This window comes from Brachyhypopomus gauderio, chromosome 6 (assembly GCF_052324685.1).
Source record: "Brachyhypopomus gauderio isolate BG-103 chromosome 6, BGAUD_0.2, whole genome shotgun sequence".
NCBI lineage: Eukaryota > Metazoa > Chordata > Actinopteri > Gymnotiformes > Hypopomidae > Brachyhypopomus > Brachyhypopomus gauderio.
The window spans coordinates 4,823,264-4,895,352 of record NC_135216.1 but is presented as its reverse complement, the minus strand read 5'-3'; the positions used below and the strand labels follow the sequence as shown (position 1 = coordinate 4,895,352).

The window sequence follows — 72,089 nt, the reverse complement described above, 5'->3', positions numbered from 1 at the left end:
AACCTGAGAATATGGAACGAAAGTCTGAATATATGGAATGAAGTCTGAATATATGGAATGAAACCTGAGAATATGAAATGAAGTCTGAATTTTGCAGGTTCCTAAAGAAGAGAGAGTGGTTATTGGAGCAAATTTAAATGGACATGTTGGTGGAGGGAACAGTGGTGATGAGGAGGTGTTGGGTAGAGATGGTGTTAGTGTAAGGAATACGGAAGGACAAATGGTGGTAGATTTTGCTAAAAGGATAAAGATGGCTGTAGTTAACACTTACTTTAAGAAAAAGGAAGAGCACAGGGTAACGTATAAGAGTGAGGGAAGATGCACACAGGTCGACTATATCCTCTGTAGGAGGCAAAACCTGAAAGAGGTTAATGATTGCAAGGTGTACCAGGGGAGTGTGTAGCTAAACAGCATAGGATGGTGGAATGAAAACCTGAGAATATAGAATGAAAGTCTGAATATATGGAATGAAAGTATGAAAGTCTGAATATATGGAACATGGACGTAATTTTGATTTCATAGGTGGGGGGGACACAAATGGCTTGAGAACTGGGGTGCGGGTGGTGTGTGTGTCGATCATTGACTGGGGGGTGGGGGGGTTGGTGTGTCTGTCGTTAACGGGGGGGGGGGGGGGGGGGGGGTTTCAGCGTGGGAACTCGGACCGGTTTCAAAACCAGCTTTTGAAAAGGTGGGGGGGACATGGATTCGTCGCTACATGTCCCCCCTGTCCCACCCCCCCCCAAAAAAATTACGTCCATGATATGGAATGAAACCTGAGAATATGGAACGAAAGTCTGAATATATGGAATGAAAGTCTGAATATATGGAATGAAGTCTGAATATATGGAATGAAACCTGAGAATATAGTGCTGGCCTTGGATCTTAGTGTTCACATCCTGCAGCATGACACACAGGCTTGTTATGTTTGCGTTAGTGTGGATGCCCTTGCTGACTATTACCCACTGTCACTGTACAAACTGTTTCGCTTTGATGTAATTGCTTTTCATCATTCTGTTTTTTCAGCTGAAATATAATGGAAGCCACCATTAAAAGTGCCCTCCCCTATCTGGAAAATGGAAATGATTCTACAACACCTGTCTGACATGGGGGTGAGGACAGCTGATGACATGCTGTTCATAAACGAAAATTATTTGAGACACCTCCTGCCACCAGTGGATTGCAGAAAACTACTCTGTGCTTTCATCAAAAGAGGTCAGTTATCATTATTTTTATTATTATTATTTTGCACAATTTACACAATTTTATGAATAAAAAAAACTCAATTTGAATTCAAATGAATTCAAAAACTCAGCATTTCTCTGAACTGTAATAAATGAGAATATGTAGTCAGTATTTTTGAGTGTTGGTAATTATTTGTTGATACAATAAATATTTTCACTATCCCAAAAAACAACAAAAACTATTTTTTGCTATTTTATTTTCTTGTGTAATTTGAGATCAGCTAATGCTGTTTTCATGTGTAAATATGATGAATTGTAACGTACTGGGTACTCGTTTGGGGCACAGGCTATTGTGTGACGGCCGACACCTTGTCTAGGTTCATAGAGATATGCCCAGGGGATAAAGTGCAACTGAGGAAGGTCACAGAAGTCCGATGAAACTCGCACTTCTCAGCTTTAGCATAGAGGCGGTGCTGCTGCAGACCGGCCAGAACTGCAGTGACGTGACTGACATGGTCTAGAACTGAAGTGGAGTATATCAGGATGTCATCAATATAGACAATGACAAACCTCCCTATCATGTCTCGGAATATGTCATCCATGAATGCTTGGAAAACAGACGGGCTGTTGGCTAGTCCATCTGGCATCACGAGGTATTCGTAGTAGCCTCGGGCAGTAACAAACGCAGTCTCCCACTCGTCTCCCTCACGAATACGAATTAGGTTATATGCACTCCGCAAGTCCAACTTCGTGAATATACACGCCTCTCTGAGGCGCTCTTGCGACGCAGAGATGAAAGGAAGGGGATATATGAACTTGGAGGTGACAGTGTTTAAAGAGCGATAATCTATACAGGGACCCAGCCCTCCGTCCTTCTTCTCCACAAAGAAGAACCCCGCGGCTACGGGTCATGTGGAGGGATGGATAAACCCCTTCTGAACGGCTTCTTCTATATATTTTTCCATTGCCGAATCTTCAAGACAGGACAAGGGGTAAGGTTTCGTTTTACGTGGGAGCGGGGAGCCGGGCAGCAGATCAATGGCACAATCTCCTGGTCTGTGTGGTGGCAGGTGACTGGTGCTTTCCTTATAGAAGACATCTGCATAATCTTGATACTGAACGGGAATGGCAGTTTCGAGAGGGGAATCGGGGCTTTCTATGGACAAGGACCGGTGAGGTAAGTGCATACAATGCTCGAAGCAGTGAGAACCCCATTTCGTAATCTCCCTAGTTCTCCAGGAGATAACTGGGTTATGTAGAGACAGCCAGGGAAAACCGAGAACAACAGGATCACGGGGTGACGGCAGGAGCAGGAACTGAACAGTCCTATCTGGAGCATAACTGGTACCGTACACTGAGTGATCAATCCCTCACCTATAAGTTGGCCATTCAGAGTGTTAACTGGCAGAGGAGGATTAACTGACGTGGAGGAAATGTGCAATCGGCGGCCCCAGAGTCTAAGAGTGCTGAGAGGTGAGTAGACATGCCTCCCCAGACGACTTGTACTGGCACGTTCAGTTGATTATTACAGTCCAAGCAGAAAACTGGGTTGCTTACGCGTCTGCCCGTGGGACTCTCCTCCCCAGCGCAAGCCGGGCGAACTGGGCAACGAACACGGAAGTGGCCGCTCTCACCGCAGTACAGGCAGAAGTTCTCCTGTAGACGCAGAGACCTTTCATGTGAGGACGGGGGGTTCTGCCTAGTTGCATGGGCTCCGCACCCTCTCGTGGTGCATCAGGCGACGGTAGGGCTTGTGATACGATGTGACGGAGGGAGAATTTCTCCTAGCTGTCGGACGGCGGGCAAGTAACAACTTGTCGATGTTCACAGCTGTTTGAATGAACTCTGACAGCGACTGCCCTTCACTGCGACAGGCGAGCTCCATTTGTAAATCCTGCCTTAATCCTTTACGGAACACGAGGGCTGGTTCGCTCCACCCGCTTCCCGCGGCCAGGGTACGGAACTCTCAAGCATAATCCACTGCACTACGTTGCTCTTGACGTATTTCGCATAACAGGGTGCTGTAGGTACCATGCTAAACCAGCAGGTGGCAGTACCACTGGCAACACATTGAACAAGCTTGCTTTGACGGAAGTAAGGGTGTATCTACAGTCCAGGTGTTAAATACCCTGTTCAGCCATCCATTTTCTCTCTCTCTCTGGTTTGACCGACACCGAGGTTAGACCTATTAAAGAGAGGCTCCGCCATTTCTCTCTCTCCGGTTTTCTTTGAGAGCACGCAAACTTTGATACGACTAACAGCAAACAGCTGAGAGTCTTATTACTTCATTAACGAGCCCGAGTTACGGTGCAATCTACCAACCAACCGATCAATGTTACCGTGACAACAGATTCACCGAACTACTTCAATCAAGCTTGCTGACGCGGCCACACGGACTGAAACAAAGGCGATCAATTCCCTGTTAAACCGTGAACAAGACTCTCATTCCTGGACTTCATATCCGGAAGGACGATTCCCAGCACACCTGGACGACGTTGCTTTATCAACGAGGAGCCTGTGGTGGAAATTCCCTCCTAATTCCAGGAGAATTCAGGGAGGACGACAAACCACCCACAACCCTCAACACGTGAGACTCTCACTGCTCGGCATTTATAAAAGGGCATAGTTACTTGAACTGTAGAGTTAACTAAGTTTTCTGTTAATACATTCTGAATGTGTTTAACTTTATTTTCATAATGTTCATCAAAATTTGTACACACACATTTCTCCACCTTGCATGCAATCTCTCCATGTTTTTATCTTCTGAATAATTGACAACTTGTAGTCCCCATTCTCAGAAACACCACATTAATTAGCTGAGATCATTAATTAATGAGCTGAGCTCATTAACATAGTCACGCTGCTCTACGGTTTAAAGTCGGTACCATTTTAGTGGCTTATTTGTTCTCCATAGGAGAACTGAGACTACAAGTCCCGCCTCCTCGCTCGTGCACAAGCGCACGCACACATTACTCTCCTCCCCTTTTTTTTTTACTGATCCTTGTTGATGCTGTTTGTTTTAGAATAGTCGGTTTTAAATAAATGTATCATTTATTTTCACCAAATTGTCTGTGTTGATGTCATTCAAAAGTGGTTGTTGCCAAAACCTTCAAAGAATTCACAGTTAAATCCTTCAGATACCAAACCATTAATTACCTTTAGTTGCATTGCATTAAAAAGTTCTGACAACATTCCGGAGAGCCGTCATACCGCTCTGGTACTACTACGGGGATACAGGGAGGAAAGACGGGCGGAGTGGCGATTACAGCAGCCTGACGTTGAACTGACTGTATAGCCTGGCGTCACCTGTTGTTGAACAGTCCGTAACTGTGCAGCCTGAACGTGGCATGGCAACAATACTTCGCAACCCGGAAGAGAGAGGAGGAAGCTTAAATAGTTGCAAAGGGGGAGGGGCGATGAGTAGGAGGTGAACCGCATCTGCACGGAGATCATGTGCTATTCCTGACATGATTGGAACAATCATGCTTCAAAATTGTTAAAAAAAGTTACAAATGTTTTTGCTTTCTCCTGTCTGGTTACCATTTTGGAGATACTTGTTTTTCTTTGTACAGCAATTTTATATGTTCTTAATCACCTAGCTATGTGTTATTCTGATAGTTGCTGTTTTTTTCTGATCCTGAAATAGTTTTGACTCTTACACCTGTACCTTATCCTGATACCTCACCCAATTCAGAGCCTTCATTGGAATATACAGTCCCTGTATCTGTACAGAACAGTACTTGGGTATCAGCATTTTCTGTGCCTTGGGAGAAAACACATGAGAGTTTGAGAAGGTGCCTTGTACAGAGAAAGAGATCAGAAGCTGCAGATAGATGGCATATAGTGAAAGTTATTGCAGAAGCAATAAGACAGGTTTGCTTGAACCCCACATTCAGGCAGTGTGCTGAACTGGCTAAGAACATTGTGGATAAATACCCTGAGTCTTTTGAAGTCTTTCACAGCTACCAGAAGGGGAAAATAGAGAATCTCTCAATGAGAAGAAAAGAGAGCTATTGACAATTTTTTCTAAGGAGGGACAAAGAAGTTCAGACCTGAGGCAAGTCAGTGATCTCATGACATTACTATATGAGCCATAGCATCATGACATAAATGCAGCTCCTTCACCAAGTATGTCAGATTTACAGAAAAAGTCGCTGTTTCTCTTCATGCAGAAGTGTTTACTACAGCACTTTTGCACATTGACAGGAATTGAGCTAGAATCAAAACTACAAAAAACACTTGCTGGAAAATGGAAAAGAGTTCTGCAATATTTCAATAATCAGCTTTTGAAATGGAAAAAGGAAGTGAAGAGAGAGACACTGTCCTTGAGACACGGAAAAAAAAAAAATTATATATATATAAATTTTTATTTATTTTTTATTGTACAATATTTCCATACTCAGATTTATTGCCTTGAATATGAATATGGTACTTGTGATTTCTAACAGTGTTGCCTGTTTATTTTGTGTTGCAGGAGACTTCCACCCAAGCAGATGTTGAGGCCCAGATTGCCCTGCCTAGCACTCCAAGACCTGTCATGCTTGGTAAGATCCCAGTACTGGACAGTACACAACACATCTTTAAGGGGTTACTTCACATAGGATGCATGTTTGTATCAAATAGCCATTGTGTGCTGGCAGCTGGATTCGAGAGATCATGAGACCACATGAAATTTCATATTGTAAAATTATTGGTGAAAAGCATCAGTGAGCAGATGCAAAAGTCATGCACTTGTCTTTGTTCAGGAAGTCCTGAGTCCATATAAATAAATATAAAAATATGAAAAATATGACCAGCTAACTCTGGATAATAAAATACAAGTTTTGTTACGTTTCAGTGGGACAGGCATGACACAAACGCAAGTTTTAGGACATTTATTAGAGATAACAGAAACAGACTAGACAGCACAGGGAATAACTAATTTACTTAGGGGCAAAAGACACAGGCTACAACAAGGTCCAACTACTAAGGGGAAACAGAATGACGGGGACAAATATACGGACGAAGAAACTACGAGATATTAAGAGATACGAGAACTAAAACAGGGAACATAGGAGGGTGAACAAGCAACACGGTAAGTATACTAAGGGAGCTATACTACACATAAGGAAAAGTCTTAAACATACGGATCAGCTAAACAACTGGGAGACGCTAACGAATGGAACATAACAACAACTATAAACACATGAGCAGCAATGGAAACAGGGCAACAGGGTACAGGAGCACAAGGCACAACAGTATAACCAAACAGACAAAGGAAATCCAATGCAAAATACAGGGAACTAGACTACAAAGTGAGGACACAAGAACGAACGGGAGGAAGCAGAACAGAGAAGCAACCAGGGACTCACGTACAGGGAATGACCGACAAGGGAATGAAACACTCGGGGTTCTTTAAACACAGAGACAAGACGATGAAACGAGACTCAGGTGTGTGGGCACTAACGAGGGGGGCGTGACAGACAGAGGGAGGAACGAATGGGAGCGGGGAGCTAGACGGGACCAGGGAGGAGGGAGGGGCTGGACGTGACAAGTTTCATCAATATCAATCGTTAAGTCAATAATTGCAAGAGGTGCTGGAAATTGATTAGTGATGTACCAACATTTAAGGTGTGACCTTATGTTGATTATGTAATGTCTGTCAATGTTGCATGCCACATTTAAGAGGTTTTATGCTATTCTGATTTCTATGTAAAAATTTTAAACCAATCAAGTTGAATGATGTGCTGTAACGCAGCACTCGCTGTGGAGTGAGGAGGCGGACACAAACGCTGAGGAGAGCGAGATTTAATAAAGGGAATACCAAACTCATGGTCAAACAGAAAAGCATTAGTCAAATCCGATAGGGAGTCCAAACGTAAAACACTGAGCGACATACTGAACACAGGGAAATGAAACACGGGAAAACGCAGAACGACTGAAACAAACTAATAACTCTACGTGAACGGTCAACTTTACCGCGACACAAACACAACACCATGGCTGTTCTAAACAGGTGAACTGTATCAACACCAACGCCTTTATCCCAACTCGTTTGATCTATCACTTTTCTCCTAGAACAATAAGACATGCCTAAGATAAAATAACTAATGCCGGTCTAATTAGTATGTTTTCCTTCATAATTCCTAGTTGTTTATTCTTTTTTTGTTGTATATACACTTTCAGTTTACATGTCACCTTCTCCCTCTCCCTCTCCTTTTCTCTTTCTGCACTCATCCAAGGATTTGTTCACCCACTTTCAAGACTGCAATGTATTGTATGCACACACACATACACAGATATACAAAACAGAGACACACATAGACATACAGCACAATATCACACTAACACACAGGAGACACACAAACATGACCGATTCATGCAGGCACACAGACATATAGCGCAGACACATACACGAAACATACAACACAGGCATACAACACAGATGTGCAACACACACACCTTTAGCAACCATCCAACACTCAATCAAGTAGTTTTAACATGAGTTCACTGAAGTTTGTCACATGGAATGTACATGGAACTGGTTCGAGGGAAAAGAGATTGAAAATTTTTAATCGGCTAAACGACTTACAAGCAGATATTGTCTTTCTACAGGAAACACATATGTCCAAGACACCCACGTACACACTGACCTCTCCTCAGTTCCCACATTTATACACAGCCTGTTACAATTCAAAACAAACAAATAAAATCTTTAGAAGCTGCCCATGCTGCCTCACCACAAGAACACACACTGAACAAGCTGAGAAAACTCAAACTGGATTTAAATGAAATAATAGACACAATTTTTACTGCAAAGACTGCGTTGGCAGAATTTTGAACATGGCAATAAATCCGGAAAATTCATCGCCAATCAGTTAAAACTTAATAAGGAAAAAACAACTCTCCTCTATTAAGAACTCAACAGGTAACATTATTCACGACCCACAACAAATAAATAAAGCTTTTAAAGAGTTTTATAAAGCTTTATATGCATCACAGATTAGTCCATCTGATTCAGCTATTGAAGAATTTATTAATAATATAAATCTCCCAAAGCTGGAAAATGAAATGCATCAAAAAGTTGATGCACTGGATTCACCACTTGCTCTGCCCGAATTACATGAAGCCCTAGAGCAGCTACCAAATAACAAAGCTCCAGGACCAGATGGATTTCCTGTAGAATTCTACAAAGAATTATGGCCTGTGCTAGAACCAACCTTTTTTAGAATGGTCACTCAAATTCAAAATGATTACGTACTGTCCCCAGACATGAATTCTGCTAACATTAGTGTACTTCTAAAGCCATGCAAAGACCCTACACTTCCTTCCAGCTATCGCCCCATTTCACTCATAAATGTAGATCTTAAAATTATTTGCAAAACACTTGCCAGAAGATTAGAGAAAATCACCCCACTTATAATACATCCAGACCAAACAGGTTTTATCAAAGGTAGAAAATCTGCCAACAATACACGCAGACTAATAAACATAACAGATTACTGCACAGTTAACAAATTAGAGACTACTATTGTATCTTTAGATGCAGAGAAAGCATTTGACCGGGTAAACTGGAAATATTTATTAGCAGTACTACACAAATTTGGATTTGGCTCATCCTTCATAAACTGGATCAAAACCTTACATAGCTCTCCTAATGCACGGGTTAGGACAAACGATATCACTTCACAAAGCTTCACTCTGCAGAGGGGCATCAGGCAGGGCTGCCCACTATCACCCTCACTTTTCATTCGCTTCATTGAGCCATTAGCAGCAGCAATTTGACAAAATGCAAGTATTACAGGAATTAATACAGGAACCACAAACCATAAAATAAGTCTCTATGCAGATGATGTATTACTTTTCCTACAGAACACACAAACTTCTCTTACGAATACAATCAAACTTATAGACAGCTTCTCTTCTATATCAGAATATTCCATCAACTGGGGTAAATCAACAGTTTTGCCTATAAATTGTAGTTTTCAGAATACGACCACCACTCCACTACAATCAGGTAATATTAGATACTTAGGCATACATGTCTCCGCTAAACTTTCAGACTTAGTGCAATTAAATCATATCCCTCTATTAAAAACAATAGAAAATGATCTCACATGTTGGAACGCTTTACCTATATCACTCATGGGGAAAATCGCTACCATTAAAATGATGATTCTACCAAGAGTCAACTATTTATTCTCACTAATCCCAAATAAACCCTCTGCTGCTTGGTTTAAGTCCTTAGACTCAAACATCTCAAAATTCCTATGGAAAAACAAGCTACCAAGGATAAGTCTGAAAACCTTGCAAAAGCCAAAACTCAATGGTGGCTTAGAACTACCAAATTTTTATAATTATTTCTTAGCCAACAGATTACAGTACATTTTAAAATGGATCAAATACGACTTAATAGACAGCCCATGGTTGGACCTAGAACAAGCATTCTGTGGGAAAATAAAACTCTCAGACCTACCTTACATTAGCTCTAATATTAAGCGTCAAGACTGTTTTAAAAGCCTTAATATAAATACCTCACTGATAGCCTGGTGGGAATTTCTAAAATTAACTCAGTCTCTACTCATCCCATGCAAACTAACACCCATTTGGAACAATCCAGACATTTGTCAGAATACGAAAGTACTACATTTCACATAATGGCATGATAAGGGAATAAAAAATTTAGAACATGTCATTAAAGATGGAAACTTTGTCACATTTCAGGAACTTATATCAGAATATGGAATAAACAACAGTAGATTTCTTGAATATCAACAATTGAAATCAATCACTCAACAGAGATTCAACCACAATCAACTGAATCTAGAAATATCAGTATTGGTAACTGAATTTTTGAATCTATATACTGCTAAATTATTATCAAAACTATATAAATTATTGTTAAAATTTGATGACTCAATTTCCCTTCCAATAGCCAAATGGGAACGAGATCTCTCTATTAATCCAGATCAACACTTTTGGACAGATATATGTACAAATATTTTCAAAATAAGTAAAAACCCCAACTTACAACTTATACAATACAAAGTCCTTCATAGAACACACTATACAGGACAAAGGATGTACCAAATGGGCCTAGCACAGTCAAACATATGCACCCACTGTACAGGCAATGCAGCCGATATCTATATGCATGCTATATGGGACTGTAGGCCTGTTCAGGAATTCTGGCAGAAGGTATGTGTAGACTTGTCCACGTGGTTTAAATGCTGCATCCCAACGTCACCCAGACTGTGCATCCTAGGAGACGTCAGTGAACTGACTACAGAGGCAAACACATCACACATAGTTCTTACTGCTCTATGCATCGCCAAGAAAACCATTCTCATGAATTGGAAAGCAAAAAAGGACCTGCATATTAATCATTACCAAAATTTATTACTCGATCACATATGTCTGGAGAGAATGTCTGCTTCCTCGAAAGACCAGTTGGAGAAATTTAATTCCCTTTGGTTCCCACTGATCAGTTCCATTAGCTAGTTGAGGTGGTTGGCTGGGGCATCAGCTCCCGGGTGGCCTAGTTGGTGGCTGGGGGTCGACTCTGGGGGGACTGCTTGTGCCGGCCTCTTTCTGGGCTGGGGGGTCGGGGATGATGACCTGGGATGTTTGTGTGTTTGCCCTGGCTGGCGGTGGGGGGGCTCGGGTGGCGCTGCCTCTGGTCTCTGGGGTGCGGGGCCAGGGGAGCGGGGGGAGCAGGTGCTGCCCCCCTATGGGGGTGGCTGGCCTCCCCTGCAGGGCCAGGTGGCGGGACCCGGGGCCCGGCGCCTGGGGCCACCCGACCCCGTACTGGGGCCCTGCCCGCGCGGGGGGACCTGAGCCACTGCGGGCGCACCGCTGGGTGGGGTGGGTCGGTCGGCCCTGTGTCGGGGTGTCGTGTCTGGGCCTTGGGGCTCTGAGGTGCCTGGGTGGTGGGGGTGGGGCGGTGGCTGTTGGGGGGATCTGGGGTGGGCCAGGGGGGCGCTGGGTTCCGGATTCAGACCAACATATCTTCACCGTATTGATGTCTGTTGTTGTATGATTATTGCGAGATTGGTACGGTAGTGGGTGCCTACATGGGTGCGATGTACATATAGCACAAGGTGTGTGGGTGTATATGTGTGTGGGTGTACATATGGGATGAATGTGTGTGGGTGTGTACGTGCGTGAGAGAGAATATGTGTTTAGGTGTATGTGGATGTCCGGACCGGCTACTCTCTGCGGTGGGGGTGGTGGGGGTCTGGGCTTGGATGCGGTGGCGGAGTGGGGTGTCCCCCTGGTCTCCCCGGGGCGACCACTCCCTGCCTCGAGCGGGGGGGGGGGGGGCAGCGAAGCTCGGTGCCCAATGAGCCAGCTAGCAAGCTGGCTCTCCTCTTCCAGAGGACCCTTTCCTCTGGACCTAAGCATTCCCACCCACACACACACACGCACACAGTCCTTGTACATTTAGGATCCTGGGGGGCAGGCATATACCCAGAGGTTGACGAGGTGGGCCTGCTACCATGGTTCACCCGTCTCCTCACCATTGTCTGTCCCTCAGTTTTTACTGCACCTTAGACATTGAGGGCCTTTGAGGGGACGGTGTGGACAAATACTGGCCAGTGGCCCGGGACTTTGTCCACGTCTGTCCTAGCACCTGTCCCCTCAATTTTAACTGCACCATAGTATCACACACTACCACACATGCATATACACCAACACCTACACACAACACAGCACTGGAGGTGGAGGGGTGGGAAGGCCTTCCTTCACCCGTTTCCTGCTCCCTGCTGGGGCGGGGCTGGGTCGCTGGTGCGGGGCTGGGCTGGTGGCGCCCTTGGGCTGCTGCCGATCCTTGCTGGTCCAGCCATTTGCCCCCGCCGCGGAAAGTGTGTTAGTTTGGATGAATGTGTGTTTTTGTCTTTGTCACTGTTTGTATATGTAGATGAATGAGTACGTGTTGGGGGGGGGGGGGGTATGGGGACGTGTGAGTACATTTATGGGGGGTATATATGTCCGCAAGAGTGTATATGGGTGTGGGTGAATGTGTGTGGGGATGTATGTTGGAGTGGATATACATGCAGGTGTATATATGTGAGGATCTAAAAGAGTGTCAGTTTGGGGGGGTGTGTGTGTATGTATGTGTATAAGGATAGGTGTAGGTGTATACATGGAAAGGGTGTATATAAGCGGGTGTGTATATGTATGTAGGTGTGTAGATATGGGGGTGAATGTAAATATTAGTTTGAGTGTATGAGTGAGGACAGCTGGTTCTGGGTCGGGGGCTAGTCGTGCCTGGTCCACTCCCAGCTTCTCCCCTGTGATTACTGCTCTACTCCAGAGTAGGGGTGCCTTGGGGTTCCAGGGCCCGTCTTGGTGCTCCGGCGCGGCGGTTGGCCCGCTCCCCTGGGGGGTTGTGGTCCGGGGCGGCTCGGGACTCCTCGGCGGGAGGGGGGCCCTGCCGGGTGGGGGGAGGTTCCCGGGGGCGCGTGGCGCTGGGGCTTTGCTACTGGCCCATGACGGGGGGGGCTCTGTTTCCTCTGGTTCCCCTGGTCCTGCGCTCCTTGGCTGGGGGGGGGGCGCTGTCCGGGGTCTCCCTCTCCCGCCTGCGGGGGCGGGCATGCGAAGGTCACTGGGAAGTGCTGCCCTGGGGCTCCACAGCTCCTGGGGGGGCCGAGGGGGGGAGGGGGATTCCAGGGTCTTTCTCTGCTTACCTCTGGCCTCTGGGGGAATGTTGTCGTAGCTTTCTACCCTCGCTGGCAAGTACATTCTGTACATTTATCCTATGTTGCACTTTTGTGTTGCACATAAACACACATTCACACATACATATACATCAGTCATTTGTGCCATATGTCATTTGTGCCATATGTACACTTTCTGCTCTTCTTTGCAGTGGTCATTTGAGCTGCTTGTTTTTTTTTTTATATACATATATACATGTGTACGTGTGTGTGTATGTATATGTATATATTTATGTATATGTATGTGTGTGTATATATCATTCTATATATATATATATATATATATATATATATATATATATATATATATATATATATATAGAATGACTGCTAAGTCTGAATATATGGAATGAAACCTGAGAATATGGAATGAAAGTCTGAATATATGGAATGAAACCTGAGAATATGGAATGAAGTCTGAATGTATGGCATGAAACCTGAGAATATTGAATGAAAGTCTGAATATATGGAATGAAACCTGAGAATATGGAACGAAAGTCTGAATATATGGAATGAAAGTCTGAATATATGGAATGAAAGTCTGAATATATGGAATGAAAACCTGAATATATGGAATGAAAGTCTGAATATATGGAATGAAAACCTGAATATATGGAATGAAAGTCTGAATATATGGAATGAAGTCCGAGAATATGGAATGAAAGTCTGAATATATGGAATGAAACCTGAGAATATGGAATGAAAGTCTGAATATATGGAACGAAAGTCTGAATATATGGAATGAAACCTGATGTCATCGACGCACTCGTGCCATTTTGTGCTTTCAGTTTGTGGTACCGGGTATGGCAGCAGGCTTTATGAGTGCGTTATGAGAGAGGCAGCTAGAAATGTGGTTGCAGCAATCCTCAGTATGGAGGAGATGATAATATATTAGGAGATGATTCATATATTCAGACTTAGCAGTCATTCTATATATATAGTTTTTTCCTGAACGGCTTGCCATAATATATATATATATATATATATATATATATATATATAAAACTTATTTATTTATTTATTTTTTCTCCCCGCCCTTCTGTCTTTTCCCTTTTTATTCTCTCTCTCCCCCTCTTCTTTTCCCCTCTTTTCTATACTCTATCCTCTCATGGTCCACCTAATCCCAATAATTATCACTTCGCACTATAATATATAGAATTGTTATTATTTGATCCATTATTTGATATAAAAACAAAGTTGTCCTCCAAAGATGGGGGGGTGGAGGTGGGCCAATTAAAAAAAAAAAAAAAAAAAAAAAGAAACAAACAAATAACACAGGGCAACTGGGCAGCAAACGGGAAGTACTCACAAGAACAGGATAACGACGCATAAAGCACAAAACCACAGATAACCCGACTGGGAAATCACCGGGACTTATAACACTGAACTGAAACAAGGGACAGGTGCTGATAATGACGCAGGGACGTGGTAGACAATAGGGAATCACGGAGACAAACGAGCAGGGCGGGATGAACAGGCAAGGAACACAGACACGAGGGAATCCGGAGTGACAGCTAAGGGAGGGGGGCGTGGCCATACGTGACATGTGCAGTGTCAACGTATTTCTCAGGTGAGTCCATTCTGGGAGCAAAGAAATGGATGCTGTCCATTGAGGGCAAAGTCGTCCTCCAACTGAGTGATCATTCAGATTTCGCTTCTGCTCTGGTTTTCTTTGGGTCATACTATGTGTTCAACATTGAATATCCAGGGGAGGCAGCCTCATCACTGGAATTTATCCAGAGATTAGCACTTTTTGTTCACTCTGGATGAGAACAATACTCGATTACTTATGTAACCAGCTACTCAACTAGTTTTACTACTTAATATAAATAATTTTTTTAATTTCTTTGCTTCATTATTTTAAAAAGAAAATTTATTTATTCTTCCTCAAACAGCCAATAATGTGCTTACTGAAATCATTTTGATCCTGTAACGATCGAAGCAGGAGGCACGACGATCGACATTGAAGTGAACATATACATTTACACACACACACGTGAAGTCCAGAGCGTTGGCACAAGCACACAAAAACATGAAAACTCACGCAGGCACGGACTCAAGACAAAGACGAGCACAAGACATTGCACGAACGCACATTAAATAGGTGATCAACGCATACCCTCGTGATCACGAGACAAGGCACAGGTGAGACTACGTCACAAACGACCCACACCCACGGAACTACAAACATGGACATAACGGCACGCAGACTACATAGAGACACGCCCTCAAGGAGGGGTCCTGAGCTGTCACCATGACAGATCCATTTTAAAAATATTTTGACATTGGCTTGATTTCACACTGCTTGAAGGTTGTTGCACAACAACTTGAAGTTAAAATTCATACCCACAGTGTTTGCTGGTTCATGTGAGTGTAATACATTCACCAAATTTTAACTGTTAACTCCTTCCCTGTCTGTACATACTTCATTCAGTTTGGAGCAGTAGACTTGAAGCTCTTGTTTTCATAAAAAGAGGAAGGTAATGGAACAAATGTGGTGGATGTATTACACTTGTATTAAAACTATGTTGGTAGCTATTACTTTGACCAAGTTTTTCTCTTTGGTTGGAGTAATGTTATGTCTGTTGCATTTACAGATTTTTTGTCGGGATAAATCCAGAGCACAATAAATGCGCTTCCAAGTTCCAGGTTGGAAGGTTGGACTGTTGCATACTGACAGTCACGTTGTCTACATTCTGAACAGGGCTGCCCTCACTTGAGCCTAAATGTAAATGTTCCTTCATACTACCACATAACGTTTCGGACAACACTGCAAAGAATGTGACACGCCAAGTATAAACGCCTCCACCGTTCGCGCAGGTTCGCGCAAGGTGTGCAGAGTCACGCTCACTCGCGAAAGTATAATTCATAATAAATAATCCAGCCTTGACGCGGATACAGGCCGTAGTGCCTGTAAATTTCAATTTTAATGGTCCAATGAAGGTCATTGGACCATTAACATTTCCTCACTTAAAAGGACATTTCCTCACTTAAAAAAAAACCCTGGACAGGACGTGAAATACGGACATGTCCCGGGACTGTTTGCCATACCTAGCCACAACATGTTTAACGGCTTCGGCTCGTTCGTCGGGGTCTTTATACAAAACGTGTCATGTTTTGTCTCGAAATGCTTCTTAATGCTGGAAGTTCGGCACGCAACGTTGTCATAGCACAGTGTACACACAGCACGATCTTTGACATACACCAAACCATAGTCTTCCGTCCAGGGCTGAAATGCCCTCGCTTTGTTTTTTTAACTGAAGGCTCTGTCATCTCTTGTAACACTATCAGGTAGGCTCACTGATTTGTATTAGGTTAAATTTAAACATGGGTCTGTGGCGGGAGCTGAGTGCAGAGCGTTGAGGAGCGATTTCGATTGGAGGATCGTGCTCTCTGTCTGAGATTTTTTATTATTATAATTTTTTTGTTGATGCTGGTCCAGCGTGGCGCGTGCCAGTGATTATGCCTCCAAGGTGTCAGCAGTGGCACGCAAGCCTGTAACGAGGCTCGCGCCCCGGAGCGAGAAGACGGACACAATCGCTGAGAAGAGCGAGATTTATTGCAGGGCATTCCATAATCGTCATCACTAAGCCAGGCAGGGTCAATAACAGGAGGGCAGTCCGAGTAACACGCAAACACCGGCATACTGAACACGAGGAGACACAACCAGGGAGGGAGACACAGAGCACAAGGAATAAACGGGCGAAAATACAAAACACGAAAGAACGGGGTCAGGTACACGAACTAACAGCGCACGATAATCAAAGAATCACAATACCAGACAACGGACAAGGGAGACTCAAGAGAGGGGCGGAGTTAGTGAAGGATCTGGAGCGCTCATTCTGATTGGCTGAGATTCATAGGAAAATGTGTTTGGAATTCAGTGAACAGAACTCCAGAGCATGATTATACGTAGATATTATTGAAGCCATTTAACGCTTTAACATCTGTGTTATCTAGCATGTTGGTGTGTGTACTCTGTGCAGGAATAAAATGAAACTAAATGATTATGATATTGTAGTGAACTTGAAGTGACTCAAATCAATGGTTATTGTGGGGCTTGTAAAAGCAACCGTACAGAAAAGGCTGTTTAATACACATCATTAAAAACAACAATTGCATTCCTGCAGACATCACATTCTTGACATTCAATAGACTCAAAATGCTATCTTGTATAGCTACAATACAATGCTACACATTAACTACAATGTCCTGTTCAAATTCTTGAACAATGTCATGTTCAAGCTCCTCTTGATTACAACAGTACTTCATCTCCTTACACACTGGCTCTTCCCTCAACATCCACAGCACATAATGATGTGCTTTCCTATGTGATACTAATGTCATTCATTGCTGTGAACTGAATACACACACACACACACACACACACACGCACGCATGCACACACACACACACACACACATTTATGTATGTATGTATTATGTATGCATGTGTACTGATTCCTTCTCCTAGCAGGTTCCTCATGCAGCTCTTTGATTGGTCCTTTCTGTCTGGTCTGCACTCACGTCCATCAGCTGTTTGTCCTCTTGTTTCTGCAGGTCGCTGTTGCTGTTGGTGGCCAGCAGGGGGCAGGCGGCGCCACCAGCTTGTGATTGGCCTTGATCAGACGGCCTGCAACACAACCTCACAGGACTGAAATGATTATGTCCGCCCACTCAAGCGCTTTGCCTTCTAACAAAGACCGAAAAAACGAAATAAGCGATTTGTCTGGAGGTGGGGGACAAGTCAGTACCCTGACGTACTCGGCGCACTGCAGTACGAACATCTCTGCGGATTTGTACTCTCCAGAATAGACTTCGGGGCAACGAGCAAGGGAGGGCAGGCATATGGTATTACCTGTGGAATCCCTTATCAGAAAGGACTGGAGATTGTCCAATCTGTCACGGAAATACTCGCGAACTCGTGATGTTGCTAGGCAAGCGAAAGCTGGCTGTACCTGCTGCGTCATACTATTGTGGTCGGTCATTATGTAACGAATCAAAGGCGCGGGAGTGACACAAACGCAAGCAGTACTATAATTTATTAAATCAAACACCAAATGGAACAAGAGAGTACAACTACAGAAAAGAGAACACACACTAGGGCAGAGAGAGGCAACACAACCAACCACGTAACACACTAAATAAAACTACTTTAAACACCTTTACACTTTAACACGCTACTGGAAGGATTACTAGACTTACAACGATGGACATTATAACAACCATGAACGCATGACACAACTACTACTTAAACCGGACAGTAAAACTAAACGCACAAGAAGATAGAAACGCACAGGGTAAAAGATACACAAACCTAAACAAGAAAGATGAACAGAGGGGATTAAATACCTTGGAACAGGGAGGAGAAACGAGGCACAGGTGCGGGCACTGAAGACAGGGGCGTGACAGACAGAAGGGAAACCAAGGAAACGGGGAAACTAGGCAGGACCAGGGAGGAGGGCGGAGCTGGGCTTGACATAACCCAGCAGATGTGAATACCTATGTTTTAGAAAACTACCTAAATATAACTAATCATTCAGCTTATGTTGACTAGCAAAATGCATAGGCCAGCTCATAGCGTGGATTGATATTTCAGATCTGTTTCACTAAGACTCTAGTGGTACATAGGTTTGAGCACTTTGCCCGTCCAGCCACTCTGGGTAGTGGGAGTGTGGAAGGTAGTTACACACTGGGCTGCAGGAGTGTGGGAGATAGTCACACTCTGGGCTGCAGGAGTGTGGAAGGTAGTCACACTCTGGGCTGCAGGAGTGTGGAAGGTAGTCACACTCTGGGCTGCAGGAGTGTGGGAGATAGTCACACTCTGGGCTGCAGGAGTGTGGGAGATAGTCACACTCTGGGCTGCAGGAGTGTGGAAGGTAGTCACACTCTGGGCTGCAGGAATGTGGGAGGTAGTCACACTCTGGGCTGCAGGAGTGTGGAAGGTAGTCACACTCTGGGCTGCAGGAGTGTGGGAGGTAGTCACACTCTGGGCTGCAGGAGTGTGGAAGGTAATCACACTCTGGGCTGCAGGCATTCTGCCGAGAAGAAGATGGATCGTTTGTTGGCCTCACTAAATATCTCAAAGCTGGAGTAGATTTGTGTTTCAGAACTCTGAGCTTCCCATATAGCAGCAGCCCACATAAGAACCTTGCCAGTAAGCAGAGACGTTATGAAGGTTTAGACGTATCTATGGGGAACGCTCCAGGATTACTGCTAAAATACAGGGAGCCCTGAAGCAGGACAACCTTTATACTGGCTGTGGGTTGTCAGACTTGTCTGGGGTGGTGAGGTGTAGACTTCATGAGACTTGGAAGGGGTAGAAGCGGTTGTGGTAGCAGGTGAGACGGCAGACAGCAGATCACATATTCTGCAATTCTTGAGTAACACGAGAGTAAACAATAGGAACAGCTTAGCATGCAAACAGGGAAATGTAGGCAATGCTTCACAGTGACTGCCAGTGTTGGGTAAGTTACTTTGAAAAAGTAATTAGTTACAGTTACAAGTTACCTTGTTTGAAATGTAATTGTAGTGTAACTTTTCTGATTACTTTTGAAAAGTAATGTAACTAATTACTTTTGGATTACTTTTTGATTACTTTACGGTTTAAATGAGTATTGACCCATGATCAACATTTAATTTTTGAGAACTGACAGTGTGAAACTTAAAAAAGTACTAAGCTGAGAGGGAATTGCTGACAGGCAATCACAGGAGGTCCACAAGAAGAGATGCCTGCACCAGGCATGTAAGATTCTCAGACTATTGTCATCAGGCCATACTCTTTTCTGCTCCTCCCCCAGGCTCTACCATTTTCACAGTTTGCAGACTAACACAAGCAGGTTCAGAAACCACTTCTTTCCCACAGCGGTCACCTTATTGAACTCTTCCCAAAGACCATACTTTCCTTCCCCTCTATCCATATCTTACCATCCACACAACATCTGTACAGTGTTCCTCTTCAATCCACATCTGTATAGCCCTATCTACAGTGGTATAGGATAATCTGTATGTTATCTCTGTATGATTCCATCTGTATTTATCACATTTATTTATATCATATATTTTTCTTTGCCCTGTGCATTGCCATACATTACACACACATGCATTTCCCTAGGTAATTTATCTACTCTGCACATATATATTAACCATCTTTACTTACACTAGCTGTAACTAACTGCATTGTATCTCTAAATTAGGGGTGACCTGCAATAGTCGCTGATTCGACTATGGTCGACTAGACCCCCTAGTCGACTATGAACGTCATAGTCGAATGTACCATTCTAACTGCATCTAGGATGCAGCTAAGCATTAGTTGTTACATGAAATGTCTGTTTTCGTTATATATAGCATTTTGTCAAATAAAATCATCCTAACTTCTGTTAACAAATATTTAAAAATGATGTGTGCACATTAAAAATAGGCATCTTCCTTACTACACATTAATAAATCACACCCTGCAGTTGCACAATCCAAATGAGCGGAGCTGAACACGCTACAGGATAGTTAGCGTATTCCGAGATAATCATGGGTACTAAGAAAACGTCTAAAGTGTGGGAGTATTTTGATAGAAATGAATCAAACAAAGTAAAGTGCAAATTATGCCACCAATGCCTTTCATTTCACACGTCAACAACCAACATGGCATATCACTTAAAACGGGTAAGGCGAAAAAAACAGTTCATTTGTTTGTCAATGCAGCCAGGCAGCGAATAAAACACATCTGAACATTTATCTGTCTTCTTTCTGTCAGTTACACCCGCAGATTCATGTTGGCAGCTCAGCCAGCACTTCTGCAACACCAGCGGCCCCGAGATTAACGCAAACAAAAATAGCTTTGAGACCACAACTTTCACAGAAAAGAAAAACAGAAATTACTGAAAAAATTGCGGTGTTTGTTGCGCTTGATATGAGACCAGTGCGCATTGTTGAGGGCGAGGGATTTAAAGAACTTTTGCGCACACTTGAGCCAGGCTACACCATCCCTACAAAAGCAACAGTGATGGATGTCCTGCACACAAAATATTTATCAACAAGATCAGAAGTATACGAGGTACTACAGAAGTGTGAAAGAGTCAGCTTCACAACCGATATCTGGACCTCGATCCAGATGGAGGCCTATCTCACAGTCACATCACATTTCATCACTGAAGACTGGCGACTGAAGAGTTTCGTTTTAGAAACAAAAAAAATGGATAACAGTCACACAGCCGATCACATTGCAAGAGAACTGACGGAGATTATTTCTGAGTGGGATATACAAAGTACTAAAATAGTGTCTGTGGTCCATGACAATGCGGCAAACATGGTTGCGTGCACCAATCAGCTGACCCAGCAGCCCGCGTGGGGAAATATGAAAGGAGTGCGCTGCGCGGGGCACACGCTACAACTGTGCATTAATAGTGCGCTAAAACAGGACCCTATTTGCCGCACTGTTGCTGCTGCAAGGCATGTTGTTTCGCATTGCAAAAAAAGCGCAAAGGCCACAACAGCACTACAAGATAAACAGAAAGAACAAAATGTCCCTCAGCATAAATTAGTGCAGGATGTTGTAACTAGATGGAACTCTGTTTATTTGATGCTTGATCGCCTGATTGAGCAAAGGGGGCCTGTTTCAGCCGTGCTAACGGATACAAGTGTGAGCAAACGGTCAGATGGTAACCTGGAGCTCTCCACATCACAGTGGCGCACAGCAGAGGACATAGTTGCTGTTCTTAAACCAATGATCACTCTGACTGAGCTTTTGTCACAAGACACCAACGCATCCTTGTCTGCTACTGTCCCCATGCTCATGAACATTAAAAAACGGCATTTGGTGGTGCGTGATGACGACAGCAAAATCACAAAAACCATCAAAACTATACTGTCGGGATGATGATCAGGCGATGGGAGCTGAAAGATGGACAGGCGATGGGAGCTGAAAGATCCAGGCTTGGAAAGGAGCGTCTATATCAGTGCTGCTGTACTAGACCCGCGCTTTAAGAAGCTCTCCTTTCTCTCTGATGTACAAAGAGATGAGGCGTATTCAGCGGTAGCAGAAATAGCCGAGAGTCTCACTGACGGGTCATCATTGGAGGAAAGTGACATGGTTGTGATTGCTGGGCCTACTGTGCCCAAACATAAGGACATAGTGATGGCTATGCTGCTGGCCAGTGATGAGGATGAGGAGGACCAGGCAGAGGATGAAAACAGTGAGATGAAGGCTTATATCAAAGACTACACGAAATGCAGCGGAGGTCGACTGGAATGGTGGCAGAAAAATGAGGCAAGATACCGAAAACTGTCTAGAGCTGCTAGGAGATTTCACAGCATCCCCTCCACCTCCACACCATCCGAGAGGATATTTTCTAAGGCGGGTTTCATTGCAAACAAATCGCGGAGCGCGCTTTATCCGTCCAACATCAACAAGTTGGTTTTTCTGGCACGCAACTTAAAAAAAATCAGAGGATCACAGGTGCAGTAGAACACGTTCTTATCATGTTATGAAAGTTTTTTCTTTCTCCTTTTTTTGACAAATCGTAGGCGTATCTAATTTTGGAAAGCAAGTCGGAGGCTGCACGTGCTGCGTGCAAGTAGACCGATAACCTTTTTTTGTTGTTGTTTGCTTTTTAAGCACAGTTACTTGAACCTTACTTTAATTTATCATTTTTTTTGCTGTTGTGTGGCAAATAGTTTTTATATTTTCAGGCAGGCACATTTTATTTAAAATATTTGCACAGTGCTTGTCTGACAAAATTCGATATGCGCACTGACGGTGACTTTTTTGACGGTTAATGTTCTTTAACGTTTCATTAAAAATAAACAAGCAAAATATCTGAGTGTTTTAGGTTTTTCCTTTGAAGTGAAAGTGGAAGTCCTGAATGAGAACGGGATCCCGTTTAATGTTAGTCGACTATTAGTCGACCAAAGGGAAAATCTGTCGAATCAGATTCGACTATGAAAATCCTTATTGAATACAGCCCTACTCTAAATACTGCATTCTATACAATATGCACGTGTTGCACTTGATTAGATACCAAACTGCATTTCATTACTTTATACAAATTTAATTTAAATGTAGGCTATTGCTTGTCGAACTATAGGTCTAAGATAGGTCCAATGATACCATTTCGGTAGGTTAGGTCGTGTCATAGACATCGACAAACGTTTTTCCAACACCAAACAGTCATAAATATTCATTTGATACCGTCTGTCATTGTGTATAATAGTCATGTATGATTTCAACGAATACCTGTTTAGGACTTTAAACAGCTAATTTGGTTAGCCTGTAAATCAAGCTAGCATGCTAAAGGACAAACACATTCAAGTGAATGGTAGTAGCTAGCCCAGCAGGTAGCTAACTATGGAAACCACAGTGTTTGACGGTCAGCATGCCTTGCTGTTAGCTCGCTTACAACCTCAATACTGGTGTGCCTTCTAGGGTTGCCACCTGTCCCGGGACTGTCCTGGTTTTCACGTCGCTGTCTCGGTTTTCCTTCTTTTTAATATTCGGTCCAGGCAAAAAAAAATAAAAATCATTTAATGTCCCAGTTTTCACTAAGTTCGTTCAAACGACTATTTAGACTGTTTCTGCACACTTTAAATCCGTCTTTTTTTCTCGCTGTGTCCATTTTACGTTCGCCACCACCCGTCAACAATTTACGTTCGCGTGTGACGGTGTTCTTGTTTTTTGTCAGACCTAGGTGGCAACTCTTCTGATCGGAAATAAACCTCCAAACTCCGAAATTTACACAAAGGCTTGGCATAATCACAAATAGTTGCCGATGGTGGCACATGGTTCACATTTATTGACAACACGAAAACAAAACAAATGCTCCTTAAATGTCCAGTGCTTGAAGGCGTCTGTCATTATTGCTGCTTGAGCTGAAACCAACCGCGCGCTTGCTGCTCCAGCACAGAAACAAGCGGGAAACGGCGATATAGGGCGCAAAGCAATAAAAATATCATTAAATATTTTGCAAAGGTTTTTGTTTATATTTTAAAAATGTAACTAAAATTGTAATTCTTCATTTTTCCAGAAGTAACTGTAACTGAATTACATATTTTCTCATTGTAACTGTAACGAATTACAGTTACTTTTTTTGTAATTAAATTACGTAACGTCGTTACATGTAATTCGTTACTCCCCAACACTGGTGACTGCAAAGTAGTGTTGGTGGTGATTGGTTCAGGTGGACGTGACCTGGTATCTTGGGACCCCTTAGAATCCTGGGCGTGTGTGTGTTTGTGTGTGTGTGTGCGTGCGTGCGTGCGTGCGTGTGTGTGTGTGTGTGGAAATTCACAAACAAAGTGAAAGTCACAACTCTGTTGACTACAGAAGGAATGTGGAAGCTTATGGAGGTTTACACCTTCTGAGCTTACTGTGTGTGGGTTTGTGTTTGCAGGCTTTCTCTGCGCGAAAAAGACTTTGAAGAAGAAGAAGAAGACAGACGTGTGGACTCGAGTCACATGACTTGGACTCGAGTCCGACTCGAGTCACTAAACTGATGACTTGTGACTTGACTCAACAACATCACTGAAGACTTGCGACTTAACTTAGACTTACCTTTACTGACTTGGACTTGGAATCGGACTTGAGCTTTAAGACTTGAAAAGACTTGAAATCCTTATTTTAACATAATAAATAAGTAATATAGAATCACATAACTGGATCATTTTGTATTAAATGGTGCTGTAAAATGTGAACTGCTCAGCTCAGTTTATCCATAAACTACAGGTGAAGTTCTGCAGCTGATCGGGGGAGGGGGGGGCAGCAGCGTTGAATTTGTGCGGAGAGGACAAGCAACATGCTCCCAAAAATTATCCTGTTCAGTGACAAAGATTATGCTGTTGTGAATAAAAGAACTGTGACATGCAAGACATGTGGAGTCAGGATAAGAGATGGAGATGTAGCCACTTTAAACTTTGTTCGACATTTGAGGCTGCACAAACAAAAGTAAGTCTCTGCTATGTATATTTAACATAATGCTATAACGGTTAGCTAGCTAGCTGGGATGTAATAACTCAGGGGTCGAAAATTAACTTTTACAAAGGTAAAAGTTAATTTGACTTGAGCAACTTGACTTGTGTCAGCGGTCCGCACCAACGATAATTCGAAAGCGGATACCGGGGGACGGGCGGCCGGACGGATGCGAGAGGCGGGGGGTGTAGGTGACGACGACGACAATTGCAACATCTCACTCAAGCGAACCGAAACAGTCAAACGCCTAACGTTAGTTAGTCTGACTAACTTAATATACTACTAATCAACTGCATCAATTGTGTTAAATATTGAAATTACATCTGGTGACTTGATTAAGACTTGAAGTTTAAGACTTGGGACTTGACTTGAGACTTGACTGTATTTACTTGGGACTTGACTCGAGACTTGACTATTGACTTGGGACTTGACTCGGGACTTGATTGTGAAGACTTGAGACTTACTTGTTACTTGCAACTTAGTGACTTGTTCACATGTCTGGAAGAAGAAGAACAACAACAAGAGGACATCTATGATGATGAAGACTCAGACTTTGAGTCTGTGAATCTGGTGAGGCAGTAAATGAGTTAGGGGCACTCACTAGGCCTAAAGAAATCGGCTTTTAGGAATCACCAGTAGATTACTGTTTGAAGACCTGAGAGACCTGACCGGAACATATCTAACCATCATTTCACTGAGGTAAAGAGGAGTAAGACCATGAAGACATTTAAAAACCATCACTAGAACCTTAAAATCTATTCTAAAGCTGACAGGTAACCAGTGCAGTGAGTGGAGTGCAGGTGTAATATGATCTCTCTTTCTATCTCTCTCTCTTTTTTAACATCGCAGTCGATGCAAAGCACAACACGACTCTCTCTGCCCAGCACCATCTGGTGTGCCGTGCAGCACATGAGGACGTCTCCACTCATGTTTGCCGGTGTAACACTGAAATCTGACCATCGATTTCTGTGAGCACAAGGATCGTTGTTGCACATCATCTGTGTGTTTGTTGTTGAGAAAGAAATGTGCTGTTACAGTATAGTGTTGTCACATTCTGATAACGTAGGTAATCGTAGTTTATTATAAATAATTATAAAACACAGAGGCCTAAATCACATATCCCTTGTGCAGACTGACACAATTAAACATTTCCCTGCTGGAAAAAAACATCTAAAGCTGGTTAAACTGGCTGACCAGCTAGACCAGTGTAAGCTGTTTTGGAACCGTGTAGCTGGTAACTGGTTAAGGCCCAAGCCTTGCCTGTTGGAAAGTGGCTCCTCTGTAACCTACTTACATGTAAATTAGGGTGACCAAACGTCCGTATTTCCCGGGACATGTCCGTATTTCACGTCCTGTCCCGGGCGTCCCGGGTTTATTATTTTTTTAATGAGGAAATGTCCTGGTTTTTAAATTACCATCATCGGGCCATTAATTCTACAGGCACTAGGACACTGAGCACGGCGCTGCATGACACGGAATCCCTGAGCCTCATCAGTTGAGCCTCATTGTACTCAACTGGCGGACCGCGGAGTGTTACGTCCCGTCCCCCCCAACCCCCCCACGCTCAACAACTTACATTCCCCAAAGTGTCCTGGTTTTCCCAAATAAAAATGGTCACCCTATGTAAATGAGACATTGATATTGGTGAAAGGTTTTGGTATTTTGGGAAATGTTGTTATAATAAGAATCCTGACTACGTTCAAACTCAGATGAACCCACAATAATTTTATTCAACAGACAGAAACATTCAACATGCACAAACAAATGCAAGCCAAAAATGTACAGAAATTACAGAAGTGAAATTCTTCTACAACGTTCATACACTTTGACCCCTAATCACATGATGTGGGTCAAGGGAACTGATAATTAATTTAGATCCGTTCCTTCAGAATGACCTATGATAATCATGCAAAAGATGCAAAATTATGCTCATTGCTTTTCTCTCTCTCTTCTGACAGCAGGGCAATAATACAGTTCATTCTTTTGCTAATGTAGCAAAATGTAGCAACTGCGTGTTACATGTAAATATGTAACATTGACCCTGTGTTCTATACATGACATGAATATCTGGTTGCTGCTGGCCAAACAGCTTGATATTATCAACATAAAAGTTAACAAACCAAATCATTCTGGCTGATTTGCAAAGTTTTGTCAACATTTACACTGACAATGAGCTCACTGTACTCGAATGGCCTCAACAGTCACCAAATCTCAATCCAATAGAGCACCTTGGGGATGTGATGGAACAAATTCACATCATGGATGTGCAGCCCACAAATCTGCAGCAACTGCGTGATGCTCTCATGTCATGTCATGCTCTCAGACTCAGACTCAGACTTTCCAGTACCTTGTTGAATCTATACCACGAAGAATTAAGTCAGTTCTGAAGGCAAAAGGGGGTCCATCATGGTACTAGCAAGGTGTACCTGATAAAGTGGCTGGTGAGTGTATGCATCACTGATAGTTGTAGCAAAAAGTCATTAAAGATTAATAGCTCTCACACAAATAAGTGAACACAAATTGTTATTCACTGCACCCTGCACTTTATATTTAAAAAATCAAGAACTAAATATTTCATTAAGAATTTTCTTAATGAGATAATCATTGACCTGGTTTGATATCACTTTATCTGTCAAGAAGTTGAATGTTAGATACTGCTGTACAATTATAACACAATAAGGAGTCAAGTGTTTTTCCAGTAGAGGCCTTGGAATAGCTACTTTTGCAATGATGTACATAACCTTAGTTGTATTTATAAATGAACATATTCAGGACATTTGATACTTTAATATTTGCTTATAATGCAAATATTCTATAGGCTAAAAAATACATATTAAGCACATTAAGCACAATATTTAGTAAGTCTCACACCACCCTGTCTAAACCTGTATGCCTGATATATAAAGGCCTATTTTAATTCACAAACATAATTGTTCCACTGTTAATAAAATGTGGCTGCTGTTAGAACATCTCTTGTAGATAAATGTAAAGCAAAAATTCTACATAAAAACATCTTCTGAGAAAGAAGACTTCTCAGACAGCAGAACACCCACGATATTGACCACCTCTTTGTTTGATGACGTGTTTATTTCTTTGCATGAATGCTTATGTACAACAATGCTATTTAAGGAGAAGCATTTTACTTTTCACAGATACATTTTTTAAGTTTACGGCAAGAAGCATCATACCATCTATCTGTATTTCCTCCCTCATTTCCCAGACTGGCACAGTTCTCTCCAGAGAGGTCCTCAATTTTCCAGTTATCAGGTTCATCTGGATCATTTGGTCTTATATACCAGAACCTTCATGGATAAAAAATGACAGTGATTATATATATATATATATATATATATATATATATATATATATATATATATATATATATATAACCTCACATGAAACTAAGATTAAATGTGATGTGAATCAATGGTCCAGCTTCATGAACTTCAAGAACTTACGTGACTTTATTCAGGGGTTTGCCATTTACCCACATCCACTTTCCCTCAGTCTCCAAATCATTCAGCCCAATCCAGTGAGTTTCTTTAACATGTGAAGATACAAAACCCTAATGTATAAAAAAAACAATTACTTTTTGCAACCTGCAACCTTATCCACGACATTGGTAAGAACTATGGTAAATATTAATGGAATAAAATAATTGGTATTGATATCATTTATGTTTCACAGTATAAATAGGTAAAAGTTGATAGAATTACAGGCCCAAAAAATGGAAATTGTATTATGGCTGATTAAATTAAAAGTTCAGGTTCGGTTTCTTTCATTTTTGTAACTTCAATAGAAACTTTTGAATTTTGTGTACCGCATCACCTGCTCAGCTTGGCTGGTTATTATAACCAAATGTCCTCCTTGGTCACCACAGTGATCTTGACTCTGTGTCCAGTTCAGTTTTGCAGCTGAGAAGTAGTAACACTTCAGACCAAAAGCCATCCACCCTTCTTCACAAAGTCCACATTGATGACATCCAGGAGTGTTTTTGTCTTATGTAAAAGACACATGTGTGAGGTAGGTATGTATACTTTATTATTTCAGTATTGGAAAATTACAAGAATACATAAGGTCTTGTACCAAAAAACAAACAGGAAAACAGAACAGAGCTCTATGCATGGAGGCTTCATGAAGTGTGCAGAGAATTTAGTTCAAGGACAGCAGAGATGCACACAGCCTATGGCAGGGCATCAAAAACATCACTGACTATAAGCCCCCACCACAGACCTGTGTGAGCGACACCTCTCTGCTTAACAACTTAAATAACTTCTTTTCACGCTTTGAGGCTCAAAACAACACACGCCCACAAAAGACCCCACCCCCTCCGCATGATCAAACACTGTGTCTTTCTGTTGCAAGTGTGAAGAGGACACTAGCCACAGTCAACACTCGAAAGGCAACAGGCCCAGACAACATCCCTGGGTGCGTGCTCAAAGTCTGTGTAACGACGGTGGGTAGGGACGCAAGGGAGAGGTGGAACCAAGTGTTACAAAAAATAACAGAACTAAAAGGAGCGCCTAAATAAACGCGGACTGCTCAACGCGTAAAAAGAAATAAAGCAAAACAAGGACGCCAGGGGAAGTAGCTGGCTAATAGCAAAAAGGCTACTCAAACAAAAAACCCTTCCCATACAAACAGCAACGGGATAGGAAGATAAACAGGTTGAGGAAAACTTGAGGGAGGTCAGTAAGCGACGCAGGAGAGGACTCGAAAAAAGACAGAGAAAACAGACAGGAGAGATAGGTGACGAGACACCTACAGAGGCAAACGCTGCAACAGAGAAAGACAGGAGAGGCTGAGAACGCAACGGCATAACCACAACGAATCAGCAATGATCCGTCTCCACAGGCTTCCTTAAGAAGCCATGGCAATAGGTGAGACAGATCATTGCTGATTGCGTTGCTGGAGTCTAGGACTGGCTCGGGTGCCCCTAGTGGACGTGGATGGCACATAAGGTCTTATACCAAAATAAGAGAGCTGTCGACAACCCGAGAGGCGGGGACCCAGGACCGTTCCTCGGGCCCGTAACCCGCCCAATCAACGAGGTACTAGTCCCGACCACGAACACGGCGGTGATCCAACAACCGAGAAACGGTGTACACCGGGCCGCCGTCAACCATGCGGGGAGGCGGCGAGGCCGGAGCACAGGGCATGTGACACAAAACCGGGCGGAGACGCGAGACGTGGAACACCGGATGGACTCTCATGGAAGGAGGAAGCAGCAGCCAGTAGGAAACGGGATTGATCCGCCTGTCCACCTTGAAGGGACCTAAGAACCGAGGAGCCAGCTTCTTGGTTCTGCCACGGACCGTTAGGTCCTTGGCGGAAAGCCAGACCCGCTGCCCGGGGCGGAAAGACAAAGCCGGAAGACGGTGCTTGTCAGCGTTGCGACGGTAACCGGCTGAGGCGGACAAAAGGGCCCTACGTGCCTTACTCCACGCCAACCGGCACCGCCGCACCAAGGCACGAGCACCCGGAACCACCACCTCCTCCTCCTGGTCGGCAAACATAGGAGGGGCGTAGCCATAGAGACACTCAAAAGGTGACATCCCGAGGGCAGAGTGCCATAGGGTGTTGTGAGCGTATTCGGCCCAGAGGAGCTGGTCAGACCAGGAGGAGGGGTTGGAGGACGCCAGGCACCTGAGAGTCTGCTCCAGGTCCTGATTGGTCCTCTCGGTCTGACCGTTGGTTTGAGGGTGGAAACCAGAGGACAGACTGACCTTGGCGTTAAGCAGACCCAGAAAAGCCCCCCAAAACCGGCTGGTGAATTGCGGCCCTCGATCGGAAACCACGTCAACGGGGAACCCAAAATGCCTGACGGTCCCTTTGGCAGACGGGAGTTTGGGGAGGGCTACGAACCTAGCTACCTTGGAAAACCTGTCAACGATAACTAATATGGTCGTGTTGCAACGTGAGGGTGGTAACCCTGTAACGAAGTCCAAAGAGGCGTGAGTCCAGGGCCTGGATGGAATAGGCAGGGGGTGAAGAAGACCCGAGGGCTTAGAGTGGGGCGTTTTGTTTTGAACGCATGTGACACAGGTCGAAACAAATTCGCTTCCTTATCCATCCCCGGCCACCAAAACCGTCTACGGATAAGTTCCGCCGTACGACGGGACCCTGGATGCGCAGCAAAAGGTGAGTTCTGACCCTATTCCATGACCCTCTTTCGCAAGTTAGGGTGGACAAAGAGATGACCCGACGGCTCACCACCTGGGCCAGGGTCGGCCGCTAACGCCCGTTTAACGGCAGTTTCGACCTCCCATTGAATGGGCGCAACAATTTTGGAGACGGGAATGACCGTACCGGGCTCGGTGGAGTCGGGGGGTGTCTCCCATTGACGAGAGAGGGCATCGGGCTTAACGTTTTTGGTCCCCGGGCGATAGGAGAGGGTGAACTCGAAGCGCCCAAAGAAAAGCGACCACCTGGCTTGACGGGGATTGAGCCTTTTGGCTTGCTGGAGGTAGGCCAAGTTCTTGTGGTCGGTCCATACAAGAAACGGGTGTTTGTCCTCCTCCAGCCAATGCCGCCATTCCTCCAGGGCTAGCTTTACGGCCAAGAGTTCCTTGTCACCCACATCGTAATTACGCTCGGCAGGAGACATACGATGTGAGTAATAAGCACAAGGGTGGAGCTTAAGCGGCGTACCCGTTCTCTGGGACAGGACGGCCCCAACCCCATAGTCAGACGCATCGACTTCCACCACAAACGGTAGGTCGGGGTTTGGCATGCACAGAACAGGCGCCGAGGTAAACCGCTCCTTGAGCTTATCAAAAGACTCCTGGGCTGCAGGAGACCAGACAAAGGGACCCGGGGTTTTCTTGGTAAGCGTAATGAGGGGACCAGCCAGAGTGCTGTAGTTCTTTATAAAGCGACGATAGAAATTAGCGAACCCCAAGAACCGTTGAACCAAACGAAGCGATGTGGGAGTGGGCCATTCGGCGACTGCTCGGATCTTAGCTGGATCCATGGCAAGGGCATTTTGGGCTATTCTGTAGCCCAAAAAGGCTACTTCCTGGACGTGGAAAAGGGATTTTTCTAACTTAACGAACAGGTGATTCTCCAACAGAAGTTGGAGAACCCTCCTGACGTCTTTGACGTGCTCAGACCGAGAACTGCTATAAATGAGGATGTCGTCAAGATATACGAAGGCATACCGGTCGAGAGCCTCACGCAACACCTCATTTATTAGCCTCTGGAAGACAGCCGGGGCGTTCATCAGACCAAACGGCATCACTAGATATTCGTAGTGACCCGATGGTGTGATGAAGGCTGTCTTCCACTCATCCCCGTCTCTGACCCTCACTAAGTTGTAGGCACTCCGAAGGTCTAGTTTAGTGAAGATGGTGGCTTGTTGGAGTGCCTCAAAGGCCGTTGACATAAGCGGCAGGGGGTGACGGTCTTTGACCCTGATCTTATTGAGACCCCTGTAATCGATGCACGGCCTCAACCCACCATCTTTCTTACCGACAAAGAAAAAACCAGCACCGGCTGGATACGTGGAGGGCCGTATGAACCCAGCAGCTAACGCCTCCTGAATGTAAGTTTCCATGGCTCTTCGCTCGGGAGCGGCCAAAGAGAAGAGACGACCCCTAGGAGGACTAGACCCGGGAAGCAGGTCAATGGCAATGTCGTAAGACCTGTGAGGCGGAAGAAAACTTGCCTTCTTTTTGCTGAACACTGCCCGGAGGTCGTGGTAATCGGCAGGTACAGGAGACAGGTCAACGATCTCGACAGGCTTTTCAGTGGAAGAAGCAGGGAGGCTCTTACGACATGTGTCTTTGCACATCGCACCCCAGGACCCGATACTATGCGAGAGCCAATCTATGTCAGGGTTGTGTCATTGTAGCCATGGAAACCCTAGTATGAGTGGCATGTGTGGGGCACTGATGACGTACAGGGTGACTAACTCGAAATGCTCCCGACGTGCATCTCCAGCGGTATGGTTTGGTGGTCGATACCGCCTGAGGTAAGGGCGCAGCCGTCCACTGCGGCGACAGCGAGGGGTTTGTCAAGACGAACCAGAGGGATTTTTAGCTCCTGCGCTAAAGAGCTATCGATGAAATTAGCCACGGCACCGGAATCAACAAAAGCCATAAGGCGCTTCTCCTGAGATTTATGCCACGACAACGAAACGTGGATGGACAGACCGGTTATGGGAGGACTTGTGTTACGACCCGCCAGAGCCTTCCCGTCTACTGGTGGGTCGTATCTTTTCCCTGCAGCTCGGGGCATTTGGTGCGTTGGTGTCCCCCGCCCCCACAGTATAGACATCATCCTTCCTGCAAACGCGCCTGTCTTTCCTGCCGTGACAGGCGTGTGTGACCGAGCTGCATGGGTTGCGGCTCACTGCTGGGATCTTTGGCGTCACCGGACTGCACAACGTCAGGCATGCGGGGTGTTTCGCGATTGTAATGCTTCTTGATGTTTTTGCGCTCGCGTTGGCGGTTATCGAGCCGTACCGTCAGGCTGATCAGCGCTTCTAGATCAGATGGAGGGTCGCAGAGAGCTAGTTTGTCTTTTAACTCCTCCGTTAGCCCTTCCTGAAACATGGATGTGAGGGAGTCTGAACCCCATCCGCTTTCAGCCGCCAATGTGCAAAACTCTATGGAGTATTCTGCTACGGACCATTTTCCCTGCTTAAGACGCAGAAGCCGCTGACCGACAACCCCGCCCGACGAGGGATGGTAGAAGGCTCCTTTCATGGCCTGGGAGAAGCTATCGTAAGTAGCACATACTTCGCTCTGTTTTTCCCATACGGGGGTTGCCCACGCCAGGGCTTTGTCTGTGAGTAAGGCTATTACATAGGCTATCTTTGCGCGCTCTGTAGGGAAGCGTAGAGGTTGTTGTTCGATTACAAGCGAACACTGTACTAGAAAACCCCTACACCCTTCGGGATCCCCTGAATAGCGAGCTGGGGCGGGGAGAGCAGGCTCGAAGTGCCGCGGGACTGCTGCGGGTTCGGCTGGGCTTGCGGGAGGCGGATCCCGCTGAGCGGGAGACGGGTTACTTAAAGCCCGAATGGCAGTGTTCACGTTGTTGAGCTGATCCATGATCTGGCGGAGGACCTGGTCATGGCTGCCCAACAACTGACCCTGCTGGGAGAGGGCTGCCCTAAGTTCTGCTGCTTCGTTAGAAGCGGCTGGTTCCATGTCACTGGCTGATTCGTTCTGTAACGACGGTGGGTAGGGACGCACACACCGCGTTAAGAGAGAGCAAGGGAGAGGTGGAACCAAGTGCCACAAAAAATAACAGAACTAAAAGGAGAGCCTAAATAAACGCAGACTGCTCAACGCGTAAAAAGAAATAAAGCAAAACAAGGACGCCAGGGGAAGTAGCTGGCTAGAGATAGGTGACGAGACACCTACAGAGGCAAACGCTGCAACAGAGAAAGACAGGAGAGGCTGAGAACGCAACGGCATAACCACAACGAATCAGCAATGATCCGTCTCCACGGGCTTCCTTAAGAAGCCATGGCAACAGGTGAGACAGATCATTGCTGATTGCGTTGCTGGAATCTAGGACTGGCTCGGGTGCCCCTAGTGGACGTGGATGGCACAGCATCCGAGCCAGCCCTGGCTCGGGTGCCCCTAGTGCAGGGATGTCAAAGTCAAATGCACCGAGGGCCAAAAAACCAAATTTGCTACAAGCCGAGGGCCGGACTGGTTCAATGTTTATTAAAACTAGGGGTGGGCATAGCTTAATATTTTTAATCTAGATTAATCTCAATGAAATCTTGAAATTAATCTAGATTATTAATCTAGATTAATCTATATTAAAATGGCTCATATGCGTGCTACCCAAGTAATGACTAAAAGTCAGTTTTTGAGATGGTTTCTTAATACAGAGGGTGCATTAGACCAGGGGGTTAATCACCTGTTTCCAAAATGCATCTGCTTGAGAAAGCTGTTCTACTTTGATACTTGAAGAAAAAAAAACCTGTAGGCTACTCGTGTTCAACGGTTTATTCAGTTAACCCTGATGAGATCCGGGCGTGGTCTACCTTCTTGGGGTCCAGCAGGGTGTGGGGGACCCATTGCATTTTTTGTTAAAATAATCAGCAGATTTAGCCCAATTGCAAGTAAAATAAACAATACATATGTTAAATTAGTTTGCTCTCATTTATTTATTAGTTACTTTTTTTTAAAAATGTAACACAATAAGGAAATGAATCATAAATCATGCTGGCTGACAGGCTGGTCCTATGGCTAGCTGCTGACGGGCTGGTGCTAACGGAGCTGGCTGCTGCTCATCCTCCTTTTCATTATCACTATCAGACTCTGATATTTCAGAAATGTGATCCTGAAATTTCTTCTTCTGAATCACCATCAAAATCCTCTGTCTCTTCCAATAGCAGCTGTAAGGCAGTCTGAACTGAGAATCGCTTTGCCATCTTTTATAGCATTTTTAGCATTTATAGCATCATGTCCCCATGATTGGATGAAACACACACTCACACACACATACACACACACACACACACACACACACACACACACACACACACACACACACACACACACACACACACACACACAGGTCCAGAGAGGAGGGAGGGATAATGAGGGCTGAGAGAAAAGATGCTTCTTTCAGATCTCACCCCTTTGTCTCTATAGAGATTCTTCGTCTGCTGTCTGACAATATGCAATCAACCCCTGATGTGACAACCATCAAAAGTGTTGATGGTTGCTCACCTTTGCATGCCAAACTCCTCTGTCCTTTGTTTGTATATCCTTTAAAGTCATACAGACGACTATCAACTACCCAACCCAATGTTGATTGCCCACTTTGACTAGCCCAGGGCCCAGTGGACCCTGGACCCTGTATGTAATACAAATGTGAAGGGGGGGGGTACGGGGGGTGGTCATTGAAAATATTTTCTGATTTATGTTGCTCACAGAAAATGAGCCAAGGACCAATGAATCTCAGTTTGAAAAAAAAAAAATTGTAGAATTTTTTTAAGCTGATTTTTTAAAAATGGGTCCCACAGACCCTTGGACCATATAAGGGTTAAACATGAATTTGTAAGCCTACATACTGTACATTAAAAGGGGTTGATAACGTTTATTCAGCTAAACATGATATTTGAAATGTAAGCCAACATTTAGTACATTTAACCTCACAGACTTAATTTGGGGGGGACTTTTTCAAAAGCCGGTTTTCATTTTCCATGAAGCAAACCTGGTGACTTCGTGGCTGCATCCATGTAAACACACAAACGATTTGTAATTCACAGGTTTGAAAACTCGTTCTCGCCCCTACTGTGTAATTTGGTTAGGAATACAGCCGAGCTAAACTATCAAGTTGAAAGTCATCATAGTTTACTTATCCATTTTGACCCAGTTCCCAACCCAACTTTAAGAATAGATTAACGGTGATAATTTTTATATCGCCCGATAAGAGTATCAAATTAACGACCGCCGTTAACGGCCCACCACTAATTAAAACATATTGAAATGATTGCACATAGCCTATTGAACCAAGACCTAACACAGTGTTTATTATTTAATGCTTAAATGAATAAAGCAATACGTTCTTATGGATCTGTCAGTAATTTCAAGTGAAAACATTTTTCAACAAGCAAACAGATAAAAACAAACTTCCTTCAAAGAAAACATGTTCTGTACGGTACATTAAATGAATAAAGTAATAAAGGTTTGAAAAGTGCTGGAATTTAGGCTAAAGTACTTGAAAATGCTTGAAATTGTAACTACTTCATTTCACAACAAATATCTGTCTGACTGAACAGTTAACAAATACGAGCCTCTTGTAATTCCAGGACGAAACATGAGAGAACGTGAAGATGTTAAGATTGAGTGTTTTGAAAATAAACAACCATTAAATAATGTGAATAAAAAGCTAATTATTTCGAATAATTTCGAATAGATGTATAAATATTTAACTTAATTAAGTTTAACGTGCTGGTGCGCACAAAGTTACAAAATTCTTTTTTTTTTTTTCCCACCACCACCCCCCCTCTTCGGAGGACTATTGATACTTTATTGTTTATTGTTTATTCAATCATAAAAACATATATAAATTTAGCACATTTTAAATGGGGGGGAGGGGGGGTATAAAGGGAGAAGAAAAGGGGGGGTGTAAAGGGGGACAGAAACAAAAGGAAGAGGGGGTTATACAGATATATAATATGTATATGGTATAATATAGTGCAATATAGTATATTATAATATAACATAATATAATACAATAATATATAATATACCATATTGCTTATAAAAAGATAGAAATGTACTTTAATCATGAACTTGTGATTTGTTTGCTACAGTTGAATTTGCTTATGTTGTGATGTAATATTTGAGTTAGTTGTGTCTAGATTAAGTCTGTATCTGTATTTATGGTAGGCTCTAAGTGTGTATCTGGGGGGATATAATATATTAGAAGATTTTTCCAGTGATTGATGTTTATGTTATTTTTTGTTTTCCAATTCATGAGGATGACTTTTTTGGCAATGACTAGCGACATAAGGATTGTTCTATTGTTTTGTGGTGTTGTGCTAATGGTTGATATGTCCCCTAGTAGGCATAATGAAGGTGTTGGATGAATTTGGGTATTTAGTGCTTGAGATAGATGAGTAGTGACTTCATTCCAAAACAGGTTAACTGGAGTGCAGTGCCACATAGCATGGATATAATTATCAAGTGTTCTGATTACAGTGTGTACAGTTTGGTGAGTTTGTGAATCCCATTTTATACATTTTGTATGTGGTATAGTGTACTCGGTGGATAACTTTATACTGGATTAGTTGTAAATTAGTATTTGTGATAATGCTATAGTTATTATTACATATCTGTATCCAAAAGTTGGTATTAAAAGTTGATGATAAATCTTCTTCCCATTGCTTATACGGTAGGCTCATGTTAAGATTTAATTGAGATATAATTTTATATATTTTGGATAATGTTTTATTTGCTGTATTAATGTTAAGAAGTTCTGAGATTGGTGTAGAGAGGGCTAGAGTAGTTGGATTGATTTTTGAACTGATGAGTGATCTTAACTGGTGATATTGTAAGAACTGAGTTCTTTCGATTCCGTAATTCTGGGTTATTTGTGGTAGTGACATCAGTGTGGTATTGTTATACAGATGTTTTAGGTGTGTGATTCCCTTATTAGCCCATGATAGATAATTTAATGTTTTTTTATTAATTGTAAAGTCCGGGTTATTCCAGATGGGTGAGTGGATGGTTGGTATTAGTGCTGAGTTTGTTAGTTTGTGAAAATTCCACCAGGCTGTCAGAGTTGTGGCCACAGTTGTATTATAAAAACATGGGTGATGTTTAATTGTTTGGCTGATAAATGGTAAATTGGATATTTGTATATCTTTACATAGTGCTTGTTCTAAATCAGGGGTGGGTTTCCCGAAACGTTCGTAACTCTAAGTACTTCGTAACCTCGTACTTGCGAATATTCTTAAATTTACGAGTGTTTCCCGAAACTCTTCGTAACTTACGTCGTTCTTATAGTCGTTCGTAAGTTAAGAATCTCCGGACCCATTCGTAACTCACTAAGTACTTCTTAACTCGAAGCTCTCGTGCAGTTCTACTTCAAAAATGATAGAGGCGCTAATTTCACTCGCGTGGGTTTTAATCACGGCATTACTACATTTGCGTTTATGTGTATAATTAGCCTAGTAGCCTATTTTCTTTTGAAGTATTTACATCGCATATACCACAATGTGTCAACAGAAATCAAATGTACTACTTTGAATTATTTAGCATTAGTTTATATCTTCCCAATATTTAAGTCTCTCCGTTCGTCATCGTGCAGTCAACAGCGTTTCAGACTCAAAATTAATGTATTCTTTGCAGAGAAATGGATACAAGTTGGCCTATTAAGCTTGTTTTAACTTAACCAATAAAATGGATTGATTAATCGGCAGCACATATAAGTAACTTGGATTAAGGCTAGCAATTGTGCTTGTGTGATGAACATGGCAGCTCTTCAGAGTACTGGCTTTGAATAGAAGACATAATTTAAGAAGACGACGTAATCCACGAAGCCATGTAGTTCGCCTGAATGCAGAATTTTGCCCTTAGCTCCACGACGCAGTTACTGACCGCCCTCCGATTTTATGCCACAGACTGTTCTGCAGACTGTTGGTGATGCCCACGGACTAAGCAAAGCTGACATAAATGTGTGCATGCTGTTACTAAAGCATTGCTTCGCCATGCCGCAAAATATATATATATATACAGTGGGTATCCACTTGAAGCTTGTATCAAATCCCCTGGTGTCCCTTCAGTAGCTGTGGGGCCCAGTATCCCCAGTGCCTTCTCCTCCTCAACAGTGAAGGCACTTGTGGACATTTGACCTCCACCAGTCTTAGCCCTCTCCTTTCTGAGTCCTGCCCCCTTATTTTTGACTTGACTACAGTTTTTTTTTTTGTTTTTTTCTGAATTTGATGAACTTCCTCGAGCTATTGAAAACAGTAGGCTATACTTTTGTTTTTGGCTCAGTTCACTCGATAGAAAGTTTAATTTTCTCTGCTTGCCATGGTTTTAAATAACGTGTGAAAGGTTAATTGTGTGCCCTATTTATAGCCTTGATAAAAGCCTACGATCGGTCAGAATTGCAAAGGTAATAATATGTTCTACTCAGTTTTTCCTTATACTTGAAATGTCAACACTTATTAGTTGTTAGTTTTTATGATTGTCATTTTGCCAATGATGCTTTTGCGGAGTAATTATGAAAAAAATGTATGTAAATCGGTGGTTCGGTTTTCGACTAGCGGAGATTTTCCAGTGCAGCTGCAGAGGCGGAGTCAACTAAGAACTACTTAGAACTCGTTCGTAAATTTGGAGACTACGAAGGCTTTTGGGAAACACTCGTAAATTTGGCGTTCTTAAAGTTACGTCGTTCTTAAAGTTGTTCGTAACTTTCTAAGATCGTTCGTTATCGGGAAACCCACCCCAGTCCATGATCTATCTGTACTATTAGGTTTTATCCATTTTAATATATATTGTAATTGATTTACCAGGTAATAATTGTGGAAATTTGGTGCCTCTAGACCGCCATATGATTTCGAATTCTGTAACGTTGTGAGTTTGATTCTAGCTGGTTTATTCTTCCAATAATAATCAGTTATTGTGGTATTTAAAGTCTGAAACCAAGTGAGTGGGGGCTGAATGGGAATCATTGAAAATAAATAATTGATTTTTGGTAATATTGTCATTTTAATCGTAGCAATTCTGCCAGCAAGTGAAAGAGGAAGTGTAGTCCAGCGGTGAAGATCGTCACTTATTGTTTTAGTTAATGGATTGTAGTTAAGCTTGAACAATTCTGACAGCTGGGGAGATATCTTTATACCCAGATATGTGATGTAATTACTACATATTGGGATAGGTAATGTTTTCAGTTCATTATCACATTTATTTATATTTATTGGGAGAATTGCAGATTTTGACCAGTTAATTGAGTACTCTGATATTATTGAATAGGTTTCAATTGTTTGAATTGTTTTTGCTATTGAGATATGTGGTTTTTGTAGAAATAGTAAGATGTCGTTTGCATATAGACTTATTTTATGTTCCATGTTAGGTGTTTGGATTCCTTTAATGTCTGTGTTTTGTCGTATTGCTGCTGCTAGTGGTTCTATGAAGATAGAGAATAGATAAGGAGAGAGTGAGCATCCTTGTCTGGTCCCCCGGTGTAATGTGAAAGGTTGTGATATTACCCCGTTGCTGTTGACTGTAGCCTTAGGTGCAGTGTATAAGATCTGTATCCAGTTAATGAATGATTCTCCAAATCCGATTTTATACAGTGTGGTAAATAAGAATTTCCAGTTTACTCTGTCAAAGGCTTTTTCTGCATTTAGCGTTATAATTGCTGTTGGTATGTTTTGGTGTGAGGTGTAATCTATTATGTTCACTAATCTGCGCATATTTGTGGATGAGTGTCGACCTTTGAGAAAACCCGTTTGATCAGGATGTATTAAATTATGAATTACTGTTTCTACTCTGTTGGCTAGCGCCTTGCTGATTATTTTTGTGTCTGTATTCATTAATGATAATGGTCTGTAGCTAGATGGTTGGGTAGGGTCTTTGTTTGGTTTAAGGTGAAGGGAGATGGTTGCAGTATTCATATTTGTTGGGAGTTTTGCATTTTGTTTGATTTCTGTTATTGTTCTGTAAGAGTTGTGATAAGGATGGCCAAAAGTGTTTATAAAACTCAGCAGGGAATCCATCAGGTCCTGGGGCTTTACTGTTGGGCATATGTTTTAAAGCTTTGTAAAGTTCTTCTAGGGATAATGGTCTTTCGAGTGTTTGTTTTTGGTTTTCAGTTAATTTAGGTAGTTTGATATGGTCCAGGAAATTATTAATTTCGTCTAAGTTGGTTTCATTGTCTGTTGAGTATACTTTTTTGAAAGGTGTTGTTTATCTCATCAGGTGTCTGCACTGTTTTCCCTGCTAAGTTTTTTATGGTTGGAATAAATGTTTTTTCTTTATTACTCTTAATATGATTTGCTAAATATTTTCCAGATTTATTTGAGTATTTGATGTTTTCATGTCTTAATCTTTGTAGTAGGAATTTAGTTTTTTTATTTGTCAATTCGTTTAAATCGTATCTAAGTTTCCTAAGTTCTTTTTGCTTATCTTCAGATGGGTTACTTATGGTAATATTTTCTAATTCCTTAATTTTTGATTCTAACTTTATCTCAAGTTCTGTTTCTTTCTTCGTTTTAAATGTAGCGTATGAGATTATTTTTCCTCTTAGCACTGCTTTACCTGTTTCCCATAAAAGTGATGCTGGTATGTCTGGAGTGTCATTTATTTCTAAAAAGGATGTCCACTCTTTTTTAATATAGTTATCGAATTCTTGATCATTGAGAAGTGATGTGTTAAGGCGCCATCTAAATGTCTGTTTGTGTTGTTGGTTTGAGTTCCATATTATTGAGACAGGAGCATGGTCACTTATTGTTATAGGGTGAATTTGTCTATGTACAATATTTGACAGAATTGAATTACTGATTAAAAAATAGTTAATGCGTGAGTATGATTTATGTACTGCTGAGTAAAATGTGAATTCTTTGGTGGTTGGATGATTTTGTCGCCAGCTATCACCAAGACCGAAATCTTGCATGTATTGTTTTATTATTTCAGTGGAATTCCAGTTGCGTGTGTTCTGAGTATAGGCTGACCGGTCTAGTGTTGGATCAATAACTGTATTAAAATCGCCTCCTATTATTATTGAAGAGTTAGTTATTGAGGTTACTTGTGTGAAGAAGTCATGGAAAAAAGAGGGATTGTCGATGTTTGGTCCGTAGATGTTAGCAATGGTAAAAGTGTGGTTGTTAATGGTGATATTTATGATGATGTATCGTCCATCTGGGTTTGTGATTGTAGCATTGTGTGTGAATGTAATTTTATTATGAATTAAAATGGCTACACCTCTTTGCTTAGAGTTGTAATTGGCTGTAAATATGTGATTGTATTCTGCTGATTTCAATTTTTGTTGATCTGATTCTGTTAGGTGAGTTTCCTGTAGGAGGCATATATCTGTTTTTAATCTATTGAGATAGGAAAATATTTTAGCATGTTGTAGCATGTTGGAGTGTTGTAAGGTGTCCAATAGTTTGTAATTAATTGTATAGTTATGTTCATGATTCTATTTAGGTGAATGTAATTTATTTGGGACAGACAGAGGATAGAGAGAAAGATAGGGGTGGGGAAAAGGAGGGTAATGCAGGGTCGTTTTCCTCTTTTGTACATGAAGGAAGGTGTAGTGTAGACGAGTGCGATGATATGATGGATAGTTATTAGTACATATTCAGATGTACATTCTTATGTACATTAATTATATATATATATATATATATTTGTATGTATACTTATTAAAATATTTGTAATTGTCTAGTTATGTAGATCAACCAATATGTAGGCGGGTAGATATATATATACTATAGACATCGAATCAGGTTTAAGGGAGAAAAGAGAGCTTGTAGTCAGCTGTCAGGTAGTCAGTTGTGATGTATCTTCACTGATGATCATCCATCTCGTATCAGTACAGCCAGGGAGTGATTTCTTGATCTCTGTATAGCTGGCCATCCACGTATAGTTTATCCACGGAGAGAACTGCCCGTTTTCTGTTTTGAATCAGCTGTTTTCTCACGGTGAGTAATTTTTTCCGTCTGTCAAGTATTTCACGGGGGTATTGGTCATTTATGCCGTAGTTTGTTCCTTTCAGTTCTCTTCCTTTGCCGAGTATGAGTTGTTTGTGTTTATAGTGTTCCACTTTTGCCACAATGGGTCTGGGGCGTTTGTTTTGCGTGTTTATTCCTCCCAGGCGGTGTGCACGGTGAAAAGTTATGGTGTTGGCCGTTTCAGGTGGGATTTTAAGGTTGGAGATTATGAACTCCGTGATCAGCTTTTCTGGGTTTTCGGATGTATTTTCGGGGATCCCGGAAAATACAATATTGTCCCTCATGCTGCGAGTTTGTAAGTCTAGTATGGTTCTTTTCATTTCCTTGTTTTCTTTGGTAATGTGTGAAAGTTGGGTTGTGACGGTGTTTATATTGTACTGTAGGGTTTTGTTTTCTTTTGCCAGTGATGCGACTTGCTCCTGGCTGAACTCTAGGCTTTCACGCAGCGCCTGGAATTCTTTGTGCAGGATCTCCACAAGTGAGATTCTCGCGTCCAGGGTTGCTAGTTTGGAGTCAATGGAGATGAGGATTTCACTAACCTCTGTGTGGGTTGGGGAATCCGTTTCCTCTGAGTCTCCGGTCGAGCTGGTCGGACGTGGTCTTTTGGAGATAGGAGTTGCCTTCATTTTTCCTTTCTTTCCTTCTCCTTTGTCCGAGCTCATGCTGCAATATAGACGGTAATACTCGTCGACGAATTCTTCTAACGCTTCCAGGGCGTTGTGTTTTGTTTGCTGTCGTTTTCTCTTGTTTGTTTTGTTAGTTAAGTTGTTAGATAGTGTGTGCCGCCATCTTGCTGATCGCACTCTGTCTCCCGAGGAGTAGTGTTACACCGTCATCGTCACCGCTTACACCGTCTTGTGTCCAAAATTCGAGAGGTGCACGACCTCGCGAATCAACAGTGTGCGACGCCCTCGCCCACGGGCGGAGCCACTGCGATTACGTCATTTTCGCCGAGCGGACCTTTGCCGCTTGTGTGCGCTGCAGTGACTTCGTGGGCTACCGTTGCATTGTGGGGAATGTAGTGTTTGTGCGTGCAAAACACCAGCAGGCGGCTGTGGCCTGCGGACCAGTTCTAATAGTAATTAAATATCATCCAGGGGGCCATAGATAATCAATCAGATCCGGCCCGCGGGCCTTAACTTTGACATATGTGCCCTAGTGGACGTGGATGGCACGGCATCCGAGCCAGCCCTGGCTCGGGTGCCCCTAGTGGACGTGGATGGCACGGCATCCGAGCCAGCCATGACAGTCTGTGCTGAAGAACTTAAAGAGGTCTTTACAGACCTCTTTAACACTTCATTGAAGCAAGCTATTGTTCCAACATGCTTCAAAACTTCAACCATCATACCTGTGCCCAAAACATCTGTTCCGACCAGCTTTAATGACTACCGTCCTGTGGCACTAACTCCCATCATTATGAAGTGCTTCGAACGGCTAGTCAAGACACACTTTAAAACAACCCTTCCAGTTTGGACCCCTGTCAGTTTGCATACCGTGAAAAGCGATCCACAGAAGATGCTATTCGCTCTGCCCTTCATCCAGCCCTCACCCATCTTGACAAAACAGACTCATATGCGTGAATGCTATTCATAGATTTCAGCTCGGCATTCAATACCATAATACCCCAACAACTCATCTGCAAACGTAAAAAGCTCGGACTTAGCACCCACACTGGTGAAGAAAGCACAGCGGCGCCTCTATTTCTTGCGCAAGCTCAAACAGGCAAGGGCCCCTCCATCCATCATGACCACTTTCTATCGAAAGCATTCTCTCCAGCTGCATCACTGTGTGGGGAGGAAGCTGCACTGAGATCAATAGGAAGGGACTGCAGCGTGTTGTGAAAACAGCAGGAAAGATCATTGGGGCTCCACTACCATCCATACAAGACATATACACTACCTGCCTCACTTGGAAAGCAATAACGATCTGATCTAACACTGTCTGTTCAACATCCTCCCTTCTGGGAGAAGATACAGAAGTCTTCGTTCCAACACCACAAGTCTCAAAAAACAGCTTCATTCACCAGGTGGTAAGGATGCTGAAACACCAACTCAGGACTATTTATTACTATTTATTACAACCACGGTCACTAATTATTTATATATTTTATATATTTACTATATATATTATTACTTATTACTCATTACTACTACCTTACTTATATATTATATTATACATTATATATTATCATTATTATCATATTACTATACGTCATTACATCATTATATTGTATTGTTGTTATTATTGTTATTATTATTATAAATATACATTTTAAATTATACATTTAAAATGTCACCGATAACATACAGCTTACATCGTATTCCTGTGTATTGTCTTTTTATGTCCTAAATATGTTGAAATGTCTGTTGTGTGAACACCGAGGGAAAGTGGGGAACGTAAATTCGATTACTTTGTATGTCTAGAACATATGAAGGAATTGACAATAAAGCCTACTTTGATTTTGAAAAAGTGTGTTAATAAACAGCTCATCCTACCGTTGCACTTAGAGCTGAGTTCATGTGCTCTCTGGTACCTCTCCTCCAGGACTTCATATTTTCTGCTGATTTCTGGCATAAAAGTGGAGGTATAACACTGTTTATATGAATACACAACAGCAAATTAGCATTAAGTTAACAGGAAGGAAACCAGACAACAGTGAGGATTTAGGCTGATGTGTTTCTTGAAGATATATGGTGCGGTTTCATTTCAGGAGTGACCAAAGCTAAAATGTTCAAAGTGTGTTAATAAACAGCTCATCCTACCGTTGCACTTAGAGTTGAGTTCATGTGCTCTCTGGTACCTCTCCTCCAGGACTTCATATTTTCTGCTGGTTTCTGGCATAAAAGATATTTTAATTAATAAATAACTATTTTATTAAGTTATCAGGAAAGAAACTAGAGAACAGTGAGGATTTATTTTAGGCTGATTGTCACGCTACAGCCCCGAACCCCTCCCTTTGGGCGTGTGTTAATGTTGTCCGTGTCTTTATATGTACGTCCGTGGGTGTGGCTGGGTGTGTGTGTGTTCACTTGTCTCGTTAGACTAATGTGTTTCACACGGTGCTTGTTAGGCTACGTGTATATAGTGTGTGTGTTCGTGTCGTTTGGTGCTCGTCTTTAATGTGAAACTGTTGTGTGTTGGACTGTGGTTCCCGCACACTGTGAGCATGTACTGTATTATTCAAGTAAAATCAACAGTTGTTTCGATACGCTGTGAGCGTGTCCTGTGTCAAGCTAAATAAAATGTAGACTTGTGAACGCACCTCATCTTCGCATCCTCGACGCCCTCACACCCGTCACACTGTATGTATTTATGTATTTATATATGGTGTGATTTAGCTTCAGGAGTGACCAAAGTAAAAAAAATACCTACATGTTGGCTTAACCTACACACGAAATGAAACATACAGAGGGCTACCCTAACTAATTAACCCTAATTAACCCTAATGGTTACCCTACCCTAAAATCTAAAAGATTTACATTTACAACAGTAGCCAAGATACAAAAGAGAAAGCAAACTAAAAGTCACAATGGGAAAAACAAGGTTACCCAAACTCAACCACAAATAGTAGCATAGGGCACAGCAGCAATCTTCTGTGGTGTGAGGAAGCTTTAAATATTCAAAATAATTGATGTGCATACCCATTATTCTGTAATTGTGCTGGTAACCAACTCATCTTACCATTGCACTTGGAGATGAGTTTGTGGGTCCTCTGGTACCTCTCCTTCAGCGTTTCATATTCTCTGCTGGTTTCTGATATAAAAAAAATTTAAATAATAAAAGTATTTTATTAAATATATATTATACTGACCCAAATGTGACTTTGACTGGAGTGTGAAAGAAAAAGGAAAAAGGTAAAAGAAGGGTTTAATGTGCACCAACTTGTCACGTTGAGGACCCCGGCCCCTCCCCTTTGGGCGTGTGTATACGTAGTCCACGTGCTTTGTCTGCGTCAGTGGAACTCTGTGGTGATGGCTATGTCGTGTGAATAATGTGTCTCACCTGTGAATCGTCTCGTAATCACATGGGGCTAATGTGGTTTGTCTATTTAATGTGCGATTGCGCAGTGTCCTGTGCTCGTCGTTGTCTAGAGTCTACACGTTTCTGTGTTAAACGTTATATGTTTCTCGTGCGCTATTGCGCAATCTCTGTGTGGACGAATAAAAGTGACGTCTGTAGCAAGGATCCTGTGTCTCGTCCTTCGCTCCACCCCATTCGTCACAGAACGACGAGCCGACAAGAGACACAAAAATGCCAGGCTACAAGGGGAAGCCGAAGAAGGGCAAGAAGCCCAGTAAGCGGCATCACCGTTCTTCCTCTTCTTCTCCACGCCGCGAAGTTTCGCCCACTCTGGCTCAGCTCGAGGAGGACCCGGTGTGTGCTCACCAGCTGGCCACCGCCCGAGGGCTGGAGAACAGGGACCCCGAGCTGGCAGAGATCTTCCGGCAGGGCGCGGTAAGGATCTGGAGGGAGAGACACGCTCCTCCAGCCCGTGCTCTCTCGCCTCTGAGGGTGGGCTCGTGCGTCATGGGTGCTACCGAGTCCACCCCAGAGAGCGAGTTCGGAGAGGAGGACTCCGAGGAGGAGGAGGAGGATGACTACCCCCCGTCGCTGAACGACACGTCCACTGTGGACTACTGTGGAGACGGAGAGGGCTACCCCCCGTCGCCAGACGACGCATCCACGGTGGACTACGGTGGAGAGGAGGAGGGCTACCCCCTGTCATCAGACGACGCTTCCACCGTCGACTACGGGGAGGAGGAGGAGGAGGAGTCCGAAGAAGAGGACTACCTCCCTCCGCCCGTGGGTCCCTCTACCACCATGGAGAAAGGCGGGGAGGAGTATGACGAGGGGGATTATCCTCCGTCTGAAGGCTCCTATACGGAGGAGGAGGAGAGTCCACTCTCCGTAGAAGGAGCAGCTGGGAAGACGAGGAGGAGTCCACCCTCCGATCGCTCTGGCGAGTGTATGATGGACTGCTCCCGGGGTGGCAGCCCGGAGCAGTCCATGGAGTGGAGCCAGGGGTCCGAGGAAGGAATGGACACAGCGGAGGAGCTCCCTCGCGCTGCACCCGACGCGTACGACAGCGACGCTGCACCATACGCATACGACAGCCGCGCTGCACCCGGCGCGTCCGCCAGCCGCGCTGCACCCGGTGCGTTCGCCGGCCGCGCTGCACCCGGTGCGTTCGCCGGCCGCGCTGCACCCGGTGCGTTCGCCGGCCGCGCTGCACCCGGTGCGTTCGCCGGCCGCGTTCGCCGGCCGCGCTGCACCCGGTGCGTTCGCCGGCCGCGCTGTACCCGGCGCGTTCGACAGCCGCGCTGCACCCGGCGCGTCCGCCAGCTGCGCTGCACCGGGCGGTGGCTTCACAGCACAAGTCTGAGGAGGACCGTTTGCTGCAGCTCCCGATCTCTCTCCCCTTGTCGCCCTACTCCTGGCGCGTAGCCTGGCGCCTGTTTCGTGTGTGTGTGCCAGTGTTCGTAAGTCTGCCCGTATGTCTACCCAATCCCTTTTTCACAACTAAAGACCCGTGACATGATCCAAATTAAGGATACAATAACCAACAGTCAACTGGTACAAAGACAAGACATATACAAACAGACAAACAACCCTCAGGTGGTGGCCTGAGGATAGGCCCCGCCCACCTGAGGGACAAACACAACACAACAAAAACAGGAAAAGGGGGGGGGGGGGGGGGGTTGGTTTGGGGGGGGGGGGGGTACGCCTGACACATGTAGTATCAGTCAAAAGGTTGTTTTCATTTTTTATGATTATCTATGCTTAAAATAATCTAAAGAATATATTGCAGTGTGTCATGTTATCGATCATCAACAGTTATTTTTAACGGCGTTAGGTAACGGCGTCATTTTGTCAGTAATGGGATAATAGAATTAATTACTTTTCCTGTCGTTACAACGTTGTTGACGTTACTGGTCATTAAAAGCGGTGTGTGACTATATATTGATATACTAACAGTAATGCGAGCGGACCGCTGCCCAGGATAGTGAGGAGTAACAGATCTCGATAGGTCACAGTTCTCGGTGTAACACCTGTTTAACTTAACAATCAGTAAGCGATTGGCTAAGGCAGCTTTATGGTAGCCAATCAGAGCCAGTGTTTTTACACTGGCAAACGACACAAACGGAGAAGAGAGGCAGAAATGGCGAGTCAGGAACAAGACAAAGAAAAATTTGCATAATATAAATATGGTGGTATAAACATTATTTAAGAAAATACTTGAAGTTCCTGAATGTCTACCAGACTGGGTATTTGATTTATTTAATTAATAATATAGGTTTTATTGTTAAGTTTACTTCTGTTGTGAACAAACCAGTTGTCTCAGGTTGAGAGAATTTAATTTAATTTGATAGATGTAAATGCACTTTCAGTGGCGCAAAAAGGGGGTATGCAGCGTATGTGATGCATAGGGGCGCTGCACTAGAGGGGGCGCCAAATCGATGCCTGAAAATTATTTGCCGAGTTGGTGGGGTGGGGGGTGGAGTGCGGGGGGCGCCGATAGTATGTTTGCATACACCTCAGAAAGTATGTAGTTGCAACCCTGTGCACTTTATATAGTGTAACTGTTTACTTTTGCTTTTTTTTTTTTTTTACAAAGATTTTGGATTTTAAAGGATTTTATTCTGCACTGGTCTGTGGATGTGCAATAAATATCAAAAGTTAAACACATTTCTGATCTACTCATTTCAACTGACTGTGAAAACTGCTTTTTCAAAAAATCATTATTCATTGGCATATAACTTTTTTTTTACTGTCATGCAAATAGTTACTTTCCCTGGTAACGAGTTACTTTTATTATAGAGTAATTCAGTTACTAACTTTTTTGAACAAGTAGCGAGTAACTATAACTAATTACTTTTTTTAAAGTAACGTTCCCAACACTGACATCAAGTAGATCATCCTAATTAAATTTTATATACATGAATTGTATTCTGATTTAAATTTTAATTGTAAATGAACTGAAATGGAAATGTAATCTGAATGTGAAAAAAATTGAAATAAGGTAGTAGGAGCAGGAGGAGATTTCTCCAAGGTCTTACCAGAAGTATTGTGTTCTTGCATTAACAGTCTAGATTCTGCATTTGCACACTTCTCACATAATGTGTCAAATGAGAGCATTTGACTGAAATCTGTTGAAGCAGATCATGCAGATTAAAATCATGTTCAAGTCATGGATTAATAAAAGTTAAAATGTTTACAGAGTTTATGATGTGTTGTTTTAAGCAATACTATAAATACAGTATATGTATATACTCACACAGGCTGCCTAAAGTGCAGACTGCCCCTAATGCACAAAGGAGCAGGACAGACAGGGCAACCACGAGGACCTTTAGGGTTCTGTTTGAGGACGGAGGTCTCCTCTCCCAGACTGGCTGGACAGTGTGCTCAGAGGCATCTGTGAGTAATCCCTTTGTTATTTTAAAGAACTTTGAACACTCTTGAGGGATCTTAATTTCCATATAATGTTGCACATTTTAATATAGATATGTCAACCTACTTTGTGACAATTCTGAGGCATTTTGTAATGGTAGTTAAACTAGTTTGCACAGGATCAGGGTTCATACAGTTCAATCACACACACATGCCACACTTGCCCTGCTGGTTAAGAGGTTAAAGGTTAAGAGAACTACGAGAGACTTTCGTAAAACCCCCCTTCACCGCGCACACACCAACACACACATTCCACCCTTGCTGCACACTTTTAGAGTAGTACAGTTTTTTGTCAGTTTATGAAATACTTTTGCAGATAATGAAATAGTACCTGTAGGTTTTTTGGGATTTTGATGCCACTCCAGTTCTTCACAATTTAAATATGCATCATCCTCTGATTCTGCAGAAAAACAAATCACCCACATTATTTTCAGAGCTTGGTCATGTAAACTGAATGAAAGAATGTGATATCCCAGTTAAATTGAAAAGGATTAGTACATTAGTTATCTGCCCCCTCTAGAAAATTAAACCATTACCTGCTGATATTTCATTTGAGAGCCTTTTGGAGGGTTCAATATTAAAATTTTCATAGATACTTTCCATTTTTAAACTCCTATGCACACTGCAGCTTCAAACTCTGCCATCAGAAAATGTCACACAGTTATTTATACTCACACAGACAGGAAGTGTAACGACATAACCCATGTTATGGCACATACAACATTATTATTTACTCTGTACAACTCATGTACACCTTCTGATAATGCACACATCCTCTATTCAGCAATCACCCTGCTTATATTATCCAATGTATCTATCCAGTTCTTTTGTAAAATCTTGCAATAATCCTTTGTATTGTTGAGCCTGTTGAACTTTTTTTGCTTGTTGTTGGCTTTTACGTGTTGGATATTATTATTTTCATATTGGATAGTCATTATAGATTTTTTTCTGCACCTGGAGTTTTACCCTTCGTCCTCCTAATTACAGAGAACATACCCCCAGTGGATACAGCTAGAGGAAAGGCCCAGTCTAATTAATATTTGGTTGAACTATTTGACATTTTTGCTAATTGTGAAGCCTGGTAATCTTCCAACATGATGCACACCCTCTGTTTATCGCACAGATAACTTTTCTTGGGATTCTTTACCCTAACATATTTTACACCGACAGGACAAGTGTCCAAAGTGAGCAGGGCCGGCCCTTCCAATAGGCGACATAATCAAATGCTAGGGGCGCCGTCTGTCCAGGGGCACGCTCGCGTGGATGCGTTTTTTTTTTTTTACAAATGAACAATTAATAAATGTGAAAACAAGCAAAGTCCACATAATAATAATTTCACTGTTTAATCATATTAGTCAAATTAATATTTATTATTGATTGATTGATTGATTGATTGATTGATTGATTGATTGATTGAACTTTATTAATCCCAGAGGGAAAGTCAGTTATTGCAGCAGCCCAGTTTCAAAGAGATCAAGAACAATATCAGAGTACCAGGAGAATGAATATATGATACAGATAGGATTAAAAAATAAATAGAATAAAAAATATAACAGTATGAGTAATAGTAATAGATATCTAAATTACACGAGATTGATGTGCAAAGTAGTGGCATGGGTATTATGCAGTAAGTACTAGTGTTTAACTGAACGCAGTGACTGCGCTCAGTAACAACAGAATATTAACAGTGTTAATATTGATAAGGACAAAGTGACAGTGCATTGATGATAGGGATAATGTCATAAAGACCAGCTAGTGCAATTGAGCAGGACCTGATTAGTCATTGTAGTGCAGTAATGAGCGGCACAGTGGAGAGCTGTTGTACTACTAATAGTATTACTAATAGTGTTTTTGTACATTATAATAACACACGACACCTACAGTGAGGAGAACAAGTATTTGATACACTGCCGATTTTGCTGGTAATTTTTATCATATGTGCTCTTCAAGTGTGAGTGATCGAATCTAAAAACAAAATCCAGAAAATCACACGGAATGACTTTTTTTTATTGCAGGAAATAAGTATTTGATACATCAGAAAAACAAAACTTAATACTTGGTAGAGAAACCTTTGTTTGCGATTACAGAAGTAAGACGTTTCCTGTAGTTCTTTACAAGGTTTGCACACACTACAGCAGGGATTTTGGCCCACTCCTCCATACAGATCTTCTCCAGAAGTTTCAGGTGTCACCAGAGATTTTCGATCGGGTTCAGATCTGGAGACTGGCTAGGCCACTCCAGGACCTGGAGATGCTTCTTATGTAGCCACTCCTTAGTTGCCCGGGCGGTGTGCTTCAGGTCATTGTCATGTTGATAGACCCAACCGCGACCCATCTTCAGTGCTCTTACTGAGGGAAGAAGGTTGTTGGCCAATATCTCGCGATACATGGCTCCATCCATCCTCCCCTCAATGCAGTGCAGTCGCGCCTTTGCAGAAAAGCATCCCCAAACCATGATGCTTCCACCTGCGTGTTTCACTGTAGGGATGGTGTTCTTGGGTTTGTACTCTTCCTTCATTTTCCTCCAAACACGGTGAGTGGAGTTTAGACCATAAAGCTCTATTTTTGTCTCATCTGACCACATTACCATCTCCCACACCTCATCTGGATGTTCTATATGGTCATAGGCAAACTTCAGACGGGCCTGGACATGTGCTGGCTTAAGCAGGGGGACCTTGCGTGCACTGGAGGATTTTAAGCCATGACGGCGCAATGTATTACTAATAATTTTTTTGGAAACAGTGGTTCCAGTCTGCTGCAGGTAATTGACCAGGTCCTGCAGAGTAGTTTTGGGCTCTTTCCTTACCTTCCTCACTATCAGTGCAACCCCACGAGGTGAGATCTTGCAGGGAGCTCCAGACCGAGGGAGGTTGACTGTTATCTTTGTCTTCTTCCATTTTCTGATTATTGTGCCTACAGTTGTTGTCTTCTCATAAACCTGTTTGTCTATCTTCCTGTAGCCCATTCTGGCCTTGTGCAGGGCTATAATTTAGTCCCTGATGTCCTTGCACAGCTCTCTGGTCTTGGCCATTGTGGTGAGGCCATTGTGTGTGGACAGGTGTCTTTTTATTCTATTTAGTTCAAATAGGTGCAGGTAATACAGGTAAAGAGTGGAGAACAGGAGGGCCTCTTAAAGAGCAACTAACAGGTCTGTGAGAGCCAGAATTCGTACTGTTTGGTAAGGTATCAAATACTTATTTCCTGCAATAAAATGCAAATTAATAATTTAAAAGTCATTCAGTATGATTTTCTGGATTTAGTTTTTAGATTCCATCACTCACACTTGAAGAGCACCTATGATAAAAATTACAGATTTCTACATGCATTGCAAGTGTGAAAACCAGCAAAATCGGCAGCGTATCAAATACTCCTCACTGTATCACCCCCGCGCCAACCCGAGTTGAGTGTATATGAAGTCACTGAGTGTATATGAAGTCATTGCACTGTTCCTGGTCTATGACTGCTCGTGACACATGTAAGACTCATTCTACTGAGTTTTTCCTACTGAGATTAAGTCCTCTAGTTTGATGATCTACTGTTAATGATATGTTAATGGCGTTACTATGGTAATGGAAACTTATGCTAATTTGGAGTGACTCCTATGCCATTTCATACACAATGCAGTTTCATAAAAGTGACCTATGAAAGGTCATGATCTATGACCTCATCAAACTCTTGTGCATTTGAACTGGGTATGTATTACACCAACGGTATTTTAGGCATGATTGTGATTTGTAAAGTTTTCAAAAGGCTGCAAAACTATCCATACTTGCCACACCTCCTTGTTAGCTTGACGTTTGTCTCACCTTTCGCTACCCCGGTTAATGTTGGAGTGTCTAAACCCTCATGATTTGCCACCATTGTGGGCCTTTGAATGTGTTGTGTGATTGTCTTAATAAATGTTTTATGTTTGCACCACTCATGCACCATGATAACTTCTGTTTTAAAAAAAACTGCTGATCATCAGTAGAGGAAGTGAAAACTTTATGTGGGAAACAGTGAGAAATGTGCATGCATATGAAAACAAAACCATATTCAAAGAAAACCTTATGCTGACTATACATGTATTGGGACATCACATGACTGTGGGTGGTACCTGGTACCAATTTTCCATGACTATATTTGAACTTTTTGATAAATCATTTATAATGTATCACAAAACTGTTAAAGATATAAATACAAAATTATTTGTCCAGCTGATTTAGAAAGTTTATTATGCATCACTGAAAGTTTCAGCAAAATGTTATGGAATATCAACAGCACTAACGCTAATGAACACTCGCACAAGTGAACATATTCCAATGCAGATAAACAGCCATGTTCATGTTCAACTTCCTGCATAGTGATAAGCTGTTATTCACTGCTCCCTGCACTGTATGAAGTTCCCTTCAAAACTGGATATTGTGAGTCCCTAACTCACTACGGTTTGGAATCTTCCTTTCAATGGCCAAATTCATTTTGTGGTCCACTTCACACAGACCTACTGGAGACTATTGGAATGCACTGAGTTTGTCATAGTTATGCGAAAGAGGATTTCTGGTGTGGGGACCCTCTTTTTGCTCATCATGAAAAAGGAAGTTCACATCGCCTCAATTTCTTAATCTGTTAAGAAATTTAATGATACTGTGTATAATTACAACACACTTTACTATTTTTTTCAGTAAAGGCCTTGTTGCTTTTTAAATTATGTAGATAAATACCCAAACAACAATTTGCTTGTATTTTGCAAATATTCTATAGGTCTAAAATATACTCCTATACTACCATCTTGTGGTCAGATTAAGTACGATATCAAATTTGTCAATGTTTTTCCTTCATCCTAAGTTGAACCCCAGGCCTCGGGTGCCACAATTGGACCGAGGACTTTTCCTTGCACTCTTTAATTTCAAGATTTACATTTATTACATAGAATTTACATATATTTATATTTAATTTAAACATGAAACATGAAATCCGCTTCATGTGTTCTAACAGATAGGCCTTCTTAATAGAAATAGATGTAATTGAACTAAAACTGGCACTAAGAGAAAATAGTTTCAAGGATATAGGTTGAAATGCAATTGAGGTTTTGGAGGACACAAATCTTGATAAAGCATCTAATACAAAGAACCAAAAGATTTATTCCATGTTTCAAACTAAAGAAGGGGACTGGCAAGTATTCCCATATTTCACCTACTGTGAGCAAGTATATTTTTACTAAATTAATTTTTTTATGGGATTTAAAGTCACCTGCCAGGGTGATCATTTTGGTCTGCAGGATCAAGCAAGGTATGTTGAAGTCGATTATAGAAATCATCCTTGATGAAGTTTCAGTTTTTTTATTGATTTAATACTTTATTTTGGTCAAATACAACCACCAATAAACATAATTTCATAATTTACCAAAGCTATTTTCTGACCAAAAAGGTGTATACGGAAGCCAATACTTATTTTGCCTACCCTTTTTACATACAAATATCAAAAAAATTGTCACGGTACGGCGGGCCCCCTACTGGTCGCCTCCGTCCACAGCGGCAGTTGTCTTGTTGTTGTTTTGTGTTCGTCCCTCAGGTGGGCGGGACCCGCAATCCATCTCACCTGAGGGTCGTTTGTTTGTCTATATATGTCTTGCCTTTGTACCAGTTGACCGCTGGTCATTATATCCTTAATTTGGATCGAGTCACGGGTTTTTCGGTTTGTGCACTTTTCTTATTAAACCATCCTTTTTCCCTGAGACTTGGCATGGTCGCTTCCATTTTATTTCACACTCCCTGCCTGTCACAGAATGATCAGCCACTTTCGGAAGCCACCAGTCTCCTTTTCTTTCTCCTTCGTTCGTGATCATGTCTCATGGTAAGTGTTTGTCTGCATGGTGATTGTTTATGGACTGAAGAGCTCCACTGTGCTTATATGTTGTGTGTGTGGCACGGCGAGGACCAGGGCAGTTAACCTTGGGAAGGCTCTTCGTGTCTGTTGTATGTTGTCGGAAGAGCTCCGCCGTGCTTGTGTGTGTGTGTGTGTGTGTGTCTGGCACGGCAAGGACTAGGGCAGTCAGCCCTGGAAAGGCTCTTCGTGTTGTGTGAAGTGTGTACTTATGAACGGGATTGTGGATCTGTGTGCATTGCTTGTTTGTGTTTAAATGTTGAATGTTTGGTGTGTGTGATGCTGGTGCCGCTCGTCACTGCCGCCTTGCTCCCCGTTCATCGTGTTTTATGTGGGGAGCGACTGTGAACCTGAGCGGCGCGTCACAATTCTGTACAGAGCGCGCATGTGTGGGTCCCGTACATTCATTATTTGTACACCGTTTTTTTGTTTGTCTAGTCTTTGCGTGTTTGTTTTGTCCTAGTGTGCTTGTGCTCTGTTTAATGTAATTCCACGCATGCTCCTCCCCTTAAATGTGTGTTGGGGGGGACCTGCTGTGGTCCCGTGTGTGTGGCATGGAGGGCGTCGCTCCTGAGAGAGGCCCTGACCAGGAACGTGGGGGGTTCTCTTGAGCCAGAATGGAGACCACTCCCCCATGGTAGGGGGATCAGGGTAAGTGCGCATATGTTTTGTGTTGGGGGGTGTGTGTGTGTGCTTTGTGTGCAGGTGCTTCTCCCTGGCGGTGGATCGTGGTTTTCCTGGACCTTGTGGGGGGTCTCCACCTGGCAGGAGCCCCCTTATGTTGTGGGGTGACTAGAGCCTGGTCTAAAAGAGCCCCTCTCTATAGGGCTGGGGCCCCCAGATGTTTGGGGACCATGGGGCTCCGGACTGAAGAGCTCCTGCCGAAGATGAAGATCCTCCCTCCTGCCCGGGGTGACCAGGAGGCCCTTGGGGCTGTTCCCCAGTCCGTGACGGGGGTGCTCTGGGCCTCGGTCTCTGGCGCTCCTGGGTTGGGTGGAGGAGTCCACCTCGTGATGGGAGGCCCCGGCTGGGGCTGACTCCCTAGGAGGCTGGGGTAACCCCTAGCGGAAGGCAGGGGTCAGCTCCGGGAGGAGGTAGGTCCAGGAGGTGACGTAGCCACACCCCAGGGAGGTAACCTGCACACACATGCACCTTGGACAAATAAGGAGCCGTAGCTCCTCGTCCTCACACGTGTGGGCTAAGTGGCTGAATGCCAGTTAGGGCGTGAGGACCCTGTGACCAACCAGGGTGTGGTTTTGTCTTGTTGACGGCCCAGTCAGTCCAGGGTCCCGCCCAGGGAGGTGAGCTAACCTGTGTTGTGTTTCAGCTCCTGGACTGCAGGGTGTGTCTCCCTGCCTTGTCCCTGCTTTCCTGCCCCTTCATCTTTTGTGTGCTGCCACTGTGTGTCACACACCCAGTGGAGGGGAGTGTGGCTTGGTGGGGGGGTCTGTCTCGGTACAGCGGGCCCCCTACCGGACGCCTCCGTCCACAGCAGCAGTTGTCCTGTTGTTGTCGTTTTGTGTTCGTCCCTCAGGTGGGCGGGGCCCGCGATCCATCTCACATGAGAGTTGTTTGTTTGTCTATATATGTCTTGTCTTTGTACCAGTTGACCGCTGGTCATTATATCCTTAATTTGGATCGAGTCATGGATTTTTCGGTTTGTGCACTTTTCTCATTAAACCATCCATTTTCCCTGAGACTTGGCGTGATCGCTTCCATTTTATTTCGCACTCCCTGCCCGTCACACAAATATTATATTAACCCAAATTAACCAAACATGCCACATAATCACAACACTATTTCACATAATATAATACAATATTAGAGAACAACAATACATAAATACCATACTTTAAAATATAATTTCTATTATAATTACAACACTACTTATTATTAATCTCGCGTTTTGGAGATATTAAGTTATATTTTTCCATTACCTTCGATTTATACTTTCTTTTAAATTGTTTAATTGAACAACACAATTTTAACTAGTTTTAATTCTACATTAATTCCAAAGAGCAACCCCTTTAACAGAAATACATATATATTGACTTTAAATATTAGTTCTTATCTTAGGTTTCTTGAACATACAAATATACAAAATTATATGTACTCTCTCTATAACTAAATAGTTACTGAATACATGCAGTAATAAATTATTATTGGCCATATTCATTATAAATAATATACAAAGTTTTTAGGTCAACAAGATCTTCTCATTTTAAAGTAGATAAATTAATAAACAATGGGTTTGTTGATTCATAGTTGTCTTTTTGACTTACTATTCGTATTGATGTTTTTTTCCATATTAGTTCTATATGTATTCCCCCATACTTCCACACAGTAACCAACAAGGGTACGTACAAAATAAAAAGTGAATTTTTGTTTAAATATTTTTTTATTTTATATATTATACCAAACTTGACATTTTAATTTGCAAACTCTGTAATTGTGCTTTCCAGTTTAATTTACTGTCAATTATACACAGGAGTTTATTTTCATTTACCTGTTCAATCTCAAAATTGTTGACCCTAATTTTAGCCAGAATCTTAATTTTTCTTTTTCCAAAAATATTATATCTTGTTTTACTTTAAATAAAATAATGTGTTTGTCAAACCATTAAAAAAATATATTTGTGACGTTCGTGGGTCGGCGAAGGACGAGACACAGAATCCTTGTAATTCGACTGACGTCACTTTTTAATTCACGAATATTTGCGCAATAGCGCACGTGGAACACACAACACAACGTGTAGACTTAGACAACGACGAGCATAGGACACTGCGCGAACGCACATTAAATAGACAGACCACATTAGCCCCACGTGATTACGAGACGAGTCACAGGTGAGACGAATTATCACAAGACATAACCATTACCACGTAGTTCCACAGACGCAGACGATGCACGTGGACAACGTAAACACACGCCCAAAAGGGAGGGGCCGGGGTCCCCAACGTGACAATATTTTGTCTACTACACTGAGGATCATTTCTAAATCCTTTCCTGAAACAATTTTGGACACAACACTGATCCTTGTGGGACATCATATTTAATATTCAACAAATCAGAGTCAACATTTTTTATATGCACATATTGACCTCTGTCACTAAGGCAGTGGTTCCCAAACTTTTTCTGCCGTGCCCCCCCTTTAGTAGATGAGAATATTTTTGCCCCCCCCCCATATTGACTAGGGATGCACCGATTCACGTTTTTCACTTCCGATACCCATTCATATACAGTGAGTCCAAGAAGTATTTGATCCCTTGCTGATTTTCTTCGTTGGCCCACTAATAAAGACATGATCATTCTATACTTTTAATGGTAGATGTATTCTTACATGGAGAGACAGAATATCATGACAAAAATCCAGAATATAATTTTAAAGAATATATTTTAATTAATTTGTATTTCAATGAGGAAAATAAGTATTTGATCCCTCTTGCCAAACACACTCAAACACACTTAGTGGCAAAGCCTTTGTTTGCAAGCACAGCAGTGAGACGTTTGTTGTAGTTAACCACAAGTTTAGCACACACACCAGGGGGAATTTTGGCCCACTCTTCTTTGCAGATCCTCTCTAAATCATGAAGGTTGGTGGGCTGTCGCTTGGCAACTCTGACCTTCAGCTCCCTCCATAGATTTTCGATCGGATTGAGGTCTGGCGACTGGCCTTAATGTGATGTTTCTTGAGCCAATCCTTTGTTGCCTTTGCTGTATGTTTAGGGTCTTTATCATGTTGGAAGACCCAACCACGGCCCATTTTCAGATCCCTGGCAGAGGGGAGGAGGTTGTGCCTCAGGATTGTGCGGTACATGGCTCCATCCATCTTCCCAGTGATGCGGTGTAGTAGCCCTGTACCCATGGCAGAGAAACACCCCCAAAACATTATGCTTCCACCTCCATGCTTGACGGTGGGCACAGTGTTCTTGGGGTCATAGGCAGCATTTTTCTTCCTCCACACATGGCGGGTGGAGTTGAGGCCAAAAAGTTCAATTTTGGTCTCGTCTGACCACAAAACCTTCTCCCAATAACTTGGTTCATCTTTCAAATGATCATTGGCATACTTGAGGCGCGCCTCCTCATGTGCTCTCTTCAGCAGGGGTACCTTTCGGGCACTGCAGGATGTGAATCCATTGTTGCGCAAAGTGTTGCCAATTGTTCCATTGCAAACTGTGGTCCCAGCTGCCTTCAGGTCATTTGCTAACTCCTGCCGAGTGGTTGCAGGACGATTTCTGACCGTTCTCAGCATCATTGCCACCCCACGAGGCGAAATCTTCTTTGGAGCACCGGGCCGAGGTCTGTTGATTGTCATGTTATACTCTTTAATCTTTCTGATAATTGCACCAATAGTTGTTACTTTCACATCCAACCACGGACGTAATTTTGGGGGGGGGGGGGCGGGGGGGACATGTCAAAAGCCGGTGTAGGTACCATGCTAAACCAGCAGGTGGCAGTACCACTGGCAACACATGGAACAAGCTTGCTTTGACAGAAGTAAGGGTGTGTCTACAGTTCAGGTGTTTAAATACCCTGAACAGCAATTCATCTCTCTCTCTCTGGTTTGACTGACACCGAGGTTAGACCTATTAAAGAGAGGCTCCGTCATTTCTCTCTCTCCGGTTTTTCTTTGAGAACACGCGAACTTTGCAACGACTAACAGCAAACAGCTGAAAGTCGTATTACTTAATTAACAAGCCCGAGTTACGGTGTAATCTAACCAGCAACCGATCAACATTACCGCGACAACAGATTCACCGAACGACTTCAATCAAGCTTGCTAACGCGGCCACACGGACTGAAACAAAGGCGATCAATTCCATGTAGTTAAACCGTGAACGAGACTCTCATTCCTGGACTTCATATCCAGAAGGACGTTTCCCAGCACACCTGGATGACATCGCTTTATCAACGAGGAGCCTGCGGTGGAAATTCCCTCCTAATTCAGGGAGGACGACGACACTACCCCAAATCCTCAACACGTGAGACTCTTAACGCTGGGCATAGTTTATAAAAGGGCAAAGTTATTTAAACTGTAGAGTTAACCAAACTTTCTGTTAATACATTCTTAATGTGTTTAACTTTATTTTCATAATCTTCATCAAGATTTGTATATACAAAGCTCTCTTTGCTGTGCATGCCACCATCTTTTATTTATCTGATTAATGGACAACTTGTAGTCTTCCCCATTCTCAGACACACCACATTAATTTTTAGTTATTAAGCCAGCTCCATTACTCTTTGTTCTGACCACGTTGGAATAAACCAGCTGAGCTCATTAACACAGTCGCGCTGCTCTACGGTTTAAAGTCGGCGCCATTTTAGTTGCTTTGTTCTCTATAGGAGAACAGAGATTACAGCTCCGCATCCTTACACGCGCACAAGCGCGTGCACACATTACACTCCTCCCCTTTTTACACACACACACACACACTAAGTACCCAGTCTTCACTGTAAATATACTGATCCTTGTTGATGCCGTTTGTTTTAGAATAGTTGGTTTTAAATAAATGTATCATTTATTTTCACCAAATTGTCTGTGTTGATGTCATTCAAAAGTGGTTGTTGCCAAAACCTCCAAAGAATTCATAGTTAAATCCTTCAGATACCAAACCATTAATTACCTTTTAGTTGATAACTAAATGTTATGGTTCTGGTATAATTAGAATATGAGACTGATTAATTAAATGAGACTGATTAATAATTAAGGTAAAACAAATTATATCTACTTTAAAGGATTAGTAGGTGAAATGCCTACATAATTGGTGCCCCGTGTGAGGGAGATTTCTGGCTCAACCATATTTGTTTGATATCAACCATATTTTCATATCACAGGCTTTCAAGCCATTAGAATAGGACCATCTCCAAATTCGCCAGAAGAGGGTGTCAGAGCGCTTCCTAAGTCTTCCTATAGAGGAAAGCTAATTCTTGGTAACTTTAGTTTGGTGATATCTTGTTCTAATTTGTTTACCATTTGGTTACTATTCACATTCATTGAGCAATCAACTGAAGATCAGTATATTTATTTTACTCATTTAATCTCTGATTACTTCAATAGTAACTCAGTTGCTTTAACTTGTGTGGCATCCCACTGATTTCCCCTGTACTGCAGAAGTATTGGGATAATTATTTAGCACCGTTATCAGATTTCACTGTCTTTGTATAACTTCACTATTGCAGTCTTTGGTCCAGTGTGCTAGTGTTTAGTTTCAGAGACTGTAATCACCTTTTGCACAATTCTTTTTACCCCAGTTTCAATTTGGCTTGCCTATCTAGGTATTACCCTTTTACCTGCCCACACTTGCCAGACACAGGATCGCGGCACATTAACTAAGCCAGATTGTACTAAAGCTGATTTGATTTTGCCCCTTTTTGAAATAGTCTATAGGTGCACTTAGAGAGACTAACCATGGCTTTTCTAAAGCAGAATACTTGTTCATCTCTGGTTGTTCAGCTCCTTCAGATGCTTGAACCAGGTAGAAAGGAAGTTGACAAACCTCTAATGGACTCCTTTGAGGAGACCCCTACCGTTCCAGATGTAGTTTTTAAAATGTTCCTTCTATGTCAGCAGCAGGCTCGCTTAGAAGTAGAGGCACTACGCAAGGAAAATAGACTCCTCAAACAGGACACTGCTAAGCTCAGTTCTGAGGTTGAGCGCCTTCGCCACAACCTCCAACTGACCACTCATGCGCTGAATGACGTGCTCACCGTAAGTGAACGTCACACGGGCTTAACAGAAACTGCCCGCCTCCAAAGGGAGAGTGAACTTGCCCGTGCAAGAGCGCAGGATTTCCTTGTAACTAGGTCTGACACCTCTAGACCTTCTAAATTAGTTACAGTAGAAAGCCAATATAGTCAGCACTCCACAGGTGATGATGCACCTGTCGTACATCCTAAGGCCCCGGCTCTAGTCCCCATGAGTCTTAGGTTAGATGTAACTAGTTCTTCCTCAGAGTATCCATGTGATACTACTGACTGTTCAGCTTCTGAAGCTCAAAGTGAAGCCTCTGTGGAGAATCACCCTCCTAGAGCAGATGCCCTGTCTGCATCCTCTTGCTACGAGTCAGCAGAGCCCTCTTACTCATCACTAGCTTCTGCCCCCTTACTCTTGAGTAACAAAGAGAGTAATACTAATCCTGCTATGTCTTTTGGCCCTCCTTATTCTCTGCATGATGTCCAGACCAGGGACATCCCGTCAGGTACAGCAGCTAAGAAGCCTTGCTTAAATGCTGAGCATCATTCCACTGACCCACGCACAGGCTGGCGCAGTGACGTACATGTTCCAGCTTCTTCCTCAAGGAGAAATGCAGGTATTTCTCAACTTGAGATGCGCAAAGGCTCACTGTTGCCCCCTATGGACAGAGACCAGGAAGGTAGAAAGCATGCTGGTGACCATTATCCTCTGTGTGATGTCCAGACCAGGGACATCTCATTAGGTACCACAGTTAGGAAGCCTTGTATGAATGCTGAGCATCATTCCACTGACCCACGCACAGGCTGGCACAGTGACGTACATGCTCCAGCTATTTCCTCAAGAGGAAATGCAGGTATTTCTCAACTTGAGATGCACAAAGGCTCACTGTTGCCCCCTATAGACACAAAGCAGGACGGCAGGAGGCATGCTGATGTACACCACTGGCAGAAGGTGCAGACAAGGGACATCTCACCAGGTAGAGCATATAACAGAACTTACCTAAACGCTGAGCATCATTCCACTGACCCACGCACAGGCTGGCACAGTGATGTACATGCTCTAGCTCCTCCCTCAAGGAGAAATACAGATATTTCTCAACTTGAGATGCATAAAGGCTCATTACTGCCACCTAGGCACAGAGAGACAGGAGGCAGTAGGCATCCTATTGACCAAGAGTTACACCACTTGGATAGTGAAGGTCCACCTTCCTATTCTAATAGACATGTCCTTGAACATTTCCCTCGTTTAAAGCTGCTAGATTCACTAGCCAAGGACATGGAGCCATTTGACCCAGCAAGTTCAAACTACCATGTTGAAGACTACCTCAAAGAAATTGAGTGTAGCCTCTCGGACTTGCCTTATGCAACAGAACGAGAGAAAGTGAAGCTAATTTGGAAAACCACCTCTAGATCAGTTCATGCGTTCATAGAGTCACAGCCGTTTTCCATTAGGGACAGTTACACTCAGCTTTGTAAAGCCCTCGCTGAGGAATATTCCCCTTTCTTTGACGAAGCGTCAGCATTCATGTCGGCCATTAAAATTAAGCACAAGTGTTCAGAGCATCCCAGAGATTACTTTAATCGCTTGAAACAAAAATTTTTCCAGGGAAGAAATGGACCCGGTCTCACAGAAGACCGAACCTTCAAATCCCTATTTTTGCACAATCTCCACCCTTGTGTGAGAACCCATATCTCACTTTTAGCACGCCAGGGTGACCTGTCAATGCGTGAGATCAGAAAGACCACACAGACAGTTTGGGAGACTGTTGTGCAGCCCAGTATGCCTGGAGGAGATTCCAAAGAGCTCCAAGATCCTCCCTATGATTTCCCTGTAAATTCAGACACTGTTCTTTCTGCAGGCCCCTCTCACTACTCTCATCACAGGGACAGAGCCAAGAGGTGGAAAGAGAGGCAGAACCAGTGGAAGGGGGGACAGCCATAGATAAAGATCAGTTAGTGGACCTCCAGCCTGAGCCAGGAGGAGGTAGAACTGACTTTATATGAAGTTACATGTAAACCTTCAGCCTGTAAACATGTAGCTATGTTTCCAGATCTCTAACCCTTTAAAGGGAGATGTTCCTGGCATCATCTCCGCTCACAGTTCTGCATTTTCAATGCAATAGGTTCTTTACTAAGGGGGGTGTACCCGGCGTTACCTCCTAACTTCTACATTTTACCCCTCACACAGATCTTATTCTCTCCTCTACTAGTATAGCAAGTGTGAGATACTTAAATACTTGTCTATCACAGGATAGGATGAGGCATTACACCTCAGTTAAACCCCCATTTACATTTTACTAGATCTCACAAGAAGCCACACTCTAACTGGACATTAACCCAAATGTTTTAGTTCAACAAGATCTTTCCTTTAAAACATTGTTAGGTTTGTTCCAGCCAACAGACTAACACCAACATGTGCTAACTCCACACCTTTCTCAATGCCTTATGTATTTCCTCTTTTCCATCAAAGGCATTTAATCCTGCATGTGACCTTGTTTTCTTATTATAAAGCCAAGAGAAATCTAAGCCATGCATTAGTATCCTTTCATTGTTTTTCTTGATTTGGTTAACCTTAGTTACTGTTCAAGAACTGCCCAGTAGTGAACTTGTTGCCCAGATGTGTCTCTACAGCGTCTCCCAGCCATCTCATGGATTATGCTATGAGCGGGATGGACAACTTGACTCATGGAATTGATCACCTCCCAGTGGATGCTACAGGGAACATGGACTGCATGGATAACCTTTTGTGCTCTTCAGGACTGTGACATCAGCCCCAGTCTGAAGACCAAGGGGGGAATGTAGGTACCATGCTAAACCAGCAGGTGGCAGTACCACTGGCAACACATGGAACAAGCTTGCTTTGACGGAAGTAAGGGTGTGTCTACAGTTCAGGTGTTTAAATACCCTGAACAGCCATTCATCTCTCTCTCTCTGGTTTGACTGACACCAAGGTTAGACCTATTAAAGAAAGGCTCCGTCATTTCTCTCTCTCCGGTTTTTCTTTGAGAACACGCGAACTTTGCAACGACTAACAGCAAACAGCTGAAAGTCGTATTACTTAATTAACGAGCCCGAGTTACGGTGTAATCTAACCAGCAACCGATCAACGTTACCGCGACAACAGATTCACCGAACGACTTCAATCAAGCTTGCTAACGCGGCCACACGGACTGAAACAAAAGCGATCAATTCCATGTAGTTAAACCGTGAACGAGACTCTCATTCCTGGACTTCATATCCAGAAGGACGTTTCCCAGCACACCTGGACGACATCGCTTTATCAACGAGGAGCCTGCGGTGGAAATTCCCTCCTAATTCAGGGAGGACGACGACACTACCCCAAATCCTCAACACGTGAGACTCTTAACGCTGGGGATAGTTTATAAAAGGGCAAAGTTATTTGAACTGTAGAGTTAACCAAGCTTTCTGTTAATACATTCTTAATGTGTTTAACTTTATTTTCATAATCTTCATCAAGATTTGTATATACAAAGCTCTCTTTGCTGTGCATGCCACCATCTTTTATTTATCTGATTAATGGACAACTTGTAGTCTTCCCCATTCTCAGACACACCACATTAATTTTTAGTTATTAAGCCAGCTCCATTACTCTTTGTTCTGACCACGTTGGAATAAACCAGCTGAGCTCATTAATACAGTCGCGCTGCTCTACGGTTTAAAGTCGGCGCCATTTTAGTTGCTTTGTTCTCTATAGGAGAACTGAGATTACAGCTCCGCCTCCTCACACGCGCACAAGCATTCAAAAGTGGTTGTTGCCAAAACCTCCAAAGAATTCATAGTTAAATCCTTCAGATACCAAACCATTAATTACCTTTTAGTTGATAACTAAATGTTATGGTTCTGGTATAATTAGAATATGAGACTGATTCTAAATTAATGAGACTGATTAATAATTAAGGTAAAACAAATTATATCTACTTTAAAGGATTAGTAGGTGAAACGCCTACACCGGCTTTGGTCCCCCCCAGTTTTTACGGTTAAAACCGAATATTTAAATAGCGACGAATCCATGTCCCCCCCACTTTTGAAATCAAAATTACATCCATGCATCCAACACCTTACTAATCTTTTTGTAGCCCTTTCCAGCTTTGTGAAGGTCAACAATTCTGACTCTGAGGTCCTGTGACAGCTCTTTGGTTTTACCCATGTTGGAGACTTGAAATCTGTGTGATCTGTCTGATTCTGTGGACAGGTGTTTTTCACACAAGTGATTAGTGAGAACAGGTGGCTTCAGTTCAGGTAACAAGTTGATTGGGAGTGTCTAACTGGTCTGTAAAAGCCAGAACTGCTAATGAATACTAAGGGATCAAATACTTATTTCACTCCATGAAATACAAATCAATTAATATATATTCCTTAGATTTATTTTCTGGATTTTCTTTTTAATATTCTGTCTCTCCATGTAAGAATACATCTACCATTAAAAGTATAGAATGATCATGTCTTTATTAGTGGGCCAACGAAGAAAATCAGCAAGGGATCAAATACTTCTTGGACTCACTGTATCTGAGGCTTAGTATTGGCCGATACTGATCCGATACCAATCTGATAGAGTAAAACAGTGCTGAATCGACTTAAAACATTTTATTTAAACACAGACATACTGAATTACAAGTTTATTGAAAACTCTGCACCACTATGGCACACTTAAACACACATAAAAGCATGTAAAAACAACACAACTTGCATTTGTTCAGTCAGTGCAATTATGAATATAACATTGAATGTAAAATAATACCAAAGAACCTGAAACAGACAAAAACAACAGGTTCACAACTTTGGTCAAACATGAAAAAAATAAACTGCAAGAAACCTTTGAAATGGTTCAAGAATTCTAAATATAATTTAAAATAAATAAGGAGATGAAATAAGAGAAACAGCAATACAAATGTTGTCACGATACTAAGAATTACAACTTCGATACGATACTTTAAAAAGTATTGAAATTCGATACGATTTTCGATACCAAAGTCAGATACTGTGCTCATTTCCGTTTTAAAGGCTTTTTATTTATTTTTTATAAACAAACAAATGAATATTGTATTTTGTTTCACAAATGTCAAATAAATAAAAGGTGTAGTCCCTACCACATTAAAACAGAAAAATAAATAATTGCACATTAATATAAATTAACATAAATAATAGTAGTGCACTCTGGAATTCACATTTAGAAGTTAAAAAAGGCTAGTGCAAAAAGTGTATTTTAAGTATACTTTAAACAACTTTAAGTCTTTAAGTAACTAAAACTTCAGTATTAGAGTTCAGTATTCATAGATGATTGATTCATTGTAGTACGATCACTCTTTTTTTCTCCCTGTATGCTGTCGCACTTACGGCTCTTAAACCAATATGACAAACATTTGGTAGGATACCATAATCGGACACATAATATTGTATGCTATAATACTAGAAATGGGAATAATCACCAACCTCTTGGAATGTTTTGTACAAATATGCGTGCCTTCAGGTGTTATTCGTTGTGTTAAGCTAGGTTTAAACTTTTGCGAGTGACCGCAGCGCGCGAGTCCGCATACCTTGTCCGCGTGCTTGAAAATGCTTGAAACAAATAGCTGTCTGACTGAACCGTTCTCTTGTATTACGTTAACAAATACGATCCTCTTGTAATTCCAGGATGAAACATGAGAGAACGTGAAGACGTTAAAATTGGGTGTTTTGAAAATAAACAACCATTAAATAATGTGATAAAAAAGCGAATAATTTTGAGTATATGTATAAATATTTAACTAAAGTTTAACGTGCTGGGAAATATTGAAATGGACCTTGAAAGTGACGTACAAGTGCTTTAATTCCACCTTGTTGGTGTATGAACCCTACAAACATGACTGTTCATTGCGCTGCGGCGCGCGCTAAGTTACAAAATTCTAGAGGTGCACGACCTCGCGAATTGACAGCGCGCGAGGCTACCGCGATTACATCATTTTCACCGCGCGGACCCTCGCGCTGCTCACGGCGCGTCAAGTATAAACCAGGCTTTAGCGCCCTTCGTTGAAATGTTCCGAAAGCACCGCCTGCAAACTGGCTTGTTCATGTCCTTCGGTTTTCCTGCTTCGAATCCAAAGTATTTCCACACAGCACTTCTGCTTGTTTCCTTGTGTGGCACTCTTTGGAAATACTGCTCTTAAAAAAAATAAAACGCACTTAGTCCTATAGCACCGATACTAAGCAAACTGGGTATAGTACCGTTTTTAATGACGAAGTATCGCGATACTACTCTAGTATCGGTATACCGTGCAACACTATTTGCTAGCGCAGACATCAGGCAGAGCACAAAGCATGTAACGGCCAGAAATATGTGTACTGTCTCGTTAAGGGAGCGAGTTGAGCGCGCGTATGGAATATTGTTGTTTTTTTAGCTTTCTGCCGTAGACCGATTCAGACCACTGCTCTTTATTTTATTTCTGTAAGTAACGCATTCAATGAGCTTTGGACAACTCACCAGTTCATGTATGAACAGTCAAGTAGTGCTGGAGCACAGGTTTATTTTGGTCAACCAGCAAATAAACGGACTAAGTGGAATAGCACCAGCGCGAGTACGAGTCAGCGATTCACCTCTCCTCTGTGTGCTTCATGTTTCGCTCGTCTGTTAACTGTCCAAGTTCACTTCTATCCGGGTGTGATGTGGTGACCAGCGTACCCCATCATCAACTTGTAAGGTGGTCCTAAGGGACTATAGAGAGACATTAATGTGCAATTTAAAATGTACAAATGAATATACTGACCGGAGATCTGGTGGGGTCGACGGGTAGTGGAAGAGTGCCGGCTGGAGCAGGGGTCCCTTTTCTCTGGGCCAGGAGGATCCACTGGTTCGAGAGGGAAGGGGGGTTCATGCTTTGTGTGTTGCAGGTCCTGTAAGAAATGGATGTATTAAAGTGTTGCTGGGGATGTACACCCCTAGGACGGTACAATGGTTTGGCCTGGGCGGGGCCTAGGGTATAAGTCATGGGAGAGTAGATTCAGGGCCCGGACGGGTGGGATATAACGACTAGCAGACTGGGTTGTAGAAGTTATAGCCTTGCGGCTGACTTCATTCTTTGGTTTTGAGTATAGTAAAAACCAACAAATGTGAATAATGTACACATTTATACCTTCGTTTAATTTTGTGTTGTACAGTGTTTTGTTTACCTTTTTCACATCGCACAATAAATCACCTTCTGGGAATATATACATTGGAGTCCTTCCTGAGGTTCGCCAACCCACACTCTTAGGCCAACCGCTCAGACACGCGTAAAACCGAAAGCCTCAACAAAAGAGGTAGCAACAACGTCACATATGGTGGCAGCGACGGCCCGACATACGACCGTGGAAGTGGTCTGACTCGAGAAGGCGGTCGACTCAGGGCAGCGGCGTGTGCAGGCGACAGCAATGGCTCCAAAGAAACAAGCACAAGTTCAGTTCCAAGAGGAGACCAGCGATGGAGAAAGAACAGAAACACAACCCACCTCGTCTGGCGAAGCGGTGGCCGCAACCGAAACAAACATGGAGAGAGTATGTGACATGCTGCAGACTCTAATGCAGGATCAGAGGAATAAAGATGAGCAGTGGAAACGAGAAGCTGCAAAACAAGAACAGCGATGGCGTTCGATGCAGCATCAGTTCAACCTACTCCAAGAACAAATGCAAAGAAGTCGGACTGCGAGCCAACAGGCAGAGCGCGACGAGGAGGAGGAGGACGACGAAAGAACGGCGCAGAGGCGAACGCGGATATTGAGGCCCACACCGACGGAATACACAACAAACAGACAGGTAGTACAAACGCCTGTACTGCCTAGCTGGCCAACACCGCGAATGCTAATGCTTAAAGACTCAGACGATATTGAAAATTTTTTTATCATGTTTGAGAGACTCGCACGGGTGGCGTCATGGCCACAAGAGAGCTGGGCACTACACTTGGTGCCACTGCTAGACGGAAAAGCCCGCGCCGCTTACGTAGCGATGGACGCCGAAGAGGCGTTAGACTATGAAAACGTAAAAGAGGCGATACTGCGAAAATATGAAATAAACAAAAACTTACCGACAAAGATTCAGATGCCAAGACGTACGCGAAGACGAAACACCGAAAGAGCTGTACACTCGCCTCAAAGGTCTCTATGAAAAGTGGATGACACCGAGCGAAAAGTCCAAAGAGCAGATCGGAGACGAAATCATCATGGAGCAGTACTTACGGATGATCAATCCTGATCTACGGAGTTGGATTATAGAACGCAGCCCGAGTTCAACTCTTCAAGCAGTCAAGCTGGCGGAGGCCTACGTTTCAGCAAGACGAGACGAGGGGACATTCATGCTGGGCAAGTTCACCAAAGAACGACGCCAATTCAGAGAGTCCGGTGAGTCAGGGGGTGGAGCTCGAGGTGGTTCAATGCCGCAGTACGTTAAATCTACCACAAGAAGGCAGTTTTACTCCAGATTTGGCAGGGACACAGATAGAGATGGGGGCAACGCTAAGATTAAACCAGAGAGAGTCCTTAGGTGTTTCAACTGTAATGAAGTAGGACACAGAGTGAGTGTATGCCCAAAACTTAACAGCAGTACTAACCAGCTATGTTATAGCCCTACTAAGAGCAATTTATATCCCAAAGATGCCAAAGACATGCTTTTAAATGTAAAAGTAGGGGGGAGGAAGCTAAAAGCTTTCATTGATACGGGGGCGAGCCAAACTATGATCTTGGCCTCCTGTGTACCCGAATACCAGCTTAACCGTACTGGTCAGCTCAAAGTCAAGTGCATACACGGGGATGAACAGACATACCCCACTGCCGAAGTAAAGGTGGAAATAAAGGAGCAGGTTTACTCATTAATGTTGGGACTGATGAATAGTTCACCATATTCGGTCATTTTAGGCAGAGATGTCCCAGTGCTTATAGATCTGTTGAGAGAGCAGCAAAGTGAAGCTGAAGTGATGGTTGCTACTAGATCAAGTGCCAAAAGAGCAGAACAGGAAAACATTAAGACCCTCAATGAGCTCCCCTACAGTGAAACTTATAAACCCAAAAAGACAAGACAGCAGAAAAGGCAGGCTAAAATACATGGCACAGAAATAAACGAACAAGTG

The 72,089-nt window shown here is 42.9% G+C and overlaps 1 protein-coding gene across 2 annotated transcripts; it reads right to left on the bottom strand.

Annotated features, from left to right (window-relative positions):
• Positions 1-26,540: 26,540 nt before the first annotated feature.
• LOC143516551 (uncharacterized) lies at positions 26,541-51,084 on the bottom strand. Of its 2 annotated transcripts, none has more exons than XM_077008223.1 (10): positions 50,981-51,084; positions 50,776-50,844; positions 50,272-50,409; positions 50,054-50,143; positions 46,677-46,748; positions 45,758-45,829; positions 45,491-45,562; positions 28,664-28,833; positions 28,294-28,400; positions 26,541-28,137 (listed from the first exon to the last, which is right to left on the bottom strand). In XM_077008223.1, exons 1-10 carry the CDS (start codon positions 51,045-51,047, stop codon positions 27,975-27,977), a joined length of 1,020 nt encoding a protein of 339 aa, XP_076864338.1. In that variant the 5' UTR covers positions 51,048-51,084; the 3' UTR covers positions 26,541-27,974. The 2 variants fall into 2 exon arrangements, with proteins under 2 accessions (XP_076864338.1, XP_076864339.1); XM_077008224.1 differs by having other exon boundaries at positions 28,664-28,749.
• Between the last annotated feature and the right edge of the window lie 21,005 nt (positions 51,085-72,089).

Excerpts from the sequence above, each read along its gene's own strand:
- LOC143516551 (XM_077008223.1), bottom strand. The coding sequence starts at position 51,047 with ATGGAAAGTATCTATGAAAATTTTAATATTGAACCCTCCAAAAGGCTC. Across the intron at positions 46,749-50,053 it reads GCAAGAACACAATACTTCTG|AAACCAGCAGAGAATATGAA; the intron begins GTAAGACCTTGG and ends TTTTTATATCAG. Across the intron at positions 45,830-46,676 it reads ACTCATCTCCAAGTGCAATG|AAACCAGCAGAAAATATGAA; the intron begins GTAAGATGAGTT and ends CTTTTATGCCAG.